This window comes from Carassius carassius, chromosome 3 (assembly GCF_963082965.1).
Source record: "Carassius carassius chromosome 3, fCarCar2.1, whole genome shotgun sequence".
Lineage (NCBI taxonomy): Eukaryota > Metazoa > Chordata > Actinopteri > Cypriniformes > Cyprinidae > Carassius > Carassius carassius.
In genome coordinates, this window is record NC_081757.1 from 4461170 (window position 1) to 4533258 (window position 72089).

Below are 72089 nucleotides of genomic sequence, written 5' to 3' on the forward strand. Positions count from 1 at the left end.
GTCATTTTTTAATGGCTTTTTCCTGCACACAGCCACGGGAGGTAGGAGTGTGTGTGTGTTTGGGATGACAGGGACATAAATCCATAATTTAGCTTCTGATGGTATCTGCTTTCCACAGGCAATGTGCCAAATCTGAGGTGCTGCCCACAGCGCTAAAGTCCTCAGAAACACAGTGTCCTTCCGCCCATCCCGAAAACACAGTGTCCAATAAATGCTTCATCATCATCTGATAATTTCCCCTCCTTTTTTTCCTGCAACATTTTGTACATTTTCATTTAACTTACTACTATTGTTTTAGAACTACTAGTTCTGGATTATTCACTGACTTTTTTATGAATACTAAATCTGTTTTATAACCTGCTATGTCAGAGTTTATGGATGTGTGAACATTTCAAAGAAATGTAATTTGTCAACCAAGTGCTCATGGTCTCACAATGTCTACACATTAAAGGTGCATGATGACGTCTTTGATATTTTTAATTTTAAGATTTAATTTAATTGCACCCCTTTCCATACAATTTGAGGCAAGATGATGTAGTTTGTTTCTACATATAAACAGATTTGGAGAAATGTAGCATTGCATCACTTGCTCACCAATGGTTCATTTGCAGTGAATGGGTGCCGTCAAATTAAGAATCAAAAAAGTAACCCACACATCTCCAGTCCATCAATTAATATCTTGGAAAGCAAGAAGCTGCATGTTTGTATGAAACATCTTAAATGGCCCGAGAGTGGATATTAATATTTAGGTGAACGCTTGCTTTAAAATTAACAATAATTACTGTATTTGCATTACTGTAAGGGGTGGGTACAGGGTTGGGGTAGATGTAGATGTAGACATTAATAAAACACAATCTAATATGGTTGTGATTATAATCACAACCACAAACAACACATACTGTATTTACATTGCTGTAAAAAAAGGTTTAGGGTTGGGGTAGGTGTAGACGCTAATAAACCATAATTTGACAGGTAGCATTTTTTTTTGTCTAATTATATTACCTACTACTGTTTTAATGGTAGGTAGCAAAATCGAAACAGCACCGGCGGTAGCAACTGACTTCTATAGTCTATCTTTTGTGTGTGTGTGTTTAACAGATGAAACTCATTCAGGTTTGGAACAACAGGAGGGTGATCCAATGACAATTTTTGGGTGCACTATCCCTTTAAGAAAACACAGAGCCTTGGTGGTTCTTAACTAAATATTTTTAAACATAGGCCTATATTCACTAATCTACTCCTAAATGTTGACCAAAAATATAGAAGACTCTGTGTGTGTGTGTGTGTGTGTGTGTGTCTACACCTTCTTCAACGGGCAGAAACTCACGAGCTGCGTCCCAAAGTATAGATCATTTACATAGTGCTTGTCAAGGACTGTCATTAAATGCATACTATAGCAGACATGAGTCGAGCATTTCCACTCGGTCACTCAAAGTGAAAATGCGTCAATCATTAGTCATGACGCCTCATCCTCGGTTTGATCCGCCGGGCTTCGAGCGGTATCAAGCGGCTTACAGAGGCTTACCGAGCCCCTCTCACATCAGTCACAATGCAAACATTAACTCCTGTTAAAACACGAGACCGTATAAAAACAACAAAAAGGTAAAGTCGTTACGACTTCATCCAAAAAGTTATTGTGAGTGTTTTGTATGCAGTTCTTGTCTTTGACAACTCGGCGTGCAAAACAAACTCAAGTCTACAGTTGATAAGATACCAGACCTACAAGACTTTCCTTTCTTGCTCGTGCAGTTTTTCTGCTTGCTATCTGTGAGCGATTCAGCGTGTCTGTATCTGTTAAATCCGTGATTTTCTCTAACGAGTGGATTAAATCTACTTCACCTCAAATTAAATACGACAGGATTGAGAGAGAGACAGCTGAGAGGCATTTTCATAAGATTCAGTTTACAATTTGTGTAGGCTACCTTTTGCATGTTAATAAAAGTAGACTATAAGGACTAAACTAACAAAATCGTGTCACTGCATAAAATCTCAGCAAAAAAAAGTATAGCCTAGATAAAAAATTGTTTTATATATGTTCATTTAGATTAGTTTGTATTAGTACATTTTTTGAAACTTACACCTTTTTTTAACAATTACAATTTAAGTTTTTTTAATTACCTAGTTAACAAGTAAAACTACACATTCTGGACAATTATACAGTTTTAAGCAGTGTAATAGTAGGCTAGTTAGTATGCTACACTCTAAGAAAAGTCTGTAAATAGGGCACAATCTACTATGTTAATATGAATGTATAAGAGATAATTTCCTGGAAAATTACTAGTCCCTTTTCCAGTTTTTCTAGATATTTGTCCTACAGCGTACTAACTGATCAAGTGCAAGCTACTAACAAAATATATAATAAATGAACAATTATTACTAAATTATTTTATTATTATTATTATTATCATTTGAGTCACTTATCAAAAGTTGCTAAAAGTTGCCATATAAATAAAATAAAAAAAGCTAAATTTATTGCTAGGTGGTTTTGGAAGAAAAGTTTGCTTGGGTAGTCTGAAAAGTAGCTAAATTTAGCAACAAAATCAGTCTGTAATACCAGCACTGGCCAGAAGGCGGCGTAATACAACACAACCTGTGTGTTTAATTCGGATTGGTGGATTCGTTTATACAACTGCTGTTGTTCCAGGTAGGCTATGCTGCTAACATCCATAAACTTTAACACGCTCTTTATGAATACTAAACCTAATAGGGACTTAAAAACATTCAACTTAATCTGTGACATACAGAAGCAGCTCTACAAACAAGGGCTGTTTAGAAATTAAAACAATTACAAATGTGAGATAAAACCTGTAGACATGTCTGGATAGTATATTAACATTATAAATTGTGGGAAGCACTGCAATGGGAAGGTCGTATGCATTTGATTTGACCTTCCAGTTGCAGTGTGTTGAATGAATTACAAGCATGTTTTTTTTTTATTGTTTGATCAGACAGTCAAAATACATTTTTACACAACAAATTATTAAATTAGCAGTTCAGTTTACAAAATGATAGACACCAAATTGATGCAATGTCAAGATGCAACTAAAACAATGTCAAAGCACAAATAAGATTTAAAATTAAGCAGTTTATTATGTTCCATCAGTATTACGTTTATCATGATCCTTATTTTTTTTCAGTCTGCCCACAGGCTCCAACACACACACTTGCTTTCATTTCACTGTAAACCATTGTTCAGGCAAACCTGTTTGAGGCATAACAGCAATATTTTTTTTGCTAACAACTTAGTAATTTTGGGGAGGGACAAATGTAAAGCTCCTGCAAACATCTCAGTGAATCTAGCTACATCTGAAATGTCATTGACACAAAAAGGAAAATATTGCTTTTTGATGCTACCATTAAATATTAAATGTTTCTTATGTAAGTCTCAAAAGGGTAGTTGGAAACACACACACGCCAAACATACAGACAGTTGATTTCAAAACTGCCTGAACCTTCTGCAACTTATAATAATAATACAAATTAAAAACTCTCGTCATCCATCTCCAGAAGACAGTTGTGCATCAAATTGAAAAATTCCAATTTCTAGAAATTCAAGTATTCCGGGAATCCAGGTTTCCACCTTCTGGGTATCAACAAGAGGCGAATGGATGATACACACTGCACTGTCAAACACGGATGACATACTTTACATTCTCATTGTGATTTAAATAGACACCACAACACTGTTAGATCAACATTCACGTTGTGACAGAACATTTGGACAGTATTGCAAGAACATTTTCTTTTTCTTAATCAAAGGTGTTTTAAATTATTTGCAGTACAATTGCAACATCTATGTGACCTGCTAAAGGATTACATGAGAGAGCATGTCTGCATGCTGTAGACTTATGGTAGGACTAAGCCTGTGCATTTCTGCTTCCAAAGTGTATTTGCAGATTATATTTGAAGCTTGACAGCATAACACAAGTAGGAAGATTTGCATTTTTACACATTTTCCAGGTATTAAACATTCACATGTGTATGCTGCAGTGAACTCACTACTAAGACATCTCACGAGGATCCACAGTTACCAGGAGATGGATGTATCTTGGCACACTAAGCAGTCTCATCTACGACTGGCCTATTTATTCACATGACACTTCAGCCAATAAAAGACAAGCACAGAGGCTACGATGGAGGGCAACATGCTGTACCATTATTTATGTCTGTGAGGTGCTCTTCTGATTCAAGCTCTTCAAGAGGCAAATTGGTGATATGATGTACAAATAAACAATTATTGACAAACAATAAATATAAAATACCTACAGTGAACAAAAGAGCATTACAGCAGCCCACAAAAGCAAGATTTTGTGCTGTAGTTTCAGCTGAGGAAACATCTCCACAAACTTTTAGTTTTCTGATAAGCAAACCAAAAACGTGTTACTGGGACTTGCAAGCCTGCAGAAAGAAAATACTCTCAGCGAAGCTGCAAGAAAATAGCTTAATAGGATTATATTCCTTGCAATAATAATGGAATCCATTAGTTCTATCAAAGATCCATTTCATAACAGTAGATGCAGTGAGGGAAATGTTTGAAAAAGAACAAATGAACAAATAGTTACAATGAAATGTTTCAAGAAGATGAATCCCAACATTTTGTGCAAGTTAATGAGGTTCCTCTTTTTTTTTCTTTAAATAAAACAACTTATTTTTTACTTGTGGGACACAGCTTTATGTTAACTATGTGTATAGATTGATAACATTCCTCTTGATGAACTGAACTGTTCTGTTCGGTTCTCTTCGTGATCTTTGGAAGACTTTCCAATAGTCTTGTCCTTTGCTCCATGACCAGAGGAGGTGCAGTTTATTGAAGGTTCTTCATTTGTTGTGCATCCCCTTACATTTTTACAAACACTCTCTTGCGGTTTCTTTATTGCATAGATAAGTTTATATTAACATCAGTCATTGTTTGGTCGATTTATTGCCTCAGTATTAAACTGAACCGACTGATCATTCCCTAAGTGCTGCCTTAAAAATTTACTGACCAAACCCACTTAGCAACTGTTGCCTTTCATTGTTTTCTCAGACATGCAATTTTAATGAAAGTCTCTGATGGAGCTGAGAGATTGGATACTCTAAATGCAATTTTACAAATATTATGGTAAAACTGTTGACTGTTCCACAAAGTACATAGAGTTGATACAAGTTTAACCAAACACATATTGATTCATCTTTTAAAAATGATTTGTCTTTTCAGTTTTCCGTGGTCAGGATTCTCATCAGTTTATTTTTGTACTCATTAATTATATGCATGCATTACAATGTAAAAACTCATTGTGAATGTATATCCCTAGTTGATTCCTATGGTATATTCTGTAAAGTTTGTCTGAGTTAGCAACAGTGACCAAGGGGAATGGAGCTCAATTCACAAATCACTTCCTTCACATTCTATTTGGCCATGACTTTTCTAATTGTCTATTATCCCTGCAACCTCAAAACGTTTTTGACGGGAGCTCTTCAGGAAATGTCCTCACCTGAATGGCAACTCTCCTCTCCATGCACAATCAACACAGGGAAGAAAAAGGCATCCTGATATGTAGGAGGTCTGTCTCCTTCCCTTGCTTCCTCCTCTTCTGCATCCTCCTGTTGCTCTCTTTCCTCCCCGTCTCTCTCATCTTCTTCTTCTTCTCTTTCTACCACATTTGGCACCTCGTCATCCTCATCCCCCTCTTCCCCCAGCACTCTTCTGCTCTCTTCATCTTGTCTAGCTCCCAAACCTAAGAAACCACCTCCCCCGCTTGTCTCTTCTCCCCTTGTTGCTAATCCTGCACCGACACTTCGGGAGTGGAAGAGGGACGACGGCCGAGGAGCCTGGAGACGCCCCAATGAGAAGCCACTTCTGCTCAGAACCAGCCGTCCTGGGCCTCCAGGACCACCTCCTGATCCACTAGCTCTCATCCCAGCCATGGTTCCACTCAGCACGGCTGCAGTTGGGCCTCTCAACCGGGACGGCAAGGAAGCACTGCTAGTAGTGCGCCGGCAACGAGGACAATTCTGGACCAAGTATGCCGAAGAGAAGGCCACTGGAAGAGTCGGGCCACCCGTTGTTGAGTTAGTTCCCTGCGCGGCTGGAGGAGTGTAAGTACTTTGGTTACCCCCTGAACCAGGATCCATCAACAGGGCCTCAGAGTAGCTAGGCACCATTTGTTGGTTGCAGCGAATGTGCCACTCCAGCTCAGTCATGTCCACTGTATTGACACGTGAAATGGCACGATAGCTCGATCCGGTCCCAGGTCCAGGCCCACTTCCATTCTCGTTGCCCCCACCATTCTCAGTTACGTCACCCCTATCATCAGCATCGCCAAACAGTTTCTCTACATGGTAATGCACATACGCAGTGCGATACTCTGCAATGACTCGAAGCGGCCAGGACAAGAGTAGAGTCGAGGCTAGCCAGAAAACTTTACACCTGGCGTACCAGGGCTGTCTGGTCGGGTCCGGAAAAGCAAGGATGTGCTCACGGAAGTCCACATTCTTCAAATGCATTCCCTCACGGGCCTCCATGTAATCATCAAGCCCTTCATTTTCACCGAAAAACCGTGCGCGCTGGAAGAGGTAGGCAGCCTCCGCTCGGGCACTGGCAAAACTAAAGCATTTGGTGAATCGCAGCCGTACCGCTGGGTAATCCATTAGGCCTCTAAGTTCCTTCGAAACGTCTTTGGCGCCATACCTCTCATAGTCAAACTCTGAGCTCGCGGCATGCGTGTTTACACGCTCATGATACACTTGCGTAGTGGTATAGGCATCCCCGTTGCGGTAGCGTGTTACCTGTCTTGTTCGTCGAACGTAGTGGTAACTGATGGCCTTCCACCAGATGCATGGCGTTGCTTGCTGCAGCCTTTGCACACGCTCATAAACCTCCGCAACCTCTGCTTGAGCCAACATGGCCGTCTTGGAATAGCAGTGCCAGCATTCCACCAGGTAGACCACGTACAGCATTGCCAGGAAAGCGAGAGGAATATAAATGTAGCCGCTGGAACAGGGACTATCCAGATCCACTTCTAGGGGGATGTAGACATCGGAGATTGCTGAGGTCGTAGAGGGGTCTCTGGGCTCCACAACCGCAGCCTCAGGCTCTGTTGGAGCTAGCACTGGAACTTTGTACAGCTTGCACCAGGCCAGTGTGCCAAAACAGCCAAACATGAGCAGAGTGAGGAGAAGACACTTCCAGTGAGACTCGCGACACAGAGAGGCAGCCAAGGACTGCTTCACCGGATGCTGCTGTAGAGACGTGAAGGCAGACAGAATATGTCAGAGTGAGCATATGGACAATAGTTTATAATAATTAAGACATACTTTGGATTTTATTACCTGTATGGTTAAATTAAAAAACACTCTTGGTCTTGCCTGAAATAAATTTCATGCACATTAGGTTGCAAAATTTAGAGTTAATTACCTTACACCATCCATGAGATTCCAGACAAGCACTTTTTAGTGCAATTGTCAGAAAAGGTATGTTAACACTTGTTGAGAAGCTCTTTGCTCTTTGACAAACTGACTGCTATTATTTTTTAGCCTAATGGATAACATTATGCAAATTCTAATTATGTATCAACTATATTCTGAATTTTTAAGCATTTTCAGTCTATAAACAACAGTGTTGTCTGCAATTCATTCTTTCATGTATTCAAAAGACCTGCCTTGACAAAGAGAATCCTTCGCAGTCTGATTTCACAGGACCATTATTTCAAACATTTAGCAAAATAATCTTATAAATACTACAAAACTTGTATTGTAATTAACGTACTATTGTAAGTATTTAATACTTAGAAAAAGAATGAAAGAATGAGGAATGCTGAATGCTTTTCTCTGTGTATATAACATGTCAACTGGGATGCACGTGAAGTTTTCTTTAACAAATAAACAAAAACAAACAAATACAGTAAATCTTGTCCATGTTAAGACATAGAAAAATAAATAAATATGCACATTCTAGATTCGAAATGCGCATTTGCAATCACTCAAACACTCTTTGTAACAATCTCTCAGCCATAGCTTCTTTTTTCACTCTTTTTCTATTAACCAACCACAAATTCAGAAGTTAAAATCGAAGTGGAAGTAGAGAGAAAATTATGGCCTTTGAATGACTGCTGTAGCTACTTGAATCTTAAAATTCTGTATTTGTGGTTTGGTTAATTGAAAATGACTGGAAGAAAGTGGGCTATGCAAGATAGAGGAACATAATACGGAGAAAGACGTTGGTTAAAGAAGGAATATGATACATCTTTACAGTCAAAGAGATAACTATGTTGGAAGGAGGAGCAATATGTCAAAGCCAGATGCTCTCTCAGCATTCTTCATTTGACTTCAGTCTTTCATCTTCCTTCAGCAGCCTGTCCCACATTAATGTCATACTAAAATGTACAGGAATAGCACACTATCTGTTGTAGTCTATTACTGCTGCCAACCAAATTAATTTAAAACTGCATTTCTGATATGACTCACGGCTTTCTTCCCTTCAACCTGTCCCGTTTTCTATTGATCTTCATGTAACAAGAGACAGGAGTTTAAGTCAGCACCAATGAATAGAGGAGAGAGAGAAAGACAGACACAGAGAGAGAGAGAAACGCTGTAGTTTGTTAATATGGAGGGCCTGGAGGTCAGTGCTGACTCTGGTCTTGAGCATTGTCACAGATTTGTTGAACTAACCAAAGTCATTATCTGCCTTGAAATAACACCGACCTTCTTTGATCAGATACTGTACCAATGAGAGGAAATCTATCAGACAGAAGAACATGATAAATGTAAAAAGGAAAGAGCTAAGTACAGTGGCAGACAAAATGAGAAAGAGATGTTGCCAAGAAGGCTGGTAGTAAAACAATAGCCCAAAAGGGAAAGCCTCTGTCAAGACCTATGGGTAAAGACGTGCATATTACCAAAGTACCACAGTACTTTTTGTGCAATTAAATTTTGTGCAAATACAAGGGTACAACCTCTTTAAAAAAATTATAATAAATAGCCAGACTGAGGACAGAAAAATCTGGGGAAACAACAAACTGCAGTGCAGAGATAAAACATATGCTTAACAAGTAATATACTGCAGAATGTTTGCTGTGGAGAAACCTGCTATATTATTAAACCGATCTCAATATTTCCCACTAAAACAATTTTAAGACTAAAATACTGGTAAGAGTACAGCTTGATTATGTCATGTGGCAAGCTGTTTACACGGCTTGTGATATTTATTTCTTATAATCAGTAAGTACTTCTGTTACTATACCTAAACCAGGGGTGTCCAATCCTGGTCCTGCATGGAGATCTACCTACCTGCAGTGTTCAGTTCCAACCCTGATAAAACACACCTGTCTGTAATTATCAAGTGCTCCTTCAGATCCTAATTCGTTGGTTCAGGCATGCTTGATCAGGGTTGGAGCTGAACTTTACAGGAAGGTAGATAGCCAGGAACAGGATTGGGCAACTATATAGATATATATAAACAATCCAATAATGACCTGTATCTTTTTCATTCAACTATCTACAAAGTACTAGTAGAACTACAATGAACCCACATGAAAAAAAAAAAATACTATAGTAATTTATAGTAAATACTATAGTGTTTTTGAACCCCTACTATAGTAAAGTACTTGGCTTAATTTGCGGTGGTAATATAACAACTATAGTAATTTAAACAAATCATTTTACCCAATACTGTACTACATTTATATTTTAAATTATTCTAAAATACAGTTTACTGTAGTAATAACTAAAAGTATACTACAGTATTATAGTTTATCAGTTAACTATAGTTAATACTTCATTAAAAAGTGTTGTAAATATAATATATACAGTATAATACACTTTACTATCCGCTTGTTAAATCTGACATCACGTTCTGTGTCCAAACACTCTATCAGATACCACGAGAAAACAACAAAAGGTGCTAATATACACTCACACTGTGATATAATACTACCAAATCAGTTATAATCCTAACCTTTAACTCCTTACTGAAGTCCCAGATAGCCAGACAATGAAAATATAAATAAATAAATATAAAAATGATTTGTGTTTGAGATGCTGTGAGCATGGAGACTGTAGTGTACACTGTGAATTTGTTCTTAAATGATTAATACTAATAAACAGTGCTCATAAACGGCTGCTGAGGTAGTATTCTCAAGTCAAGCGATTTGAGGCTTGGACCTGGAAACAGCGATTCTTACGTCATCACTTAACAACCGAATATTATATGTTCAAAAACACACCCGTCACTAACAGTAGGCCTAGTAGTAATAGTAGTAGAGTTACTACTGAAACTCAAAAGATACAACTATTCTCTGATGGATTGTTTAGCAAGTCATTAAAAGTCGTCCGTAGCAAATGTTAAAATGGCTTGCCATATACGTCGTGACCGCCTTCCCGGCTCAACATTAATACTGACTGTACTACACCAGCTAACCTGTATGTGTAAACACAAATACATAATTTATTTCGGATCCGGAGAATTTACACGCCCTCGTCTCACCTCTTCCCTCCCAGCTCTGTTGAGATTGGGCTCCTCTCCATCAGCCGTCGCCTCCTGCATCTTTCCTCCGTCCCACGAGCCCCACGGAGGCACCCCGGGCTTCAGGATTGGCGGGCAGCCCTCGGGTAAGTCACCCCATCCGCCGCTGGTCCCGATACACTTGCTCGAGAGCAGCAGCCTGGGCGAAATCGCATGAATAACGCCACATTACCCACCCGCTCTCTCCGTCTCCTCCTTGCCCTTCACACATCAAGTGCATGCATATCTTCTCAAATAGTCTCTCGGTTCTGACCATTTCCCCACCAGCAACATCACCTTCACTGTGGTGAGGATGATGAGGTTGTGGTTATGGCTGTAGGTCCGGAAACATGGATGATGGGGAAAGAATGCATCGAGGATTTTATAACGCACGCGCCTGTCTGAATGCTGGATGTAGGCAGCAAAACGTCAAAACACATTTCCACGAAAGCAAGCAGCGTCGATTCAAAGCGCCCTACTTGTTTTTGTCGATATGCGTGTTTCTCCTTGAGGGAGATTCAGAGGACGTCAGCGGAGTCCCCCTCCTATCTCCTGTAAGGCACAGCAGCCGTTACCTCAACACTGCTTTCTTAACACTGATGTCACCCACCTGCCCCATGCAGCTTGTCCCAATCCATTGCACCATTGCCCCTTGCAATTATTTCCCTCATTTTATTGCACATTTTGCCTCTTTAGAAATCTTACGCTTTAATGATTAACGCTAAGACACAGCAAGTTTACAGGTTTTGTTTTGAAGCATATAATTGAACTGCAATACTCCAGAGGCAAGATAGAATAACTGTAATTTATATCTTTATTGCTGTAGACATTATTTGAGAGTCAACAAATGTACAGAATGATAATTAAAATGCAATGACTAAACTGAAGTGCAACAACAAATTTGTGTTTGTAATAAGGCGAAAGCCTATGACAGAGGTCCATGTGTACAGTAGAGCTGATATATAGTGTGGCTCAAGGCAGGTCCAGTATTCCTGCAATAAACAAATATGTGTATGTATGTATGTATATATATATATATATATATATACACATACACACACACACATATATATGCACACATACATACATATACATATATATAAATACATACATATATATATACATACAGTACAGACCAAAAGTTTGGACACACCTTCTCATTCAAAGAGTTTTCTTTATTTTCATAAAAAATAAAGATCGGAGTGCCACCAGTGCAGAGCTTGCTCAGGAATGGCAGCAGGCAGGTGTGAGCGCATCTGATGTTTTTTTTGGAGAGAAGTGGCTTCTTTGCTGCCCTTCTTGACACCAGGCCATCTTCCAAAAGTCTTGGCCTCACTGTGCGTGCAGATGCGCTCACACCTGCCTGCTGCCATTCCTGAGCAAGCTCTGCACTGGTGGCACTCCGATCCCACAGCTGAATCCTCTTTAGGAGACGATCCTGGGGCTTGCTGGACTTCCTTGGATGCCCTGAAGCCTTCTTTACAAGAATCGAACCTCTTTCCTTGAAGTTCTTGATGATCCTATAAATTGTTGATTTAGGTGCAATCTTAGTAGCCACAATATCCTTGCCTGTGAAGCCATTTTTATGCAACGCAATGATGGCTGCATGCGTTTCTTTGCAGGTCTCCATGGTTAACAATGGAAGAACAATGATTTCAAGCATCACCCTCCTTTTAACATGTCAAGTCTGCCATTCTAACCCAATCAGCCTGACATAATGATCTCCAGCCTTGTGCTCGTCAACATTCTCACCTGAGTTAACAAGACGATTACTGAAATGATCTCAGCAGGTCCTTTAATGACAGCACTGAAATGCAGTGGAAAGGTTTTTTTGGGATTAAGTTAATTTTCATGGCAAAGAAGGACTATGCAATTCATCTGATCACTCTTCATAACATTCTGGAGTATATGCAAATTGCTATTATAAAAACTTAAGCAGCAACTTTTCCAATTTCCAATATTTATGTAATTCTCAAAACTTTTGGCCACGACTGTATGTATATATATATATATATATATATATATATATGTATATATATATGTATGTATGTATATGTATATATGTATATATATATATATAAATTACTGTCAATTACTGTCTGGTTTGGTTCAGCTACAAAATCAGATATCAGAAGACTACAGAGAACTGTTCGGACTGCTGAAAGGATTATTGGTGCTCCCCTGCCCACCCTCCAAGAACTGTACACATCCAGAGTGAGGAAAAGGACTCAGAAAATCACTCTGGATCCCTCACATCCAAGTCACCCCATCTTTGAACTTTTGCCATCTGGCCGGCGCCTCAGAGCCGCAAATACAAGAACAGCAAGGCACAAGAATAGTTTCTTCCCCCAGGCAATCTACCTCATGAACAGTTAAATGTTTCCCACTTAAACGTATGCTTATGCAAAAATGTGCAATATCCTTATATTTATTTGTTACCCCTCCATCCTAGAACATTCCTGCATCTCACTCAATCCTATTCCATTATCATTTATAGCACAATTGTTTATTTGCCAATTTGTAATTGTCCTGTAAATTTTTTTTTTTTTTTTTTTTTTTTTGTCTGTGTGTTGTTGTCTCTGTTTACTGGAAGCTTATGTCACTAAAACAAATTCCTTGTATGCGCAAGCATACTTGGCAATAAAGCTCTTTCTGATTCTGATTCTGATGTATATACGTGTATATATATATATATATATATATATATATATATATATATATATATATATATATATATATACACGTATATACATATACGCATATATGTATATACGTGTATATATATATATACATATATACATATATACATATACATACATACATACATATATATATACATATACGCATATATGTATATACGTGTATATATATATATATATATATATATATATACACATATAAAAACTTTATCACCAGAGACTCCACTGATCTGCATAAGCTGTCGTGCAAATACTTCCCCACTGTTTGTATGGGTCAGAGATCTCAATTAGAAATAATAGTAGGATTAATGGAGAAAAAAAAAAAAATTCACAGGAAAGCATGATATATAACAGCACAGCAAAGGTCACTTTATTATAAATAACTTTATTATAAATAATAATATAGTGCTGTCAAACGATTAATCGCAATTACTCACATCCAAAATAAAAGTTTTTGCTCACATAATGTGTACGTGTAGTGTGTATATTTATTACGTATAGATACACACACATGCGTTTATCTATTTAGGAAAATATGTTATGATTATATATTAAACATATCTATGTATAATATAAATCATATTAATATAAATATATACATATAAATATTTTCAATATACATATATATATATATATATATATATATATATATATATATATACACCGTATGTCTGTATTTAAATATGCATAATAAATATACACACTACACACTTATGTGAACAAAACCTTATTTTGGATGTGATCATTTGACAGCACTAATACACACACACACATATATTTTGTTATATATATATATATATATATATATATATATATATATATATATATATATATATATATATATAGTTATTTAACCCACTTTTAGATTAATTTTTCTGTCATCTAGCGGCATCTCTTTGAGTATTACAAAAAAAATCATAATTCTTTAATAGCACTATTTCAAGAAAGGCTGTTTTTAAGACAATCGAATATCCAAAACAAATATCCAACCATAATGTACAATATAACATTGTGATGTCTAAATTCACTTTCGCATCACAATCCCAGTTTTCGGTTTTAATGTTGTATTTTGATTTTAGTACAGATTTTTAAATGAGCAATAATTATTTTCATGTTATCAGCAAAATCATAATGGGCATTAGTTGAATATCAGTGCAAACCTACTTTCTAAAATGTTCACTGATTTGTTGACATTACCTAGTTCTTAATAGCCCCAGAGTTTAATTCTGTGAAGGCCATGAGAGAACAGGACAGGTTTGCCATTTGCTCTCGCTTATCTTCTCCATCTCCCTACAGTTCTCTGGAGTGACAGAAATTTGCAATTCTGAGGATTAATAAAAGCCAGATAGTCTCAACTCAAATAAAGCACAATAAAATCCTGACATCAATTAGGGAATACTAGAGTATAATAGGGAACGTGTGATTTACACAAGCTGCACTGATTTGGCTTAGAAACAAGCCTGGTAGAGTTTCTGGAGGAATCTGGTCATGATGGTGAGGTAAGCATAGACCTCTTTCACATCATGTACGCGCTTCACGAAGAAGCCATCATCCCCTGCCAATTACAAATTTACACAATCACATCATCCACTATTGCATGATGGTCTTTATGGCCTGCTCTATACCTGTGTATTGACTATAGCCTGTTGTAATGTGCTCTCAGGTATACTGAGATGAGCCGCCACTCCTCCACTAGATAAATTGGCTTACGCAGACCACACCTCTTCAGTCGAAACTAAGGACGAGAATGCGACAGAAGAAAATAAACTGTAAAGATAATAAATCACAAATATTTTTATTATAATTAGAAAGCAGTAAATTGAAAAAAGCAATTGAAAAATGGCATTCAAGGTTTATTTTCACAACTTGTTTGGGGGGAGTGTGTCATGGTTCAAACCTTCTGCTCTCTAAAAGCGTCCATCTATGATGCTTCCACACAGATCATCCATCCTCTTCCTCTCAATTATGTAATCAAGCACCAGCTCTTTTCCCACAGGTGAATGCAGCTGCCCTAAACGAAGACAGTTTTTGTTTGGAATCTGTACATGTGGAACATAATAAATAATAAAAAATAATCTTAATTTAATATATTAAAACGGTGGTTCTAAACTATGAGGCCACTGCAATCTTCCAGTGGGTGCCAATAAGTCTTAAAATTATTTAAAGGAGTAGTTTAACCGCAAATGAAAATTGCCTTACATCTCTTGCGCCCCAATGGATCCTCTGTAGTGAATGGGTGCCGTCAGAATGAGAGTCCAAACAGCTGATATAAACATCACAAAAATCCAATTTATTCCAATGAAGAAACAAACTCATCTTGGATGGCCTGAGGGTGAGTAAATATTTAGCTAATTTAAATGTTTTGGGATAAACTATTTTAGATTATTTTTCTTGTCATCTAGTGGCAAAAAAATAATAATAATAATAACAACTTTTTTTTAGCACCGTTTATTTGCTTTTATTATAACAGAAGTACATAACAGCTGAGATAGAAGGGCCTTTCAATATTGTCTCAAACAACTTAGACATTTGTCCCAGGTAAACTGATTTAAAATAAATAACAATAACTTAAGAGCAACACTGCCATCTGCTGGTTAGTAACTAGTCTGGCATCTCAGTAAAACAGAAAAATTGCTAGTTGACTTACCAGGAACAGGTGTCACTTTCTCACGTGCCACTCGAAGGAAGTCGCCCACATTCAGTTTCCTGACATCAAAGGTCACACCATTCCTTTGTAATTCCTTAACCAATTCTTGTTTGCGACCACTGCTTCCCCTGTTGAGTTCAAAATACAACTGAATAATAAAGTTCTACAAACTATTTTCAGTTCTATTAAATAATATGCATTAGAAGAATTTAAAATGAATTTATATTATTATTAAGAGTAGAATTGTACCACACATATAATCTGTATATATCATAATGTTGTTTCGATGAAGTCTGCACACAACACAATGTCATAAGAGCCAGGTGGAAGATGCCAACCCATTGCTGTTCTCACCGTCTCTTTTCCTGTGGCGTCTGATTCAGAGACGTGACCTCTGAGCTGTTGTACAGAAAGAGCTGGGGCAGGCCTTTCTGAAGACTTGCTGGACCTATGGGTGGATGAAAGTTGATACAGTTAATATGCCACGATGGTTCTTCTCCATACCCTCCCAACATGCAAATGATTTTAGACATGTCACTGCACTTATGCAAAAGACAACCTGCGTCTACTCATCTACTCTCTTTCTCTTCCTCCTCCTCCTCTAAAATCAGGTCTACAACGTCTGGTCCATCCCAAATGTCCACATATTCTTTAGCCATCCCAGTCTCTTCTGAATCCAGCGTCTCGGCTAAAGCCAGACCCTGATCAGTCAATGAATACCTGCAATAAAACAGAGAAAGGTGAAGAGCAACTGAACTCAAGCTAAAGTAGAAATCCAAGGCAGTGATTGCAGTTTATATATCTCACTTGGCAAGATTGTGCATCTACACCAGAAGAACCTTTTTAATGAGTGTGCAAACTGATGACCATGCAGTGTACTTGCTACCAAGATCAGGCTATGTGTAGAGGAAATCAGCATATTTAGGGTACAAGCAGTGTTTATAGTGGGCAGTTCAGCAAGTCTTTTGTGTGTTTTTGCTTGCCTTACCTGTGTGAAGGAGTTATCACACAAGAGCTGCGCCTCAGTTTGCAGTTCATTCCTAAACATAAAAGCTTTACTGCCAGGCATCTAGAAATAAATAATACACTTACATTTTATAGAGTGCATTAGTGCCTGCCTTTTTAGCAGCCTTAGTTAAAAAGAATAAATATGGAAAGTAAGAAGAAAATAAATACTTGTTTGACTTGTGTGTGTGTCTATACAAAGTGAGCAGTACACCCCCCAGACCTCTTCTGTTTCATATATTTTCTCTTTTTCATAGTTCCCTTCTCTTTTCTCACTTCTCTTTAGGTTTGCTTCTGCAAAACGAGTCATTTGTTTTCTAATATTAACTCAAGCAAGTAATTGCAGCTCATTTCTTTTTTTAAACCAAATGTACAGTACTTTCACAAAAGTTTCCTGAAGGTTCCTGCTCGTTATGGCAAGAATAGCTATAGAAAAGAAGTTGATTAGAGAATCAGAACCTCTCAGGAATAAAACAGAAGACTGTAAACATGAAACACTGACAGATTAAGATAAAGGGTGTGGATAATCTGAGTATTTCAGATATAATCAACGTCTGGACTACACACTGAAGTCCTTCACAGTTTTCCCGATTATGCTTCTGCAGCCGCTCGTCTACACTTTAGCAGTATCTTCGCATCTTTTGCGTTTTTCAGCGGCAGAGGTTTATATATATATATATATATATTTAATGAGTTACAAATGGGATGCATCTCTTTTAACCACTGCAGAGGGTTTGGACATAGGTAGCCTACAAGGTGCATCCGAATGGATACATAGGCTATGCATTTGCTCGTTTGGTTATTTGGTTGCAACCGACGTGATAAAATTCAGATTACACACTGTCAGAGCATAGAGTGATCGTTTTTAAAAATGCATGTAAATTATTACTATTAAATTATCTGCGGGGTTTTGGGATGCTATATTTACCTTTAGTTTAGCTGCCCACCGGTTCCCCACCTGTGTTTTGTAAAGTATTGTAGTTACGTCATTTCCGTTAAGGATAGGCCTACACAAGTATCGCCGCTCAAGGGGTTGATGGTGCATATTTTAGCTCAAAATGTTGTGAAACATGACATTTTGCATGAGAACTAAACACACAATATGGTTGGATGATGTTTAGATTAATGTTTTGCAGTAATTTACAACTAGTAGTTAGTTCCCCAACTTAGGCTCGATTAATAAACACATTTAATCTAACTTCAATTATGTTTGTTTTAAACGAGGAATTCTTGCAGAGTGTTACAGTTTGAAAGGGTGGTACAGAATGTGTTAGTGCTGTTGAAAATAACGGTTTTAAAGGGATAGGCACTTTTGAGCCGTTAATGCCTGATGGCCCCACAATGAAACAGACACTGAATTCCAGAAACAAGACCAAACAAGGAACTGGAATCCGCCAACATCCACCCACTGAAACTCTTTCTCTGCTGCTGTCTCTTATTCATTCTCTCTTGCATGCAAATTCTAATATGCTTTATTGGTCTGATCTGCCTCTATAACTGTTTGCATGCATGCAATCAGGCATAAGACATACTTTATAAAATGAATAATTAAGTTCTAAGTAAGTTCTTATAAGTAACTGTGTTTCTGATAATACGTTGGTGAAATAATACAAGAGAATGAATCCCACTTCTTTTGAAACCATCAACAAAAACATATTTATTGTGTAGGTGTGTTATAGATTGCCAAAGAGCCAGCTTCATTTATCTAACAGTGACAAGAAAGTAAAATGGTATAACATAGGCTATATGACGCTTTTGAATATAAAAAGTAAAAAAAAAAATAATAATAATAACCCCAAAACACAAGTATTACAAGCATTAAAGGTTGTTACATGTGAAAGTAAATGTATAAAATCTAGCAAAAAACGCAGGAAAATAAGACACCAGGATAAATATAAATCTTTTTATGATGAATTTATGCAAGTATATATCACATACAGTAGTAATTCAAGAACACAAAATTAATTTCCTTTCTAAATCCCTTTTTCAAACATTCAGGGACTGCTGATATGTAACTATCAGTTGTTATAGAGTTCATTCTAGTGTTGAAACATTGCTACATAAAATCACTGTCCCACACAGTAAAAATTGAACTATTTAATGTCACATTGAATTGTGTATTTCTCCTGAGTTGTGTTTCATCTCATCTATTTTAATAATAATAATAATGATTATATTATTATGTAAACTGAAGTAGTGCATACTTATGCTGTAGATGTCATCATCTGCTTATGTGTTTTTCAGATGAAATGTACAGCCTGATTCTGCAGCAAAAGTGTAAACTGAATCTCAGCGTACTGGCATTAAAACAGCATTTTGCATGACTTCACTTTCCCTTTTTAAATTCCCTCTTCCCTCATGTCTGTTTTCTGAACGAAACAATCAGAATGCACATTAATCACATCCCTATACATTAAAAAATATTTTTTTTCAGGAAACAACCCTTTCTCTACCTCCCTCCGGACTCTACAGTGTCATCGCTATTATGAGAGAGAGGGGAACCAGGTTGGGAGGAGTCATCTCTGGTAGCGTTCATCGTTGGTGACTGTCTTCGTGCCCCCTTGGCCCGCAGGAGGACACTGTTTGGATGTTCAGTGTGGAGGTGGCGCAGCAATGCATCCTGGGTAGAAGCTGTATGGCCGCACTCTTCACAGACGTACAACTTGTTGCGGCGCTCCTTGTAAGCGTACTGCTGCGTGACACCATGAATCTTCTTCATGTGGGACTCCAGAGAGCAGCGCTGAGTGAAGGCCTTTTCACAGAGATTGCACTTGTACGGACGAACACCTACAGGAGGAACAGAAGAATATTCTTGTTTGAAAAAGGTGAAGAGTTTATGCATGTTGGTATAACATAGCACGTTTTCTTCTAATAACAAAAAGAGTATTCAAATAGTTTTTTTTTTAAAGTAACATGCTGTTTTGTTGCTCAATACTCTTAAAAATAAAGGTGCTTCACGATGCCACAGAAAAACCTCTTTTGTCTAAATGGTTCCATAAAGAACCTTTAACATCTTAAGAACCTTTCTGTTTCACAAAAGGTTCTTTGTTGGTGAAAAATGTTCTTCAGATTATAAAAAGGTAAGGAAGAGATGGTTCTTTGAAGAACTTTTGACTGAATGGCTCTTTGTGGAATCAAAAAATGGTTCTTCTATGGCATCACTGTCAAAACTTTTAATTGTAATAATATTTCACAATATTACCGATTGTACTGTATTTTTAATCAAATCAATGCAGCTTTGGTCTTTTTTCAAAAACCATTTACAAACCTTATTTATTCTAAGCGTTTTTGACCTTTCAGTCTATCTATATATTAAAAAAGATTTGTTTTCCAGTGAAAATTATTAAATCCCGCCCCTCCAACACATCCACATCTCAGAATCCAATCAGCAACTAGTAATTTGTGGCTACTTCCATTTGATCACAAACAGATGAAGCTCTTACCTGTGTGTGTGCGGACGTGCCTCTTGAGATCGAAGGTGTCATTAAAGCCCTTTCCGCAAAAGTCGCACAGGTGTCTCTTCTGCTCGCAGTGACATTTCAGGTGTCTGTTTAGCATGCGCTGGAACTGGAAAACCTTTTGACACACCTGGCAAACATAAGTACCACCACTCGACTGCACTGAAGGCGACTTAGCGGCAGGAGGGGAGCAAGGTGTCGCTATAGAAGCAGGTGGACTTGTAGTTAGGCTGGGAACAATAGGTGGAACCTCTTTGGGAAGCTCACCTGTGGTAACCTGCAGCAAGATAACAAACAAAGACAAAATTAGTGGTAGTGTAAACATTCAGACTAGTAAAGTGATATGAGTATAACCCACACACACAAGCAGATCGCAAATCAATTATGTCCAACGGTGGCACAATGGCTCTGCAGCTGAATATGAGTTTATTGCCGCAGTAACTAGATCTTAGATCAACATAGTAAAAGTAAACATATTCCAGAAGCCTCACCTTTATTTTAGTCCGCACGTACGTATTGTTGTGTGTGCTTCGGATGTGCTCGGTCTCTGGACTCTGGCCTAGAGCAGTGCATGATGGGAGCTCAGCCGCAGGAACCACAGCACCGGGGTCATTGGTGTACATCTGGTTGGTTGTGTACATGCTGTGGTCCTTGCGAGTGGACAGGCACAGCGCCACCTCTGCCGGACTGGCTTCGGTTTCCTCACGAAGTGCGATGGGAGACATGGAGACTTGAGGAAAAATAAAGACAACATTGGCGTCAGATTTTAGAAGTACAAACTGAGTGCAAAAAAAAAGCATTTCATCGTGTTACCACAATATTTGCTTTGCATATCTGGCCCAGGTATTGTGTAAAGAAGACAAATGATGACAGCCGCAAGATGTGCAAATCTTTCCAGTATAACATCTTGACTTTGTTAACAAGTGTGGATTACATCCTACATAGCTGAAGATGAAGGATGTGATTTCTAGACAATCAGAAACTGGGTGTGTATGTAGCTCTCGAGGCTAAGGGGGACAGTTGTGCCTCTGGGCCAGGTGTGTGAGAATGCAAGTGTGAGTGGGTGGGTTGGCTGGTGCGCATGAGTGTGTGAGTGTATTGTGCCGGGCTAAAGTTAAACCACTCCTGTTACTGCTTTACCAGTCAGACCAGCTGAGCTAGAGGCACAGGCTCGAGCTCCCTTTATACAAACCTCCACGCAACACAATGCATCAGATGGATAATCTGCAAATGTTTGCCAGTAAACTATCATGTTCTTTCCTAAGAGGTTGTTGGATCATACTCTACATATCTACTGAAGAGATTATTAGGTCACAGAGACAACATTGGTTGCATGGGGATTTCAGATGATCAAAAACACTAATACTAGTAGCCTGAACAATGAATCTGTTGATTCTGGTGTGGCACAATCGACTGGGTTGCAAATCATAATGCAAATATCTGATGTGTGCAGTGCCTAACGGTAACATGCAACGATCTATATTTCATAGCGACCATATTATCTAAGTTTACACTTGTAGAGTTAGTTGGTTTCTTGTCATGAAGAAACCAAAAGACAGCTTAGTAGTTTCAATGCTGAAAAGACCAGAATGTCTGTGTGATTTATAAATATAATATAATATTTATTTTCTTTTTTTTCTTTTCTTCACTTTTTAACATAAGTTCAAGTTAAAACAGTACATAGCTGTGATTGTTTCTTTTGCCTTTGGCCTGATGTTTGCCAACCCCTCCCTTCACAGACAGTCACACCACAAACAACAACATAAAGATCAACGACAACAGAACAGATTTGATCTTAAATAGCACAAACAGATTCGATTCTATTAAAATTTGATACATATTTTTGATTAAGCTATTTTTAATAAGCGAAAAAAAAACATTTTAATTAAATGCATCAACTATTACAAACATATCTCTGATCTTAATATGCAATATAAAGTCCAATAATCCAATCAGTCAAAGCAAGTTTTAATGAATGTACATTTTCCAAATTATTACTAGCCTATTTTTTCAAATTATAAAATGTCTTGTTATTAAAGCTTCAAAGTCGATTTCAATATGCATTAGTGAAACATGCAAGACGAAGTAGAATAAAACAATTCAAAAGAACGAAACTGAGTTAACGAATGGGTTAAAACACCATAAAATGGGTAGGCGACGTCGATAAATATAGCTATAACAATGCCTGCGCTCCGAGTTTGTTCAGCTGATATCGAAAAGTGAGGTGAAAGGTACACTCGCTGTGTTGTGTTGTGTGTGTGTGTGTGTGTGTGTGTGAGTGTTTGCCAAGGGTGTAGCGGGAAAAAAGGGAGACAGCGCGGCGAAGCCCGTTATTTCCTTCACCGTTGTAAACATTAACCCAAAACCATATCACGGGTGACAAACTAAAGGACCACGGTGCGTTAAAACGGATGCTGCATTGATTAGAAAGAAAGAAAGAAAGAAAGAAAGAAAGAAAGAAAGAAAGAAAGAAAGAAAGAAAGAAAGAAAGAAGAAAGTAAGCAAGATTAGACTTTAATGTCAGGATTGTTGCAAGAAGAATATTAGAATCAATTTAATCAACGATTAAACCCGATTTATGAGTCTAATTAAACAACTCAGTGTTCGTTCTGGTAACGAATGAAACAGGTACAACAACCTCCCGACATACCTGCATGAATCAATGCTACAAATGTCTGTTTCAAGTTGGTTCAGTTTGTGAATGGGCTGTTATGCAAATGGATTAAACTTTCCATTTAAAAAAAAAAAAGCTGACGAACACAAAAAGACATCTCAATGCATTCTTTTAAAAATGTCAAATTTCTACTGGCCTAAACACTTTTCGTCTTTAACTGTTAATCGTGATTTTTTAAAATGAAAATAAAAATAATAAATGAAAATAAAATTCTGAATATCTCACTATGCCCGTAATATGATGATCCATGTAGAAATTGAAGAAGGCGCTCCTAGTTAAACACTGTTAAAAATGAGGCAGCTATCAGTGACTTTGTTGTAATAAAATTAGCCTAAATAAAAATCACCCAATATGTTATCCAAAAGGTGATTACAGTGACTAGACTAATCTAAACATCAACTTTCAAAAGAAAATAAAAGAGAAAAAAAATTATGCTTTAATTTCAGAGCACTAAACGTTTTGTGTAGGCCACTGGCACTGTGTTGCAATGAGTTTCATGTTATAAGGAAGACAGTTGGGTCTGAAGGTCAACTAAAGGAGCAATAACGGCCCTCTTACCCACAGAATCATTTTATAAGAGCATTTTTAGTTCAATCACTCATAAAGGCATTGTCAAATTTAGGTAGCGATTTGCATGCACCTTTTAATATAGGCTAGGCTACTATGAAAGCAACCTACGCAAAACACACAAAAAGTAAAATAAATAAATAAATAAAAAAGTAAAAACAAAATGCACAAATAAGATGTTACTAAGGTGTGTTACTTAAACATCGCTTGGCTTCTTGAAAACGGAGGTGTGTTAATCAATGTGCCATTCGATGCATCCGTACCGTTATCCAGATTGTGAGCTAAAAAGTGTGTATCGTCCTGTGTATACCTTTGTATCGTCTCACCTGGAATATAAATGTCTCCGCGTTCATGATCTGGCAGATTGCTCCAGTTTCTCTTGCCGGGTGAATTGCCCGTTTTCTTCACTAGGAAAGCTCGTGGCATGGTCTATTCCCGAGGTCCTTCCCCGCTATATCTCCAAATTAAACGGCAGGCTATTAAACACCGACCTACTTTTGGAAAAACTGCTCCACGGTACAAAATAAGTGTAAAGTCCTTCTTAGATGGTGTGTTCAATTGCCCTTTCCTCGGTTCGTAAAAGCAAAACCGAGTTCTTCGCTCTATACGCACACCTCTTGACGCAAACTTTTTGTACCTGTACAGGTTTCCGTGGAGCTACATTCACCGCTTCTGCTTACACCTTCCGCCGTCTTCCGCTACTCTGAATTCACGAAGTCCTGCGCGGTAATTCACTCAGTCCGGTAGGTTAAGACACAGATAGGTGTCTTTGTCAAGGTAGGAGTTGATGTTTGTGGCAGGTAAATAGTATTACCTGCTCAACCGACGCACTACAAAGCGAATTTCAGTGGCTCATTAGAGCGCAGGTACACATTTCATGAGGAAACATGTAACAATGCGCATGCGTCTGAATATAACGGTGACAACAAACCCGACCCAGTCCGGCCTCTGCGTCTTACCTGTCCAACCGGTTCTCTCTCTCTCTCTCTCTCTCTCTCTCGGTCTCCCCCGCCCTTGAACAATTCCGCTTCAAGGTGGCAGAGAAGTAGAGGTAATGTAGAGGTAATGTAGCAAGGCGAGGCAAGATGTGGCCAAAAACAAGCTAAAAAGAAATCTTACACCGATTGTATAAACAGTTAAAGTTGCCTATTATGTCATGTAAAGAAAAAAAAAACTAGTTTTTTCTTCTTTGGGGTTTTATCTTAAGAGCATATATAATATATGCATTTAAATATGATCAAAATATCAAAACTTTTTTCATTACACCAAGCATTAGATATGGGTAACTCAACTGCCAAATGCAACTGCATGCATGCTCTTTGTTCCTCTGAAACTTTAAAACTATAACAATGTTGCATTGAAACTTAACAGGCTAATCCTCGCAGCATTTCACACCTTATTAATGAGGCAATTGATAACAGACAGTTAAATTAACAAAAACGCCTCAAGTGTAGGCTACACAGAAATATTGGGAAAATACTCAGTTCCCGCGGTTTCTTGTTGGCATGCAAGTTTCTGATTACCATTTAGTTTCACTTAAGCTGAAATGTTTTGCAGTAAACATACTGTATATTTTCCAAAAATGATCATACTGTACTTGTGCCTGAAGAGTGCATGTATTATATTTCAAACAAACTTTACATGAAGTCCTAAAATGCTTATTTTACCTCACCATATATGAGATAATGGGAGGAGACTAGAGAACTATATATGTATGGAAAACAGGCTGAGGTAAAAAAAACCAAAACAAAACAAAAAACAAACAAAAAGCGAACAGTCAGAAAGATGAAGACATGATACCATAAATAAGAAAGAGAACGACTTTGAGTGAAAGAAGGAGTGTGTAGGTGTGGAGAATGACAGGTATGCTGTCTGGGCTGTTGGAGTGGTTGAGGCTGAACATTTGGCTTAATGTTTTTTTTTTTTTTTTTTTTTTTCAGCCTCTCCATCCTTCCCTCACTAAAACTGCTCTTTAATACTCAATCTGAGAAATTATCACAATTTTAAACTTTTAGGGATCTATAAGTGATGTTATACACTCTGCAGGCCTTGCATTCTACAAGCCTTTATAAATCAGTTCAGCCCCAAGACGGATGTCCCATACTGTAACATTACTGTTACAGACATAGGTCTCAAAGACGGAGACGTTGGCTGCCATTCAAGTAGAGCTGGCAGAAGGGCAAGAGTCAGTACATTCAAGTTCAACCTGATAGACGGCCTACGACCATTTCTCTGACAACCACCCCGTCCTTCCCCCATTTCTCTTCTTCTCGTCTTGCTCAGGGCCTGCTTTGCTTTATTCACTTCTAAGCCATAGGAATGACTGGTAGTGACTTTTACTAAAGCTATGGGTTTATTTTCACAGCTGGGTGGAGTTGTGACCAGCATGTTTTAGTGTCACAGTATTTTTGTGACATGACTTTAGCGTGCGTCACGCCTGTTGACCAGAATCGATTTGCGGCCTGAAAAGGTAGTTTGGAAAAACTCTTCTCACAGATCCACATTCTACAGTGTATTAGTGAGGAATGTTCGCTACAATTGAAATATGGTAATAGTCATCACACACACACACACACACACATTTTTTTGTTATGTCAGTTGTATGTTCCTGCTTGGCTTGTTACCCCTGTGATTTCTGCCATGCTGAAATTAAAGTTCACATGATGCTATTTCTTTTCTCAATAATCATCTGTTGAACTTCCTGGAATTCAATCGCTATCTTTTCCCCCTTCATTATTAAGTGGCAGCATTTGCCACGTCGAATTGTTTTGATGCATTTTATTTTACCTTATGAGGGCATATTGTCTTCAAACCAGTGTTCTGGCCATTTATATCAAGTACTTCTAATGAATCAATTCATTACAAAGATCATTATTGGCTTAGCTGCTAGTCATCAAATCAAAATGTGAAAAAAAAAAAAAAAAAATATATATATATATATATATAATAAGCTGAAAGTAATGACAACTCTGGGACTACGGGAATTAATAAGAAAATGTAAAACTAGTAAGGGGGCTGCTTGCATTTAACAAAAAAATTTAGTCTCTATATACCGTCAATGCTCAGATTTAAAGATTTTTTATTTTGTAGTGTTGTCTGTATGTTCAGTGTTTTCAGAGCTCTAATGAAATTATTTTAATGAAATCATATTTCATGTTAGCTACACATTCAACTTCATACACTTCTGAGGCAGTAAATACAAGCACAGCTACAGTAGTTTAGAACAATATCAACGGAGATATTTAAACTTTTTGGAACTGGATATATCAAGCAAGAACAAAAAAAAAAAAAAACAGTGACATGAATCAAATATACAAAAACAAAAATAAAGGAATTTACCACAGAGCATTTTTGCTACTGCATTTGAAATATTTTGGTTATTTTTGCTCAAACTCTGGTTAATTTCTGACCGCAATTCATATTTTTATTCCTTTTCCTTATAGTAGACCTAGAATGCCCTTTTCATGCACAAATCTATTCGTTGAATTCAAATGACATTTACAGATGTGTAACTTTTGCACTAATTTCAGATGCAAGTATTAAACAAGTTTTAGTCATGTTTTAGAAGTGATAATTTAAAACATAACTAACATTAATTCACAGAAATAGCTGGAGCCAGAGAACAGGAAAAACTAAAAGTATTTATTAAATACAATTTAAAACAACACCACTAGCTCTATAAATTAGAATTTTGTGTAAAAGTTCATTTCTTACTGTAATTTAACTTACTGAAGTAGTTTAACTCTTTGGTTCTTTTAACTGAGATGATTTTGGCTCACATTTAACAAAAACACACTAATTTACTATCTCAACAAATTACAATATGGTGACAACCAATCAATTCAAAACCCCTGCAAAGGTTTCCTGAGCCTTGGTCTCTCAGTTTGGTTCACTAGGCTACACAATCATGGGGAAGATTTATTATCTGACAGTTGTCCAGAAGACAATCATTGACACCCTTATGAGAATTGTCAAGCAAAATCGATTCATGAATTTGAATGAACTTCACAAGTAATGTGGCTGGGGTGAAGGCATACAGACGTGTCAAGGGATTTGGCTACAGCTGTCATATTCCTATTAAACCACTCCTGAACCACAGACAACATCAGAGGCATCTTAACTGGGCTAAGAGAAGAAGAACTGGACTGTTGCCCAGTGGTCAAAAGTCCTCTTTTCAGATGAGAGCAAGCTTTGTATTTCATTTGGAAACCAAGGTCCTAGAGTCTGGAGGAAGGATGGAGAAACTCATAGCTCAAAGTTGCTTGAAGTCCAGTGTTAAGTTTCAACAGTCTGTGATGATTTAGGGTGCATTGTCCTCTGCTGGTGTTGGTCCATTCTTCCTTCTGCTGACCAGCATTTTGAAGATGCTGATTTCATTTTCCAGCAGGATTTGGCACCTGCCCACACTGCCAAAAGCACCAAAAGTTGGTTAAATGATGGTGTTGGTGTGCGTGACTGGCCAGCAAACTCACCAGACCTGATCCCCAGAGAGAATCTATGAGGTATTGTCAAGAGGAAAATAAGAAACAAGAGACCAAAAAATGCAGATGAGCTGAAGGCAACTGTCAAAGAAACCTGGGCTTCCAGACCACCTCAGCAGTGCCACAAACTGATCACCTTGATGTCATGAAGAACTGAGGCAGTTATTAAAGCAAAAGGAGCTGCTACCAAGTATTGAGTACATGTACAGTAAATGAACATACTTTCCAGAAGGACAACAATTCACTTTTTTTTGGTCTTATGAAGTATTCTAATTCTTTGATATAGTGAATTGGTGGGTTTTTGTTAAATGTGAGCCAAAATCATCACAATTAAAAGAACCAAAGACTTAAAATACTTCAGTCTGTGTGCACTGGATTTATTTAATACACAATTTGAGTTGAATTACTGAAATAAATTAACTTGTCCACGACATTCTAATTCATTGAGATGCACATATAAAAACTCATAAATGCATGTGGATGAATTATATAAAGCATATAGGGAGAGCATTTCTCTAAAACAGGACTACGTCACAATTCTGCTAGTGAATAATTCTCATTCTATTATTTACTTTTAAAAGTACATTTCTGAATAGACACATACCTTAAAATGTTGGCAAAAAAGAATAAATAATAACATTTCCTCTATTGATTCCCAAAAGAAAAAAAAAAGTTTATTGAACACATATGACCTTGTGTGACAACATGCATATTGGGACATGTTATCTCAAACTGCCATTAAGTATTCTATTATATGCTTTTCAGATCAATTTAAACAGTACAACGACTAATACATACAGAACAATAGATACTGAGATATTGCTGCTTTGACTATCCTTGGTTTCCCTTTTATTTTCCATATGGATCAGTCACACAGACTGGCAGTGGCATGTCCTGGCAGGTCAGCATCTGTGAAGTTTGCGTTATGCATTTTTATAAATGATAGATTGATACATGGCGAAAAAGAAAGTAACCACGTGTTTACGTCAAGAAACGTTAGCAAAAAAAAAAGGGTGCAGTTCCAAAACAAGTCGGTGTGCCACCTGGCGGCGCGTTGAGGAAGCGCAGCCTCACGGCTCCAGTCAGCCCCTCGGGTATGTGCTCTCCGACAGTTACTTTTTGACATGCTGCAACACGAACGATGCACATACAGTAAATACCGTTAGGATTTGGTTTGGGAGTTACCTAAAGCGGTAAAAACAACAATGTAAAGACAGTTAGCGTTGATTACAGTGTCATTAACAGACACGAGGTGGTTGTGATGGTATTACGTAAGTGTAAGCAGTATAACTTTAGTCTCACTCCACTGTTGGGAAATAGGGCCCAGTCTTGATACTAAGGTATGTGAAAGAGAGAGAAAGGGAGGGATTTTATAAAGTAAGAAATTACCTGCAGAAACTTGCCATCTGACACCATAATGTTTATTTCATCGTGTTCAAGTACACTCATTGTAACAGAAACTTTAAAGTGCAGTGTGTGAGAACTAGGCTACATTTCAGACCAGGCCAAATTAACTGTATAGGCCTGCAACAGTGGAAGAAAGTAAATTTACAAACAAAACAACACAATTGACTAACATTCATTTTTGAATTAAAGTATTCCTTTTCTCTTTAATGCCTGAAAAGTAATGGCTATTAATTGTTATAGTGGATTGCGGTGCATTCTTGTTTAAGAAACGTATAGCCTACTGTATTATTTTAGTCTTTCCTTCCTGAAGAGAAGATTAATTAAAAACTCCTGGTAAATTAGCATATTTGTTGGTATAAAAAGGTGAAAGGTAAGGCTTTTTTTCCTAGACATGTCCTGGCCAGGATTTCTAAATTGCCTACAAATGTTTGGGATTTGGCTTTGTTTTCTTATTGTTTTCATATTTTCTGAAGGGTAATGACTGAAAGGTAGTTTAACCAGTAGCATGCATGCATTGTACATATAATGTATGAGGACTGTAGACGGCACAACTGTTGGAAAACAAAGCTAAAACCTGGAAGTTCGGTCATCCTAGTGATCCAAACTCTTTATGTTATCAGTGAAAATTAAGTGCTAATGTGGCAGCAGATAAATCATTACTGTAAGTACAAAAAAAAAAAAAAAAATGAAACTTAAACATTTGAAAATTTACATTTCACTGTTCAATCCATAAGGACAGGCGTGATCTTCAGCGGAGCATCATTTCTGCCTGTTTTATTGGTACAGGGACTGAAAAATGGATAAATGGTCTCTGAAAAGTGGTCCATAAATGTGTAAATGTGCATCTTTGTGTCCACATTATAAAAGGACACTTGGCCTTTTTCGTAGTCCACAAACAGCCCTATCTTCTGAGGTCTCAGGTTGAGGGGTAAGGCAGTGGAAGGCTCAGTCCTGAAGGCATAGTTGTTCTTGTCCCGCAAGCTAAGAAACCAGTAGCCGTTGCTGGGGCTGACTATGATCTTACCCTTCCTGTTGGAGGAATGACTCGCCACTCCCAGATCCCAGTCCGTCTTTCCATCCACCTCCACCTCCCAGTAGTGTCGGCCACTGGTGAATCCCTCGCAGCCCAGGACACAGACCACACGGTCGAAGCGCTCAAGGTTGTTGGGAACTTGTTGGTGCCTTTCACCACACCACACCTTCTTCTTGTCTTCTGATAGGATGAGACGAGGATGAGCAGTGTTGGTGTCCAAGGTCACATCCACTGGTGTAAAAAGTAAAAAAAAAAAAAAACAACAACTCTTTTTATATAGTTTGGATGTTTAACACTATCTATCTATCTATCTATCTATTCGCACACACACACACGCTCTTTGATGTCAGTACGATTTTTAAGACATGTATACTGTCACAAAATATTTAGATTTCTTTTTTTGGGTAATCAGCATATTAGAACGAATTCTGAAGGATCATGTGACACTGTAGACTTTAGTAATGATTATTAAATTGTAGTTTTAACACCACAGGAATAAATATAATTTTGAGGAATAATATAATAAATTTGGTGCTTTATGTAAATTCTAACTTTATTTATATTAAAATTTTATTAATTTAAATAAATTTATATTAAATTATATATATATATATATGGGGTGGTGTTGGCGCAGTGGATAAGACACACGTCTTTGTTGTGAGAGACCCGGGTTCGAATCCACTGTGAGACACCAATGTGTCCCTGAGCAAGACACTTAACCCCTAGTTGCTTCAGAGGCGTGCGACCTCTGACATATATAGCAATTGTAAGTCGCTTTGGATAAAAGCGTCAGCTAAATGGATAGATGTAAATATATATATATATATATATAAAACAAATGAACTAACAAATAGCCCTATTTATTTAGTTTAGAAGTATAATGCACAGAAAAATATGATGTCTTAACATAAATGGCATTTAAAAGCATGTACATAATTAAATACAAATTTGAAATGATTAAGCAAATAAAATGCAGTTTGACATAGTTTTAGATTAATTATAGAATGTCATACTGCTTGACAAGTTCTCAAATGCTCAGAAACATTCAAGGCGAGTACAGCTTGGACAAGAATAACAGATGAAGTTCTTATGGCCTTCAAGGGATACAGATGAACTTAACAATCAAGAATTAACAATCAATAAAGTGTTATCTGAACAATTTAGGACTTTACACATAACAGGGCAAACCTGTTATCACGTCTTGAGGAAAAAAAAAAAACTTTACAGCACCTGCTTATATATACACTGCAATAAAACGTAATCTTTAACACATACCTGCATATTCCTGTATTCTCCTCACTTCTGCAAAACATTCAAATAAATATCATTGTAATTGAAAAGATGAAGTTTGAAAATGCATTTCATAATTGTAGATCTACAGTTAAATAATGAATCATGGTAAGATGAACACTTGCCAGGAGAAGTCTTACTTACTTGGGTGTAACTTCACCGGTGATTGGTTAGCAGACACAGGGCGACCTAGAACAGAAAACACATGAAGTAAGTTCTCCATCTGCCACTAGATGGCACTGTAGTGTAGTGTTTGACAGCTGTCACTCACAGACTGCAGGAACTTTCTGAAGCTCCTCTTTAAACTGTTCCAGTAGCTGACAGACAGAGCTGTAAACTGCTGTACTTCCAAGGTCAAAGGTCAGTGAGGCGCCCGTCCAGTCCTTCATTGAGTTGGGAGTGTTGACGTCAGAGTAGCCCTGTTGTGGAAGACCAGGAGCAACTGTTGAGCTTGATGTTTGCCAAGTCATGCTTATTTTCTCTCCCATAGTCATAGTTTGTGAGTTGTTTATTGACTGCTCCCATTGTGAAATGTCTTATAGCATTTTTAACTCCTCTGGGAAACTGATAAAGGGGATTGGTATATGTATAGAATTAAATTTTATAAAAAAAATTTTTTTTTTTTTAAGTAATACTTTCATTCATCAAGGATGCATTCAAGTAAGTAAAAGTGACAAAAAAATGCTATTTTTGATCTTTATTACAGAATTCCCCCCAAAATATTTTTCATTTATTAAGCTGCACAACTCTTTTCAGTTATGATAATTATAATTTTTTATTTAGCTTTGCCATAACAAAATAAATTACATTTTAAAAACCATTCAAACAGAAAAAAGCTATTTTACACTTTAATATTTTTCTTTGTAATATCATTTCACAATACTGTGAAATTAGTTTTTACTGGATTTTTGATTAAATAAATGCAGCCTTGGTGAGACTCAAATTTTTTTTTAATAACCTAAAACTTTTGATCAGTATTGTGAATGTTTTATTTTAAGTTAAAATACTGATAATTGGCAGTTATACTGTAGTCCTCCTCAGAGCAAAACATGGTTGTGTTGTGGGGCTGTGAATGATTGCCAAGGGCTTTGGTATACGGCTGGTAAGGTATTCTGAAGGTCAGTTAGAATTTTTTGAAGCATCGAAAATACATTTTGGTCCAAAAATAGCAAAAACTACGACTTTATTCAGCATTGTCTTCTCTTCCGTGTCTGTTGTGAGAGAGAGTTCAAAACAAAGCAGTTTGTGATATCCGGTTCGCGAACGAATCATTCGATGTAACCGGATCTTTTTGAACCAGTTCACCAAATCAAACTGAATCGTTTTAAACGGTTCGCGAAATCCAATACGCATTAATCCACAAATGACTTAAGCTGTTAACTTTTTTAATGTGGCTGACACTCCCTCTGAGTTAAAACAAACCAATATCCCGGAGTAATTCATTTACTCAAACAGTACACTGACTGAACTGCTGTGAAGAGAGAACTGAAGATGAACACCGAGCCGAGCCAGATAATGACTCTTTCACTAGTCAAGAACCGTTTCTGTCAGACGTGTCTGATTCGAGAACAGAGGAGCTGATGATACTGCGCATGTGTGATTCAGTGTGAAGCAAACTGACACACAGAGCGCCTGAACCGAACTGATTCTTTTGGTGATTGATTCTGAACTGATTCTGTGCTAGTGTTATGAGCCCAGGTAAACCGAAGGCTTGCAATCATCGCCAATGACACCATTACGTCGAGCGCAAAAGAACCGTTGAACCGTTTTCTTCAACCGGTTTATTGAATCGAACTGTCCGAAAGAAGTACTGGTGATCCGAAAACCGATGCAACCGGTTCTTGACTCGAGAACGAGTCAGTCTATTTTTCGTTATCTGGCTCGTTATCCCTTCATAGCAGTTCAGTCAGTGTACTGTTTGAGTAAATGAATTACTCCGGGATATTGGTTTGTTTTAACTCAGAGGGAGTGTCAACCACATTAAAAAAGTTAACAGCTTAAGTCATTTGTGGATTAATGCGTATTGGAGACGCGAACCGCTTCAAATGATTCAGTTCGATTTGGTGAACTGGTTCAAAAATATCCGGTTACATCGAATGATTCGTTCGCGAACCGGATATCACCGCTTTGTTTTGAACTCTCTCAACAGACACGGAAGAGAAGACAATGCTGAATAAAGTCGTAGTTTTTGCTATTTTTGGACCAAAATGTATTTTCGATGCTTCAAAAAATTCTAACTGACCCTCTGATGTCACATGGACCACTTTGATGATGTTTTTCTTACCTTTCTGGACATGGACAGTATACCGTACACACATCTTCAATGGAGGGAATGAGAGCTCTCGGACTAAATCTAAAATATCTTAAACTGTGTTCCAAAGATAAACGGAGGTCTTACAGGTTTGGAACAACATGAGGGGGGAGTTATTAATGACATAATTTTGCTATTTGGGTGAACTAACCCTTTAAGGCAAGTGTATGTTGTCTTGACACATAACATTACAGACCTTCAGTCCAGTGATGTAGTTTTCAGTCTTGGCCAGTTTAGCCAGCACTGTGCTTCTCCTCCTCAGCTCTGTAATCTCCTGCTCCAGCTCTCTGATCATGAGCTCAGCCTGGTGCTCTGCTGAGCGACGGTTTATCTCAGTCACCTCCAGCAGCCCGGCCTGACTGCGCTCGAGGGAGCTTATCAAAGCTCCGAACAGCTGTATGCTGCGCTGCACCTCTTGCTCTGACAACATCTGGAGCACAGAGGGGAAGCAGAAGCAAGGATGATGGAAGGGTTTCATCATATATCTAGATCTAAGGATGGTGAAAAACCCTGCTTTACTAAAAATCAGCTGACGTTAAAACCATAGCTGTTTACTTTTATCTAAGACTTTGGGGATTTTAGATGGTGCAGGATGAAGAAAACAAGTGAAGCGGTTGCATTACTCACTTTGATATTAACTAGTGATTGTTTGATCTCGTCCACTTTCTGCATCCTCTCTTTGGTCATCTCCTGTATCTCAGTCTCTGTGATACCAATCTTCATCTGTGTGAAAGGAAACAGGAAATGATGTAGCAGGATGTGCCCCAGATTTTACCAGTAAATGCATATAATTAGGGCTGGACGATTATGGCCTAAAATCAAAACCTCGATTAATTGAATATTTTACCTCAATTACGATTAATGAACGATTATTTTGTTTCTGTTTTGTTTTTTTGCCCTCATAGTTCACTGACAAGGTTTGTACTGTGAGCAGGGCCGTAGCTGGGGTTAGCAGGGCCCCGGTGCAGGCTGTACCAGTGGGCCCTGTTAGAAAGTGTTTAATTTGAATCTTCGTTCTGTTTATTTGTTTGTGCTATTTACACAGTGTTTAAGTTTTTTCAAGTTTGTAAGTGTCCAGGTACAGAAACCGAATAATTAAATGTAAAATAGCACTGTAAAAACTTCATACAACAGTCAATACTTTGTTGGCCAATTACCAAGCAATGATTAATTGTGTTCAGTCTGTGGTGTGAAAAGGTTGAATTAGCAATTCCGCAAAGGAGAGGTCGGTACATGGTCGCTGTCTGTGAGGCGCGGCTCTCTCTCTGCGTGCGCACCGAGCACAGCGCGAGTAACCAGCTGCTCAGTTCAGCTTTTCCGGGTCTTGTGTTCGAATGCTTTAAAGTTTTTTGAATGGCTAAATTGGCAAATGGCAAGGCTTAATAACACGTGAAAATGATACGCTTTCCTGACGACACGCAGCAGCGTTCTGTCAACTGTCCTAAGCGTCTTTTTAGACTGGCCTCAGCCAGATGGTTGAGATCGACTATTAAAGGTGGGATATTTTTTCCTATTGAAAGCGCGATCTGACATGTTCGTAACATTTCTTATAGATTACTGCTCTGTGTAAGCGATAAATAAAGATCAGACAAAGATAAATTAGCATAGTACCTGTACGAGTGACTGCGTGTGTGAATTATTCATACTGTCTCTATATTATTGTGAAGCTGGGGGTTGTAAATAGCCTAGTTCCTTCAAAAGTAGAAACATATGCTATAATAAGTTTTGAGATTCTAAGCTACTTTAGTAATAAATCACAGGACAGCGCTGACAACTACCGTATTTTTCGCACTATAAGTCGCACCCGAGTATAAGTCGCATTTATTTAGAACCAAGAGAAAACATTACCGTCTCCAGCCACGAGAGGGCGCGCTATGTCTTCAGTGTAGACTACAGGAGCACTGAGCAGCATAGAACGCCCTCTCCCGGCTGTAGACGGTAATGTTTTATCTTGGTTCATTTCTCTTGGTTCATGTCAAATTAATTTTAATAAATAAGTCGCACCTGACTATAAGTCGCAGGACCAGCCAAAGTATGAAAAAAAAGTGCGACTTATAGTCCGGAAAATACGGTAGTTTTTGTGCTGATAAATAGTTTTTGCGTTCCATCTTTGCGCGTGATCTTCACAGCTACTGTTTATATGAGTGTTCGTGCCACAATGCAGCTGCGCAAACATGGTAATTCGATATAATAATACACATCCGACCGTCTAATTGCTTGAATGTCCAAACCATAAAACAAATACAACTGACAAAGTTTAGTGAAGACGCAAGGCTCACTGCTCACATGCCATCACTATGTGTTGAACCGGTGTTCACCTCCGTGTTTTGATTTTATGCCACTGACTGGACAGTATAGAGTCAGTGGGTTACACACGCGGTAGTATGCTTTAAGGGGGAAGTATTAACAGGATTAAAAAACCGAAATAACCAACATGGGAAAATTAAGTCGGTTAGAGGTTCTGAATTTCGGTTTCGATTACTTTTCGATTAATCATCCAGCCCTACATATAATGCAACGTTTTAGTTCTAACAAATGCTTATATGTCAATATATATATATATATATATATATATATATTTTTTTTTTTTTAAGTGATAGCTTCTTGATTTTGAATAATAGTAGTGGCAAAAGATCAGTAATAATCCTTGGACCCAGAAAGTATGTGGACACATAAGCCACACTTCCAATTGTACACACTCAGAAGAAATGCTAAAATTGTAGCTTTAGGTGTACAACAGCTCAACAGCAGGGGAATACATTTATTCATTCATTTCATATATATATATATATATATATATATTTTTTTTTTTTCATAATTTATTTTGTTTTATATTGTCTCATTGTCTATATTTTATTCTATAAGACTGATCGGATGAACACACTTTTCAAACAAAGAATTTATACTGTTTAAAAATAAAGACAACAGGTATTTGGACAGTTTTGTCTTATCAAAAAACATATATGTAATGAACCAGTTGGTGAAAAGTCATTGCTAAAACTAAAACATTGCTTTGTGTGCGAATGCCACGTTAATATTTATTTTCTTTTCAGTATACAATCAAATTTACAAATTTTTAAAGTGACTTAATTAAAAAAAAAAATTAGGCCACTAATTGTGAAGGCTTTTACAGATTTTCTGTTAGTACCTGTTGTTACTTATTCTTCATTTCATCCTACCTTATGACTCTGCCACTCTTTCTCTGCACTTGTGATGTCATGTGACTGGTGTTCAGTTTGTCCACACTCAACACAAACACACTCCAGATCAGATCGACAGAAAAGCTCCAGGCTACGGTGATGTTTTGGACAAAGCGGCACTTTCATGGCATCTGCCGCCCCACTCAGGGTATACCTTCGCTGGGACAACTGTTTGGCAAAACCAGCTGGCTGGGTGTCACTAGTACTCTCAGTGTTTGGTGAGACAGGTAGTTCAGACCCGGTTTCATTGTGAGAGGCCGGAGAAATGCTGTGTGTCCTGTGCCGTGTGAGTCTCCTCTTCATTTCCTCAAGAAGATAACCTGGAGGTTGGCCTGGCCTTAGTGTCCCATCCACTGAGTCTTGTTTTCTTACGCCTTCCTCAGTATCTCTGCCTGAGCCGTCCCCTCCAGAGGCCCCCGGGGTTTCCTTCATGCGCTTGAACTGTTCGGTGATCTCGCGGAGAGTTCGATTAATGTGGAGATCGGGCTTTCTCTTGAAGGTCTGCTTGCAGAGGGGGCACTGGCAGATCTTCACGGAGTCAAAGTAGTGTCCGATGCAGTTCATGCAGAAGCTGTGGCCACATGGCGTGGACACTGGATTGTCAAACACATCTAAGCAGATGGAGCACAGCAGCTGATCTTCAGACAGGAAGCTTCTTGAGAATGGCATGGCTGTGCAGATCTATGGCAAAAAATACAGAGACGACGAGGAAAAATGGCAAGATCAGAGATAACAATAGGGGGAAAATGCAAAAATGAAAGGAAATGTAAAGGTTTGACTGGAATGACATGGATAGGAAAACCAATACAGGATAGCACTTTACAGTAAGGTCCAATTTGTCAACATAAATTAAAATAAACATAAAATGTTTAAATATAAATATGAAAAATCAAATGACAATTTTTTTTTTTGCAAAAGTCAATTGCAGGTTATCTTTTTTTCTAAGTAAATGAACAACTTTTTTTGGGGGGGGGGGGGGGTTGGGGGGGTAATCTTAATCCAGTAATTTATAAATATAGTATTGTGGATTCATATTCAGTTGTGTTAATTGATGTTAATTTACAATATATTAAATAATGTTAGTTCATTAAATGTTAACTTAAATGCTAAAAATGTAGCCTATTAGTATATGCATAAATAAACTGTAACCAACATAAATGCTGTACATACTTTTATTGTTAGTTTTTGACACCAGATGCATTAATATTAATACATTTATCTTTAGTATGAAATGTTAACCAATACAGAATTTACTTTTACAGTAGACAAATAGAGATGGATGGAGGAGTTTTCTGTTCTACGTGTTATTTTTTGTAATGATGTACTACTAGTACTACTAGCAAGTCACGCCAAACTGCCTGAGCACAAGGAAATGTAGCTAGATTATAAATTTTTTTGCAGCGTTATATTGTCCTAAAGTCTATTTTTCACCATGTACCACTTGAATAAACTCAGCATCCGTAGGCAATATTATCAGTAGGGGCTGCCATTTTTCTTTCTTTGGCTATGTGACGTCAGAGTGCAGACCTGGGAGTAAATCGATCTACGAGTTCACAGGTGGGAAGTCACGGGTTTGACTGACGTTCCAGTGCACTTTCACGTTAGAAGGTTGGAAAAACACGGGTTACGGGTTGCCTGGAACGCGGCATTAGTCAGTAAAGCCAGTTCTGTGATTAGCAGTAAATCTCCATCACCTACTTTCAGGTGGAACAGCATTTACTACACAGAGCCATAATTCTCTGACAAGCTATGCAAAATCGCATTTGAAATCGCAGACGATATAATTGTAGGATTATGACATAGACAAAATCGTTTGCGATAATGACAGCTGTTTGCTTATCTTCTCAGTGAACTATGGCTCTGTGTAGTACATGCTGCTCCATCTGAGAGCACGTTAAAATACCACATTTAATAACATGTTTTAACTCCAAATCCACTTGATAACATCAGTCGAGTGTTTAAAATAAATCCTTTTGTGAGATGATGTGGCTTCTTGGACAGAATTATTAAGGCACACAATATTTCATTGTATTCTAAGAAGTGATAAAGGCTATGTGAATTAGCATTTCATTATAGATATACTTTATTATGATGAAAATTATAATAAGAAGAACTCAGATAAACCATATATCACTGTAGTCGTGTGTTTATTAGTCACACTGAATCAATGAAAGCAGTTAAATCATCTGTTTATTCAGCTGCAGCGAACGCCCTCTGGCCTTTGGATGGATATCTACTGCTGATCACAGAGCAGTGCTTCACTGAAAGAAACGTAATCGTGATTTATTGCCTTCGTGATTTAATTTAGATTAATTGTGCAGTCCTAACATAGATAATATCAACCCCCCCCCCCCCCCCCAAGTCAAATTCCCATTTAAATGCTCACCGACAGCAAATGCAATGAGTTTGCTTCCTTCTTCTCTGAGAAGATCAGTGATATCAGTAAGGCAATTAGTACATCCTCAAGTTATGCAGAGGTCAGACAGATTCGACCGTAATTTCAGTAAGTTACTATGCCAGTAGTGCTTCATTCCATTGTGAAGGTTACTATGTCTGTTTTTGCAGCAACTACACAAAACACTTCCCACATTTTTTTTTAAAAGCGTGTATAAATGTTTAGAAGCAGATCTCTTAGAAGTGGTGAACGCCTCACTTCTTTCTGGGACTTTTCCAAACTCCCTGAAATCAGCAGTTGTTAAGCGCTTGTCATCAAATCTTTTCCTTTTATAGGCAAGATTATTGAAAAAAAACATTTTAATCAGCTAAACAACTACTTAAACTCAAATGGATTTACAATCTTGTTTTTCAAACACAAACACATTACAGCACAGCGACAGCGCTTCTAAAGATAATAAATCATATTTGCTGAAAATCTGATTCTGGCAAAATATCAGTGCTGGTACTAGTAGATCTCAGTGCTATGTTTGACACAACACTTCTAGAGAGACTGGAAAACTGGGCAGGGCTTTCTGGGTGAGGTTATTATGTGAGTCTAGGAGAGCACAAGTCTAAGTGGACTTCCATAACACGCAGAGTCCCACAAGGCTCAATTCTTGCACCGCTCTTGTTCAGCATGTGTACTATATATTGTCAAAAGTAATGGGACACCCCCTTCTAATGAACAGGTTTGACTACTTTTGTAACTTCCATGAGTACAAATCTTAATATTTAAGCATATAATGATATTCAATGGAATTGTGTCCTTCTAATTTTATAGCAACAGTTTGGACAGCACCCTTTTCTATTCTAACATGACAGTGCCTCTGTGTATAAGGCAAGGTTTAAAAAAAAGAAATGATTGATTCAGTCAGTGTGGAAGAACTTGATTAGTCTGCAGAAAGCCAAGTCCTACAAAAAGGTGTAAAGAATTATGGTCTTCATTAAGAAGACTATTATCTTTTAAGCATCCCTAAAGAGTTGGTATCAACTGATTTTAAATGTATTTTAAAGGATAGTTTTAGAGTCATTAAATGTTTCAAGTGACTTGTGTGTATTTCTGTATATGTAAATTATGTATTTTTATTTAGAACCCTCTTGTAAGAGATTTTAAATCTCAACAGTTTCATTTCCTGGTTAAATAAAGGTTTAAATAAAATACAAATAATAATAATCCCAGATGAACACCTCTGGTGTCACTTTAAATGCAGACCTTGAGACAAAAACTCATCACCAAACAACAATGACTTGTACAGCCACTATATGGACAAAATATTTTGACACCCCCTTCTTTAGAACAGAAAAAGGTACTTCCAAAATTGTGGCAACAAAGACTAAACATAATTCACATATTTAAAAATTGTATTTCCATCTCTGTTGCAACAGTTTTGGAAGGTGTGACTGTACCCATATTCACAAGTCATTGGTTCTTCCACACTGACTGAATTAATCATTTATTTTTTAACCTTGCCTTACACACAGAGGCATTGTCCAAACTGTTGCTATAACATTAGAAGCCCACAATTCCTTAGAATATCATTATGTTCTTATATATTAAGATTTGTGCTCATGGTAATTCCTAAAGGTAGTCAAACCTGTTCATTAGAAGAAGGGGCGTCCCAATACTTTTGGCAATATAGTGTGTATGCTCCCACTGAATCAAATAATGAGAAAGAACCAAATTCCCAATCACAGCCATGCTGATGATACACAGGTTTATCAAGCATTATCGCCAAAAGACTACAGCCCTGTTGACTCCCTCTGCCAATGCATTGATGAAATTAACAGTTAGATGTGCCAACTTTCTTCAGTTAAGCAAGTAAAAAAACTGAAGTCATTGCATTTGGAAACAGAGATTTGAGAGTTCTCAAAGTGAATGGACACCTTGACTCTAGGGGTCAAACAACTGAAAATCAGCTGCAGCTCATCCAGTCCTCAGGTCCTTACACTGGCTTCCAGTTATAGTTAGGATTGATTTTAAAGTAGTTTTACTTGTATATAAATCACTAAATGGCCCAGGACCTAAATACATTGCAGAAATACTCACTGAATATAAACCAAGCAGATAACTCAGATCATTAAGATCGAGTCAGTTAGAAATACCAAGGGTTCACACAAAACAAGTGGAATCCACTCTTAGTTATTATGCCGCCCGCAGCTGGACCCAGCTTCAAGAAGAGATTAGATGTGCTAAAACATTAGCCACATTTAAATCTCAAAACACATCTGTTTAGCTGTGCATTTACTGAATGAGCACGCTGCTACATCCAAACTGACTACACTGTATTATTGTAGAATCTTTTTTCTTTACAGTTTTAATTAATTTTAAATAAATTTCAAATCATTAGTAAAATTAAGTTTAAAATTTGACATTACTTGTTTTATTGTTGTGGTTATGTTTTTTTTAATGATTATTTTAACTCCTTTTATATGTAAAGCACTTTGAATTAGCATTGTGTATGAAATGTTCTATATAAATAACTTTCCCTTGCCTTGTGGTCCGTTAAAATTGTAGTAATTTTTTTTTTGTTTTTTTATGTCTATTTCAAATAATAAAAAATATATATTGCTTTGTCATATGGCTGAAATAAAAAAACTAATGTTTTAGTTTATTACGTTTAACATTTATTTAAATTGACACATTTTTATGGGTTTAGTTTTAGGAAACTGTAACCCTTTTATTAGTGCTTTCCTTGTTGACCTCATGTCAATAAGAAGGCTTTGAGAACAGTCACACGTACAAACATTAAAGCCAATGTAACAAACTCAAATGCAGGTTATAAGGTCAAATATATTTGTCATACCAGCAATTGTTCAGTTGTCAATCTTCAGGCAAAAACAACCTATAGGATTACTGGGTCGTGTATGTTAGTATCAACAGTCCAGGAGGTTAGTTAGTTTCATTGAGATGATTTAAATGTTTTGTAAATCTCACTAAATTAGACAGATTAGAAAATGGTGTTCTCACCTCTAATCAGCAGTTTCACACTGGAATGAGGCACTACTGGCTAAAGTGTGCACATGTTGTGTAACAGATCTGTCTGCTTCAGTAGTATATTCCTTCCTTTAGTCCTCTGGAGCAGGGTGGGTTCTGGAAATCCAAACCTATTTCAACCAAAAGAGAACACATTAACAAATGCATCCAATCAGTTGTACTATTTTGTCGGTGGCACTTAAAACTCTAGAATCTCATTGAACAAAGACAACAAAATATCAAACCTAGTTGCATCTGCTAACAAATTAACACTTTCTCAGAACAAACATTTAACCAGCCAGTCTCATGATTTTCTGTATAAAGTCAATTCCCTCAGGTTCACGGTGTGCTTCACCACAAGTGCGTCTGAATCTAGTTTGACAAGTGTGTATAAGATGTGTTTTGTCCCTTTTTACAGAAAAAAATAATAAATAAACTAAAAAATTAGTTTTGCTTTAGAAGTGTGCTTGTGCTATCTTTTCGCAAATAAATACTTCCTGGTTTCATTCGTCATCTGATCAATGACTTTCAAGTGTGGCTTAAGTGTCAAAAATATATATTTTTATGATATATATTTTTTAAACTATGATTAAGTAAGAATTATATTTTTATAACAGTTCTTGACATATGCTTGACGCCAAATCTATATTAACAGTCATAAAATTGTATTTACATTAAATCTAGGAGTAAATTACCTCTGTAAGACTCTTTTTTTCTTTATCCGTTGGTCTCTCGCCCTAGTGTCGTCGTGTTGTAGGATATCCAGCTGTACAGGTATGATCGAAAATCTTACATGTTGTTTGGTTTTGGTTGACTGATCTGTCCCTCCCTCCTCACTCAGCGCTCTCTCTCCCAGATAGAGTGAACTTAAACCTGTCTGATGAGATTCCAAGCGGAAATTACATGCTTGTTTCAAACACACTTCGATGTCAGGCTTTGTCAAATGAATCATGCAGAAACATAAGTCGTTTATATTTTGTTGTAACTTATACTGACAAGGAACATATCCAAACCCAGACATAATCTGCAAAGATTTAAAGTTATTCTATACGGTTCAAAATTAAGAAAAAAATAATTAAAATGCTGATATGAATTTACGGAGCCCCGCACATAACATTCAAGAAAAAATAAATAAATTGTGCGCGCGATTTACTAATTCGTTCCCTCATTGTACTAAAACGTGCACGCGATTACTATTGCGCACTATTTATAAATCTAGTGAACGAAATAGTAAATCGAGGGCACGCAAAAGTAATCGTGTGCACGTTTTAGTACATTGAGGGAATTAATTAGTAAATCGTGCACACGATTTAGCGTACTATTTTTTTTCCTGCATGTCATGTGCGGGGCTCCGTGTGAATTAAATGTTTATATGATGAAAATGAGACCGGTTGGATAAAAGTTGGAAAAATCGGTATCACTTCAGTATGGCACTACTAGTTGCTTATTGGTGGAATTCTGTGAAATGAACTAGACTATTGTAAATCGTGTTAAATTGAGATGAAAGTGCAACATGCTTATTGGCAGATGAAATAAATTTGTAAATGAATGAATAAATAAATAACACAAGGAGATTTTACAGAGATCTGGACCTGATCATGACTGAATTAAAGGTCTTTTGTGGTCAGTTTGTGGGGGGAACTAGAGGTCATATGTGCAAAACAAAGCCTCATTATGGAAAAACCTGACGTAGTGTTAAATCTGTAGAAAAGCAGATGTTTTTCTTCAGGGAGAACCAGATGGTGACACAGGTTTCCTAGGTACATACCGTCTGCAGAGAGACAGATAGAATCGCCTCATTTCAAAAGTGGTATTTCAAGAGTCAAATGCTACATCTGCCATTAACATAAGGGGAAAGACAGAGAGAGAGAGAGAGAGAGAGAGAGAGAGATAAGAAAGAACAGAGTGCAAATGATCAGGGTATTTTTGTCACGTACATCACTAAAGTTGGTTCTGTTGACACACTTTTACCAGTCGTTATCCTTTAAATCAGCATACAATATAAAATTATTTGAAGATTTTAATGTTTTGTAAGTAGAAAGAGTAAGAGGAATCAGTCTGTGATTTCTATAAAACATGTTTATTTTATTGAGTCCCTAGTATCTAAGCTGGTAATCTGACATACATTTACTAATTACAAGATACTCACATAAAAATTGCACAGACCAGCCAAACTGAAATGCACAGACCAGCCAAAGTCAAATACAGCAGTGATGGCATGACGAGAAACTCACCAGCTGGATACAAGGTTATCAACTCATAGTTTGCATATATTTTATATTGCATATATTCTAAGCAGTATTCATTGTCCATAGTTTGAGACTGAAATAGCAGCCTATATGACTGGTTTCACATTTAAATGACCGCTCATGAGTCTTGGTGACATCTGAGTTCAGTGCTCCAGCGTGGCAACTCTCTGTCCCTTTCCGCTCACGCTCTTCGCTCTCTTCATTTGGTAGACCACATTGGCCGCCGCATCTGAGAGACTCTGGAGGAGAAAATATTTGATTTGATGATCCATGATATTTAAGCATCCTTTCTTATTCTTTTTATGTATAACATGTTTTTCAACATCCTAACAAGTTTGTGTGTACATCCAAGTATAAATTAGATTTTAAATCCCATATTTGATGTTTCATATATACATACATACATATATATAGCGTGGAAGATCTTTAACTCACCGCAGTGGAAGGTGTTCGGGATGCTGGTATGGTGTCAGTTTCTGTTTTGTTCTGTTTAGAGTAAAAGTGTGTCATGCTTTTAGCACAAGGACTTTATCATTTAGTCACAATGATTCATCTATAATGCTTATATGGCTTGGGGCACTTTTGTAGCTTAGCAGATTTCAAAGTGTATCTATCCAGACTGTGGTATGCTGAATTAAGTAAACAATGACAATGCTTGATAAATGCTCTGCTAATTTATTTTGAAATAGTTTACATAGTTTATTCATGTAATAAAAACACTTATTCATGAAAATGCTTGAATAGCACGACCTACTGATTAGTTAAATATTCCATAATGTTTTAATGACATAATAAAATTAATTATTATTTTGGAACAATAAAGATTTTTAAAGATAAAAAAGGCTGCATTTATTTAATCAAAATACAGTAAAGCAGTAATATTGTTAAATATTATTGTAATTTATTTCTGTAATGGAAAAGCCAAATTTTCAACAGCCATTAAAGGTATAGTTCTCCCTGACCACTGAAGCTAAAAATCCTCGTTTGTGTTCTACTGAAAAAACAAATTCACCTACATCTTGGATGCCCTGGGGGTAAGGAGATAAACATCAAATTTTAATTTTGGGGTGATATCCCTTTAATCCAGTCTACAGTGTCATGTGATCCTTATAAAGATATGTAGAGGTGACAGTATCGACATCTATAATGTTACAAAAAACACAATATCAAATAAATGCTGTTAATTTTAACATTTCTTCCTTTCCATTCATGAAAGAATCCTGAAAAATGTATCCCAGTCCACAAAAATATTAAGCGGCACAGGTATTCTCAACACTGATAATAATAAGAAATGCTTTGAGCAGCATATCAGAATGATCTCTGAAGGATCATGTGACACTGAAGATTGGCGTAATGATGGTGGAAATTCATAAACTTCTAAAATAAAATGAAATCATTTAGTTCTACTATTATTTGGGAGGTTGAGGGTGTATTCACACCTGGTTGACCGTGGTGAGGTCTTCACAGATCATACTCATGGTGCTGATCCAGTTCCCATAGATACTCTCTTCTTTAGGGCTCGGCTTCTGTTGACTGTGAGATAAACATTAAGAGAGATATATTTTATACATACACATATGATGTAGAAAAGAGCTATCTGGAGAGGTTTGCCGTACCTGATGTCTTTCAGAAGGTCCTGCTGAGCTGTTAGCTGTCTCTGTGCTTCATGTACTCGGCCCTCCATAGTCAGCCTGGCACACAGCTGGGCACAGTGAACGCCCAACACAGACATATTTAAACTGCCTGCCCACACCCAACTACACACACAGGACAAGACACAGAGATGGAGAAAGGAAGGTTGAGATATATATATATATCTCTTACTTACTATGTCTTACTATGTCTACTGCAATTACATTTTTGCAGATATTTTACATGTGAAACAGCTGATGATAAATCCCTTAGTAGTTTATGTCAAAACTTTAATGAGACGAGGTGTTTGCTGTTATTGTGTAGTATTTGTAGTTGTTTGCCTGCTGGTGGTGACACGTTTCTGTTGAGTGATGACTCTTGTCACTTTCTGCAAATCTCGAGTCTTGAAACTCAGCTGCAGCTGAAAAGGGACCCGGTCCCGTTGCTGGAAACCTAAAAAAACACACATTTTAAAAAAAAAATCTACATTTCGTGTTCCATACGAAAATGCAGTCATTATTATTTTTTGATTGCACTGTATATTGTATTTTGTGCTTACTTTCAACTTTTTCTGGTCTGACTGCAAACTGGAAGGTGATCTCAACACCATCAGTTACATTGCCAATCTCTCGTACTAACCTATGATAATCCTCCTCATAGGGGAAGTATCTGAGTCAATCAGAGAAGACGGAGAAAAACAGAGACAGATGCTATGCAATGAGTGTATAGTGCATATTTGTATTTGCATGTTTTTATGTGTGTTTGTGTGAGTGAAGGTAGTAATGGATACTTACATGCCATCCGGTGCCAGCAGTGTTGCCATAACACTAGTTGCCAGGACACTGTCAGCTATAGCGCTCTGAATCTCGGTGGCAACTGTACCAATATTTACAATATTTATCTGAAAAGTGGATGAAAAAACATAATATGTTTTTAACATTTAAGATCTTGGCTTATATGTAATATTGCAGTTCAAAACTTGGGGGTCGGTAAGATTTTTGTGTTATTGAAAGAAGTCTTTTCTGCTCATCAAAGCTGCATTTCTTTTTATCAAAAATATAACAAGACAATAATATAGTGAAATATTATTACAATTTAAAATAACTGTGTTCTATTGTTATATATTTAAAAAGTAATTTATTCCTGTGATGCAAAGCTGAATTTTCAGCATCATTACTCCAGTCTTCAGTGTCACGTGATCCTTCAGAAATCATTTTAATATGCTGATTGCTCAATATATATTTCTCACTATTATCAGTTGTGCTGTTTAATGATATTGTGGAAACTTTGATACAAACAGAATTAAAATCTTTTGTATGATTACAAATAAAAGTATCAATTAAAAAATGCTTATTATTCAAACTAGGTGCAAACTAAGAAGCTAATGGTGCACATTACAGAGATGGATGACAATAAAACGATTGATGTCTTGCAAACGTATGCACCAGTTTCCCATTATCATTGTTTCAAAGCCAAAACTCCTTTTCACATTCAAATGCAGCTATAGGGGAAATACTGAACACAAATAGTCCTTCCTTGTATGTGTGGGTGTAACTTGTGATAAGCATCAGTTTCTCTGAAATAGGCTTCATGCTACATGTCTTAAACCCATTAATACAGATTAAGCTTCTAAGATGTGCTTGAAGTCTGTGATATAACATGAGTGGTGACAGACAGTTGCTGTGTGCAGAAAATGTCAAGCGAAGGGGTCATGCTGAAAATGTGAGCATTTTTCACATAGTTTACAATGAGCTACAAGTGTGTGAGCCGTAACCACATTAGGGAAAGTCAACACCCTCAGGAGAAATGGATTGTTGCAGCAATCCTCATGTACCTCTAGGTTTCTCTCTTTACCATCTTATCTGATAATTGCAACATGACCCAGACTGCTAAGCAAAAAGGTGGAGAGCAGATGAGCAGCAGCAGTAACTCACTCTGCCTCCTGTGTGATCAGCCAACCTCCCAACCTCTGCCAAACGACAGTCCTCTCCTTCAAAGGTCATCACTGACACTATCACACTGTAAATAACCACAGCAACAGAAATCTATGGCTTAATGACCACAACTAATACAAATAACACTGGACACGTCATGATTTCTTTAGGTACACTGGCCTACATTCATTGTTGTTCGCTAAAACCAGTGTTGGACAAGCTACTATAAAAAAAGCAATCAATTATTAGCTTGTAATTTAGCATCTTTACCAGTGTAGGTTACTAACTACTTGCTAAAAATACTGCATTCATTCCTAAATCTAAAATCAGCCTCGACCAGTTTGAAAATATGAGGATAGAAATGGAATGGCTCATTTAATTCTTTCACATAATATATATATATATATATATATATATATATATATATATATATATATATATATATATATATATATATATATATATATATATATATATATATATATATATATAATTTATATAATAAATTACAGTGATTAATTACTTAATAATGCATCACACCCCACATGGGGAGAAACTAGCATAATATTTAGAAAAAGATTTGTGTTTTGCAGCCGGCTCACCCTTTTTCAGCAGCATAATGGGCTAACTGATTGTAAAAATAAGGTGAGGGGGCAGGGCAATATGAAGACTCTTGATCTAGTTGGCCTAGGCCTATGTTGGCCTGCCCATCTGTGCAAATTATTACCTGAAAAAATAAAATATGAAAAATTACACAAATATATACACATAATGTATAGCATCAATATTAATTAGTAGCTAAAGCAAATAATTGCATAAATATGTAATATAATATCTGACAAGTGTCCTCTTCTAGACTATGGCTTAACACAGTGAGTATTGGTTTTATCATTGCAGCACATATTTTATCATAACAAAACAGGTACATTTGTCAGAACACATAATTATGTCACATACTTTTGACCCTGTGAACTGAGATGCCATGGCAACAGAGATGAGGGCAGCGGGTCCCAGTGCTGTGGCTCCATGCTCTCTGAGTCTGAGAAGAAGAAACCGTAAGTTATCACACATTGAGACAGAATACTGACTTAACACTAAAATGTATTACTTTTCTTTCTCTCTTTATTCTATATCAGTGGTGGCATATATATATATTTACATATTATATAGATAGATAGATATATAGATAGATAGATAGATAGATAGATAGATAGATAGATAGATAGATAGATAGATAGATAGATAGATAGATAATCCAATCTAAGATTAATGACATACTTTTCATTTTTCGGTGAACTAACCCTTTAAGTGTCTTGCTCGGGGACACATTGGTGTCGCACAGTGGATTCGAACCCAGGTCTCTCAAACCAAAGGCATGTGTCTTATCCACTGGTTTTGTGCTCCAGGATCATATAAGGTTTTCAACATGGTTGTACATGGTTTCAAATAATGATGTGAAGCACTATAGCTGCTTACAGCCTATGATATTTATATTTATGCTGCCTTCAACTGGACATAAAAAGCCTCCCTAGACATATTTGTGGGTTTTGAGTTCATTGTTTTTTTTTTAGTATAGTCTTGGTTTTTAACAGGATATAGTGGTTTCTTAAAGCTGTATCTTTAGACAACAATTCAGACAGTTTATCAACTGACAGAAGCACAAAACACAAAATCACACAACCTAGCAGAAAAAAGCTCAGTGGTAAACCTACAAAATACTGCCTACGCAAACAGAAAAAAAGATGACGTGACCTTTGATAGATATACATACAATAAAAGCCTGAGAACGGTCACTCACTCTTTGATTTTCTGGGTGAGAGGTTGAATAGTCTCTGCAATGCAGTGAGGGGTGCTGTAGTTGTCACCCTCCTTCTTCAGATAATCATAGTCCATCAGTGCCCAGTCTCTCAGAGTGAGAGGAACCTTCGTGCCATCACCATATACTGTCACCTAAAAACCACAAACACAACTATTCATGTCTTTCTGAACTGTAAAGGGACGGTAAAATAAAGCACCATGGGAGCTATGCTGCTATTCTTTACCACTGTAGTCTAGTTCCCTGAAATGGCTTTTCATTTGCTAAACTTAGTAGTTTCACATGCTCCTTTAGTTCCTTCACAGTGAATTTTGGTTTCCACATACCAGAAGCCACATGCTTTTCAAAACCAAAACAAGAATGGGAAATGCTCAGTCATCACGTTTTATAGGTCTGTTGAATTTTGGCTTCACAAGTATGTAGCTCTTTCTCATTTATGTGATTATTGTATGAATTACAGGGAACATTCAGTCTGGTTCTGTGTCGCCAAAATCTATCAGCATAAACTCTGGACCACAGAGATGCTTATTCTGACAAAGAATAACCCACTTGGACAAGAAGCGATCATCTGACTGGCATGTATAATGACCAACCACAGTTTATAGTGCTGTTTAGCCACTAACCTATCCAAAATATATGGTATTATACCAGGTGTCTTCAAACTTTTTGAAGCTACCGTGCATATAATATAAAATCAGCTTTATATTTTCATGTTTAAAAACATTTACAAAAAGTGAGAGAAATCATGTTAAGACAACATGTTAGAAGTTAGAAATAAATCAATTGCACATAAGGCAAAGCAAATATTCAAATTATTTGTATTAAGTTTATCTTTTTTTTTTCTACCTAACATTGGAAAAATATTGTGCAGAATAAACATGAGAGAATTTGTTTTTTAAAATAATTTCTAATGGGAATGTATAGTGCTGTTCACAATAAACATGTTTCCAGTAAAATTACATCTAACAATTCCATTATATATAATAATATATACATAATATATTTTAAATAATATATAAAAAATGTCCTCTCTCTTTTTCCCCAGACCCCAGTTAAACAATGTCTTTATTAAACCACAATAATTCCATAGTGCGGCAGATTTTGCAAACAAGTATACAGAAAAAATAGAGGAAAATGTTTATTGTCTTTGTTATCAGAACTGGTAATAGAACTGGTTTGTGCACATAAAGTTCAAAAAAGCCTAAAATGTACTTGATACCATTACAGCATCTCCTATTGTTCTGCCTTTCTGGCTCACATCTTTACCTCATTGTTAAACGTCACCAGTGCCACTCTTCGGTGAGGTGAGGTTTTCTGAAGAGAGGACAGCACCATCTGAAGAGCTTCTTGGACTCCCTGCATCCAAACAATGGAAGTATAACTTCACATTTATTGTGCATGTTTATGCAAGCAAAACATTTTTTATATAAAGTCAAAAGTCACCTCTCACCTGCAGTCGAGAAATATATGTGGGTGATCGTGTGCTGTTACCGGGAGAGATCTGAGAGAAAAATATATTTAATGTGAACAAGTGAGGATGTTAAAAAAAAAACAACAGTTCTGGATGACTGTAATGAAAGTGATCGGCACCTCAGATGTGACACTCATACTTCCGGAAATGTCCACGCACAGGACAATGAGCAAGTCGTCTAGATTCTCATAATCTGTGTCCTCATCATCGTCCAAGTAAAGTATATCCCGGCCTGGAGGATTGCGCAAAGCAAACCGGCCTCCCTTCAGTGTAGTCTGGGGGTAAACGTTCTCCTTCCCACAAAACTCACAGTTCCATATCTAGAAAAAGAAGGAAAAGAAACACTTTGAACAAAAGTTGGTGTCATATGGTGTCACAGTGGCTTTGCACCTGCGGATGTAACTTACTATTGTTTTCTGGTGTGTCTCTGAGCTGCTTGCTGAGGACATGATGGCATTGCATTTCCCACAACGCACTGGTTTCTGGCTGCTCTGTATAGCAGATGCTAAGGAGATAGTAAGTGAGCCGAACAGATGTAACATTTAGGAAGTTTATGTTTTCAGAAATGACTGTTTAACACACCTTTACCAATATCCACGAGGCTTCCCACTTTTAGCGACACTACATTTACATTAGCTTTAAGTCGAGTCTCTCCATTATTCTCCAGACCTGAGAAAGAGGTTGATGGAAAATAATACATGACGGTTGGAACACAGAGTTTGTTGTGTGATTCAGAAGCGTGAATGTCTTCTCACCTCTCGGTGGTATTGGTGGTGGGAGTGCGCTGCAGACAGTTTCTCTTCTTTGTATGGTACGGGGCGGTACAGGTGGTGGAGCCATCGATGGAGCTGTACAAATTAAATAAATCAAATGAAATAAAGGATAAAAAATAGTAAAATCTTATACAAATACGATTTTCTCAAAAGTTTGACGTCTTTTTAAAAAGAAAAGTAACACTTTCATTCAGCGAAGATGCATTCAATTAAGATTTCTGTTCCAAATAAGTACTGTTTTTAACGTTGATGACTGGGGTAAATGCTGTTGAAAATTCAGCTTCGCATCACAGGAAAAATTTTAAAATACACTAAAATAGAAAACTTAAACTTACTTTAATTTACTTTAAATTTCACAATATTGCAATGTTTATTATATTCAACTATATAAATAACAAATAAATGCAACCTTGGTGAGCATAAGAGGCTTCCATATTTAAAGATGTAGAGTTATACAGAGTTTGGACAAAATAACGTAAACACCTAAGCAATTTTTCTTTATTGATGCAATTTACCATTTGCCTTTAATACAGCTTCCAGCTTTCTTTGACTAAATACATAAAACTTTGTTATAGTTTCCATTAGAATGTCATCTGTCATCTGCCAGTTGTTTTACAGATGTTGAAGGAGGAAATCAGCTTCGCACGCTTCACTTTAAAACTGTCCACAGCGGTTTCATAGCATTCAGATCAGTTGACTTGTCTGGCAAGGGCAGATGTTTTTATCTTCCAGGTATTATGGTCATGACACCATCTTTTTTTTTTGCATTTTAGCATTGATGTCTGTGATTTAGCAGAAGTTTTAGCAGTTGCAGCTCTTTCATTAATGTTGGCTTTGTGAAGTTCTCTGTGGTCAGCTTTTGTAGATCCAGGATCTTCATGGTCTAATGCTGCCTATGATAGTCGTTCTGTGTTGTTTGGACATCCTTATCGTTCCCTTTCAGTTTTCGTCAGCTATTCTTTTTCACCGATGAAGTCTTGCTATGTTTTATGTATGCAGTCATAATCAAAAAGAATGCTGTTCTTAAAACACCAAACATATGAGTTTAATGTTACAGACACTCCTGCTAAAGGGGCTTTCATGATTCGTCGTTGGTAGAAGTCTGTCAAGTCACACATTTCACAAACCACTGGTACTAACCACGGCTGAACACAACTTGTTCCACATTAATATACAAACCAGAGAGCAGAAATAATGAAAAGATGAACAAAAATAAATCACAACTTTTCTTATTTGTCTGCAGCCTACATACACCTTTTCTGAATAATAATGGGCATTTGTGTCATTTTATCTAACTCTGGGTATAAACCACACATCATGTGCACCTATGAAGTTTCTCTGTCATCAACTTTTCACACCCACAAAAAGGATGTGATCTTATTTTTTCCAACCAGCATTTTCTTTTCAAGAGAACTTGCATGTCTTTTGAAGCAAGAGAGTTGTTCCACTCAACATTTAAAGTCAACCAAACAAAGCTTCAATCAAACAAATGAGTCAATTCTGCCGTTCTTTATCAGAACTAGTAACAAAACAATTGCCACAAAGACAGCATTAAAGATATAACTATTTCTCACATGTACAGAGAAAATGCAATCCACTTATTTGGAACAATGTTCATAAAGCAACACTAAGGTAAAAAAACTAAGTGTCATTTAGTCACCTGGTGTCTGAACAAAGGTGACGCGGTTGTCGTAAGGATGATCGGAGACAGACTGAGCTCTGGACAGACAGGGAAGAGTGGAGGCAGAACCTACAAAACATGAGAGATAGATGGAGTTACACACTGACTATATGTGCCAAATAATATAAAAATACCCCAAAACACAACATGGGGAAAGTTGTCACAACCTTGCCTATTAGAGGCTATTTAATGTTATTTAAGTGAGATTTCAACAGTAAAAAGATTATGAAGTACAAAACTATTAACAAAACAGCTAAATATAAAAAAAACGGTCCAACCTAGCAATGCACTGACAATCTGACATAGCTAGGGAAACCAGGCATTTGTAAATGAACCGTTGTCTCAAAACGTTGTTGTTGAGTTTTCCCTTAATACATATTACTCTTCATTCACTAATTCTGTCTCTTTACCTGTCTCGTCAGTATCATCTGTGCTGTATTATTAAATGCTAATAACCAACAATTCTCCTTTACAGCATACAACTGACCTTGATTTGAGACTTTGGCTTCATCTTCTGTTAAGCTCTCGGACCTCCAGTTACACACAACATGACTGCAAGCAAACTCCATCTCTGTGGGTGATAAACAAAGAGAGAAAGTCTTGGTAAAAATAGTCAGACATTATACTTCCATACCATCAAGTTCTGTTCTTTACAGTCACATTAAAATAGAAACCTGTAACGCCCAGGCTCTTTAAAAATAACTTCAGCACGTATCTCTTCACATTTTCCTGGTTGAGTTGTGTACACTGAAAACGACAGATAATGCTTTGTTTTTCGGTGCAGTTTTGCCTTTCATTTCCTGCTGAAATGGTTAACCTTTACTTTGATCTCTGTAGCTGGAAGCAGTTACACGTGTGGTAAACACTGTGGCCGTTTGATTTCCTTCTAAAATGATCTTAATCCAGAAAATGATGTGATTAATCATTAAAACAATGCTAGGATATGTCTTTGCCATCATCAATCACTGCAGTTTTATATTTTCTTCTCTGTCCTTTCCTTTCCTTTTCTATTAAACAGCAAAAACCAAGAGCCAACACACTATAGTGTTATAATTTTTATAAGATGTATAAATAATACAATGTTAGTATGGTAGTATTCATTGAAACTACAAGCAAGATGAGTGAGGGGTTGACTTCACTGATACAAGATACATGCTAATATACATTATATTAGAAACATTATCTCTGATGAACTCTACAATGTTTGAGATGTACCTACCTGGTGATGGTCGTTCAAAATAAAGCGTCTGTCATTCAGTCTGCATAGAAAGCCAGCAACATTAGAGTCTTGCTCTTCACCCACCTTCTGTGCATGTTTGACTGTGTGCGCGGAGACACAGGAAGTCAGGAAACTGTGGGTGCACGACTAGAAGAAAAAAAAGGTAAAGAATAAGAGCGAGAGAGAAACGAAACAAGATGTCCAGCTTGATTGTGTGCCTCAGTGTAGATATAAATAAACTCGTTTTTGTTATTCCTTTTATGCTTTCATCTAACACGGACTTTGATTCATATGCCAGGCTTACATTTACACAGAAATATAATTCAGTCATTTAATCATTAGCAGCAGGGCAAGGCTTTCACACTGGGTGTAATATAAATACTCATACTTACGTCATTCCGATAAATATTCCCCTAGGCTCAAAACGGGATTGTCAAGTTTCTTCTGTAGACATGTATAAACATGCTGGTTGGAGTATAGTGAGAATTGAATCTTTAACGTGCAGGACACACATAAAATATATGCATTCTCATTATGTTCATTTTGACATTATTTACTAAAATAAATATTTTTTAGAAATGAGAAAGGGTGTTTGTCCATACAGTGGAAGTCAATGGTAACAAAAACTAACATGAGAGAGTAAGTCATACAGGTATAGAATGACATGAGGGCAAGTTATGATGATGGATTTTGAATTTCTGAGGGAACCATCCCTTTAACATCGGATTATACAAAATGATGTCAACACAGGTGAAAATGTTTTATTTATTTATTTTATTAACAGTTTTTTACAACTTATGTGCATTTAAAATTAGATGTTAAAGCATGTTTACTAGTGTTCAACCTTGTGCGGCCTTTGGTCATTTCTGACCAGAGAATTTTACATTTTGAATATTAAAATATCAAAGCTTCACCAGAATGGTACGGAACTTGGTGACTTTTATGGCACTTGGTTTGTGAACACAAAATAAATTGAGGGCATGATTCGAAAAAGCTAAGTGATCGTAAAAAAAAAGAGTCACACTCATGGTCTTCTGTCAAAAATGGATCATAGAAAAAGAATGGGAAATGGGAACAAAAAACAATAGACAATACAGAAAATGTTTATGCATACAATCTATAAATCCCCCACAATGCAGAAAAAAAGCACAGCAATGAAGGGGTGAAACTCGAAAACATCTAGAGTGCAAAATCAAAACACCAGCTCACACACACGTAGACACACACTTGTACACACTATTATGAAATGGTGTGACTGTAACACTGCAACTATGTAAAATAAAAGGAATAATTCAACTACAATGCAGTAAAAAAGTGGAGAGCAAGGAAGGGGTCAAACTTTTAAACATCAAGAGTGTAAAAAGGATACATCCACTCACACACATTTACTTACACACATTCAAAGTCACACAAATACAGAATTACACACACAGTCAAATGAATCGGTATGGCTATAACCATAAAGCCCAAATGAGTCAGAAGAGTGAAATAAGAGGTTAAAATCAGCTCAGATGAAGGATTCAACTCTGATAAAGCATTCCTGTTAATTTGTAATATTTTTATAGAATTTTAATATTTTGTGTAACAATATGGTTTCTGTGTTCAGGTTTAAATGTATTAATAATAATGCAAAAAAAGAAAAAAAAACTACACATCAAATCAACATTTAAAACAACAAAAAATATGAACCTTGACAAAAAGTAGTATTTTTAGAATGCCTTAATATACATTTAAATCGATAACCTAATAAAAGTAAATAATTATGTATAAAAAATCCTAAACAGGAATCTAATGGTTACACCATTAAATTACAGGTTTTTCTTTTTTTGCTTTCTTTTTGTGCTATTTAAAAATTGGATTTTTAAAGGCCTAGTCTCTGTTTTAATCTAAAATACTGCATTAATTAATAAATAATTGTAAAAAAAAAAATCGAAAAATTTGTTGTACTATTTTCAATGGAAAAATGTATCATAATTATTGTAATTAATTATAAATATTAATTAGTACCAAGAAATTCTCTCAGAATACAAAAGAAAAAAAAATTATTTAACAAAAATATATTAGATAAATTTTACTGAAGAAAGAATTAAGTTCCATTTCAGGTGTCCGATCACTTTTGACTGTGAAGACCATGAGTGTGACTCTCATGATGAGGAGCACACAAGGGATAAATTGACTTTTAATAATGCTCATTTTCCCATTCAAACCTTATTTATATTAACAAATGTAAATTACATGTAATAAATGCATAAACCTTTACACTAGTAAATGAAAAAAAATCTGGAGCAAACAGGTATGATATGGGCAAGACACAAGAATAATTCAAGGGCAACCGCGGGTCTCCGATCAGCGAACAATATCCAGAGGGCTAAACAAGAGGGGTAATCCAAAATCCAAAGCAAAGGGTCAAAACATGAGTAACGGCAAAGCAAGAAAAAGACTAAACTATGAAATCTATAAACTGAAACTATAAACTGAAACTAGACTACGAAAACTAATGAAAACTGGACACAGACAGGGGCGTCGCACCCGTGGGGACACCCACACTTTTCCCGGTGAGAGGGTTCAACACCCACACGTTTCTGCAGTTTTTCCGCCTTACTACAGTCGCTCCTCCGTTTCTCTGGCTGCTCGGTGTCTGCGCTCGCTGCGGCTGCCCCCCCCCCCCCCTCCCTCTCAAACATGACACCGGCTTTGAGTGTGACCGGTTGATGATTGGCTGTTCTGCCTTAAGTCCCGCCTCTCTTGGGGTGTTATCGGTCAGCTCGTGCTGAGGAGGCGGGAACTTATGGTTATGGTTATTTACATCTCCCTTTTCCAGGTACTTTGAATGAGTGTTTATGCTTTCGAGGTTTTTAAATAAGCTTGATATGTGTTTGGAAAGATGTTCTGTTATCGTTTTGTTGACATGTCGAGTGTTGTCGGTATTTCGTTTTTTAGACTAATGCTAATTGCTATTATTGGGATATTGTTCAGCAGCTAGCTAAATTCGGTTATGACACGTTATGTGGCATGCAATGTATAACATAACTGTGATGAAGAAGGCAGGGAATTGACGAGGAGGGGGGACAAACTGCCATTGTTAAGCAGTGTATTTATGGGTTTATTGCCAGTGCAACTGATTTTGATATTTTGAGCATTGTTTGTTGATTAGCTGAATACTTTTGTGGATACTTACCTGTTGTGTTTGATTGTAACGTTACCTGTTGAGGAGAAAAAAGTGAGAAATGATGACATTGTTTGCATACCTGTTGAAGAGCTATGAAAGAAAAGTTTATATCATTTTAATGTTTAAAAACAGTAAATTGTTACATTATTTATACCACCAGAGAAAAAGCTTTGTGTGGGCATTTTTTTCTCCCCTTTTGTGTTTTTTCTTTTTTTAATGTAGGATTATATTTTTCCCCAGCCAAACGCTGCAAGCTGGAAATCCGGCACAGTGCCCTGCATTTTGTACCCCTCTGTCACTGTATTCATCGTTTTTATTGTTTATAAACAAACCACATCCATCCCCCGCACTTTTGAAAAGCTTGCTACGCCCCTGGACACAGAGACAAGACTATGAAAACAAGGAACTTAGACGAGACTAAGAAAACAAACACTGAATGGCTTGGAATTGTCGCTATCGCTAGGAGAGGGATAAGTGCAGAACAATACTCGGCAGTGTGTGAAAGGAAGTCCAATGCTTATAAAGTGTGTCTGATTGATTGTGCTGTGTGTGTGTGTGTGTGTGTGTGTGTGTGTGATTGGTCTCAGGTGACCGTGATTGGTGCAATGGAGCATGGGAAATGTAGTCCAAGATGTACTGTGTAGTGTGAGAGTCTGTGTTGTGGATGATGACCTCTGGTGGTGCATTAACGGATGTTCAGTGACCGGATCATGACAAGTGTGAAGCATTCACTTAACAGATGAAGCATGGCAGCCACAGAACAACAACGCCAGTGCCAGTTAACAACAATCACCACACACCAACTACAGGTGAAGAGAAGAGAGAGTCATAGAGCCAATTCAATGACACTGATGCATAACATTGCGGTCATAAAGGTCTCAAATTCCCTTTTTTCTCTTCTCTTTATTATTAAATAGTAGTAATTATTCTACTGCTTATGTCATGATGATTTATGACTTTGACCTTTGACCTTTTGACAGGTTGAACTTCCGGTGACCTTATGATGGATGGGTTGAACTTCCGGAATGAGTTCAGGGGTTAACCTATGACCGTTTCCCACGCATCGATCATGTGGTTTTGACAGAAAGTTTTACCCTATTGACCTAGTTAGTACTAAATTATAGTTTTTGACGGCTAGTTTAAACGGTAAAGGAAACACTCCCCACGCATCGATCAAGTGGTTTTGACAGAAAGTTTTACCCTATTGACCTAGTTAGTTCTAAATCATGGTTTTAGGAAACCCTCCCGATGCATCGATCATGTGGTTTTGACAGAAGCTGTTTGAACTTTGTGTCAGTTAGCTTGTTTGAAGTTTGTGCCAGCTAACTTGTTTGAACTTTATCCCAGTTATACGGTTATGTGTGTCTGTGTGTGTGTGTGTGTGTGTGTGTGTGTGTGATTATATGGCTTCTCCCCCCTCCCATCACATTCCTGAGCAGTGTATAAATGGGATCGGTGTGTTCTACGTTTATATATAAAACATTATATAATTTATATAATATAATAATTATGCTAAAGTTGGAAACATTTTAGTTATTTCATATATGTGACATTCAGTTATTTCACATTTATATATAAAACATTCTATAATTTATATAATATTTATATAATTTATATAATATAATAATTATCATGCTAAAGTTGAAAACATTTTAGTTATTTCACATTATATATATATATATATATATATATATATATATATATATATATATATAGATTCTGTATGTGACGGCCGAATGTAGTGACGAGATGTACATTAACGAGACTCTCTGTCTGTCCACGTGCATAACGGATTTGTGTGTGATGTTAGTCGCTAAACATTATGGGTTCGTGATACATGAAATTATTGAAACCGTCGTCAATTTCATAATAGAACAAAACTTGAGGGCCTGCCGAGATTTTCTTTTCTGGCTAGATAACTTGTGATGTCATCACTATTATTTGTAATAACAATTTGATCACTTTCTTCATTACTTCATTGTATGCATGTAAATTCAACACTGTATTGTTGAAATAAAAGTTTGAATCCCTTCACTGTATATTCTTTCACCGAGTTCATTTTTTGGATTTTAATGATTTAGCATACGTTCGAAGAGACTTACAAATGAGTACACAGTCGTGGATACTCTAACGGGGTAGAATGGACGGGAGTAGATGTAAGAGAAATATGAAGAAACAAACTTGTATCTGATATAAACTAGGATAGTATAATGATATAACGTAAGAGATAAAATATTTTATGAAATCAAGCAGATTCACAGAGATATCGCTGCGTATGAACAAAGGGATTGACGGCAAAACTAGAAAAACAATCCGCGAGGCCTAGGAAATTACACTTAGTTGGTGAAAATAAGAATGTGAAAGTCCGTTTAAACAAATTTAAACAGAAAGAATGAGCAAAGTCCTGGAAGCGTACGATTGTACTTGTTTAGATTAGATTCGACTTTATTGTCATTATGCAGAGTACAAGTCCAGAGCTAATGAAATGCAGTTAGCATCTAACCAGAAGCGCGAGAATATAGTGTTTTATATTCATAAAAGTGCAGAGTAAGTAAAGCTATGACATACAGAAAGTACAGTGTAGTTGCTATATACGTACAATATCGATCGGAGTATATACAGAATATAAATATGAATGCAATGAAGGATTATATATACATTATGAACAGCAGGAACGTGAGAACGGCGGTAATAAATACAGTCGAATGAGTGTGCAAAAGTATTGTTGAACGATGTATCATACGCAAAAAAAAAAAAAAAAAAAAAACTGGTGCGATGATATTTTTTGTAGAAATAGTTTACTGTGCTTGTACATTAACAACTTTAGACAGTTTATGGTGTAATAGCTTTAACCATGTGCTGTTTTCTTAGCGTAATGCGATGAGAAAGTGTGTGGTTTACAGTTCGCTACGGCGCGATGAGATCTAGAGTCCGTTAAACACGGCAAAGTCAAGAAATCTCGCAATTTTAGGGCGAAAGAGTTAGAACAAACATTTGTCTATGCGGTGTTAGGCTATACTAAACTCGCGGTCATTATAAAGTTTTGTATGTTTATTTTCATTTCAACATATTAATGAACGCTGTTACAGATTTTGTCTTAGTAACGCGCAATACAATAGTTTGTTAAAAGATAACGCTATGGGCTGTTTGAGTAACACCGTCGTCGACGATGCTTGAAGTTTTCACCGCTTACAGGCGCCACACTAACCTAAACCTGTAACTCTATCATAATTATTTAAAATAACTATAAAATTCATGCGTGAGGCCTATGTAACTGACTAAAACTAATATGTATGCTAAACAAAACATTTGCGGTTGTGAAAAAATGAAGTGAATTAATAGATGTCAGAAACTGCTCGCCTCGTGTTTTCTTAAAGAACAACGGGTTATTTAGACGTGACAGAGCGCAGTTCCAGTCGTAGCGCAGTTTCCGGATCAGACCTTAAACACGATGAATGACTGAAACAGTCAAAATCATCCCGTCTCTCACTTAAATGAACGACTTATCAACAGTGGTTTATTGATTGAAATACCGTACAAAGACAACCAAACAATAATGTATACAGTAGTAGAAAAAAAAAGCTATTTACAGAGTTGCATTAAAACTTTCACAATAGTTTAGAATACTGGATTTCACTATTAGGTATTTGTTATTCTGATACGCGTTTTCCTGTATAAAAGAGTATGTCTATAACCTTTTCAGGTGAATGTAGTGCAATCTTATGGATCTTAAACGTAATCACGTTACAACGAGGTGACATAGTCCCTCTAGCAAATCCGTCAAAAGTGGACAAAGCAGAAAAATCTCAGCACGCGGTAGATGATAATGCTTACGACCGAAGGGGCGTACGCATAGGTCTACTCTTTAATGTCAAGCGGAAATGTTGAAACGAGTACGACGAGTAAAATGTGAACGTCGTCATCGGCTATATGAACAAGAGCTCTAGATGTAGGGGTGATATTTTTATGCTGTAAAATTCCTATGAACAGGCAGTGTATGTTTGACCGCGGTCAGAGAAAACTCTTCATCAGAAAACTGCAAAACAACGTGTCAACAGATCGGTCGACTATCTCTGGTAAAAATAAATAAATAAATAAAATTATTCATGTTTACGAGTCACACATTGACAATTTTTGTCTCATGTGCTCATTACAGCTAAAATCACTGAATTATGAAATGCAAAAGTGTGTATGGCATTTTTCTATAACCGTTACAAAAGTGAGAACATCGTAGTTCTCAAATGTGTTTGTATTACAACGGTAGCCCATCTAACAAATCTGTCAGAAGTGGAGAAGCAAAGATGTTTAGCACATACACACGTACACCAGAGATGTTGCTTTATTTGAATCAAAGAAGGTGGCCGTAGGAACTGATAACAATCTTTAATGTCGTCGTGTTGTGTTTTGTCAAAATAATAAAAAAGTTTGGGCAAATGTTTAATAATTGTTCTTAAATGAATAGAATGCGCTCACCCCGCTCTCTTTCCCACGCGAGAGTTAGCACGAACTTACAGGAGTCTTAAAACAGAATGTGAATTGTGTCATCGGCTATCCGAACACGATGACTAAATCTAACGGAGTAATAAAAATATAATTTACAAATAAAAAAAAAACCTAAATTCTATATGCGTTGTAAACGTTAGTTTTCTTGCTATACTGTCTTTCTTAGTGATTTGGTCGCTCGAATACACGAAAGGTTATGGATAAAAAAATGTATCTCAACAAGAGTGTGGAAACTTAAACGAGTGTAACGTTTGATGTTGTAATAGTTTTAAGTGTAAAACAGCTAGACTTCATTTTTGCGTCGATGCTTCATGCGATCACACTTTTTGGACAGACACAAAGTTGCGCTAAAAGAAATATCTCGAAGAGAAAAACTGTAACTTAATTTCTTAATTTTCATTTATTCCTATTACGATGACGAAATGATGAAATTGCGAACGGTCGCCCAAAATCTTGATACGGTTAAATCTCGAGGTGTAAGAAAAATGTCATTTACAAAACATTGTGATTCTTAGATGTGAAACACCCTTGACATGATCTGCTGGCCTGCAAAAATAGTCATAAATGTTTTAGCACGGCTATTTACACCTACGATTTGAAACGTGTTTAAACACATTGTGTGTCACTAAAGCAAGGCACGCCGTCTATCGTCTTATTTTTTTAAATAACCTGATGACCAGCATTGTTTCTTCATATAATTTATGCCCCCGAGTGCTTTTCTCACACGAGTAGAAAACTCTTTCTCTTTGGATGTGTTTGGCAGAAACATAATTTCTACATCAGAAAATTTTTTAAATGTACGACTGAACTTTTCTCATTCGACAGAAATACTATTTTCAAATTATTTACCCGGCCTATGACACTAGGTGTAAATGTTCTTACCTAGAACAGAAAACATACGCTTTGATTATTTTGTAGGCATCGTGTAATGTTAAATGGTTTACTAAAAAAATTAAAGCACCGGCAGCTGTGATTTTCAAAATGAAAGACATGTACGAGCTAAGGATGTGTCAACTATTATCATCATTTCCTTTTGACCCGGATAATACGGTAATTAATTTTCTATGCGAGTGACACAATATACAGTTCTCATACTATTGGTGTAAATAGCCGTGCTAAAACATTTATGACTATTTTTGCAGGCCAGCAGATCATGTCAAGGGTGTTTCACATCTAAGAATCACAATGTTTTGTAAATGACATTTTTCTTACACCTCGAGATTTAACCGTATCAAGATTTTGGGCGACCGTTCGCAATTTCATCATTTCGTCATCGTAATAGGAATAAATGAAAATTAAGAAATTAAGTTACAGTTTTTCTCTTCGAGATATTTCTTTTAGCGCAACTTTGTGTCTGTCCAAAAAGTGTGATCGCATGAAGCATCGACGCAAAAATGAAGTCTAGCTGTTTTACACTTAAAACTATTACAACATCAAACGTTACACTCGTTTAAGTTTCCACACTCTTGTTGAGATACATTTTTTTATCCATAACCTTTCGTGTATTCGAGCGACCAAATCACTAAGAAAGACAGTATAGCAAGAAAACTAACGTTTACAACGCATATAGAATTTAGGTTTTTTTTTTATTTGTAAATTATATTTTTATTACTCCGTTAGATTTAGTCATCGTGTTCGGATAGCCGATGACACAATTCACATTCTGTTTTAAGACTCCTGTAAGTTCGTGCTAACTCTCGCGTGGGAAAGAGAGCGGGGTGAGCGCATTCTATTCATTTAAGAACAATTATTAAACATTTGCCCAAACTTTTTTATTATTTTGACAAAACACAACACGACGACATTAAAGATTGTTATCAGTTCCTACGGCCACCTTCTTTGATTCAAATAAAGCAACATCTCTGGTGTACGTGTGTATGTGCTAAACATCTTTGCTTCTCCACTTCTGACAGATTTGTTAGATGGGCTACCGTTGTAATACAAACACATTTGAGAACTACGATGTTCTCACTTTTGTAACGGTTATAGAAAAATGCCATACACACTTTTGCATTTCATAATTCAGTGATTTTAGCTGTAATGAGCACATGAGACAAAAATTGTCAATGTGTGACTCGTAAACATGAATAATTTTATTTATTTATTTATTTTTACCAGAGATAGTCGACCGATCTGTTGACACGTTGTTTTGCAGTTTTCTGATGAAGAGTTTTCTCTGACCGCGGTCAAACATACACTGCCTGTTCATAGGAATTTTACAGCATAAAAATATCACCCCTACATCTAGAGCTCTTGTTCATATAGCCGATGACGACGTTCACATTTTACTCGTCGTACTCGTTTCAACATTTCCGCTTGACATTAAAGAGTAGACCTATGCGTACGCCCCTTCGGTCGTAAGCATTATCATCTACCGCGTGCTGAGATTTTTCTGCTTTGTCCACTTTTGACGGATTTGCTAGAGGGACTATGTCACCTCGTTGTAACGTGATTACGTTTAAGATCCATAAGATTGCACTACATTCACCTGAAAAGGTTATAGACATACTCTTTTATACAGGAAAACGCGTATCAGAATAACAAATACCTAATAGTGAAATCCAGTATTCTAAACTATTGTGAAAGTTTTAATGCAACTCTGTAAATAGCTTTTTTTTTCTACTACTGTATACATTATTGTTTGGTTGTCTTTGTACGGTATTTCAATCAATAAACCACTGTTGATAAGTCGTTCATTTAAGTGAGAGACGGGATGATTTTGACTGTTTCAGTCATTCATCGTGTTTAAGGTCTGATCCGGAAACTGCGCTACGACTGGAACTGCGCTCTGTCACGTCTAAATAACCCGTTGTTCTTTAAGAAAACACGAGGCGAGCAGTTTCTGACATCTATTAATTCACTTCATTTTTTCACAACCGTAAATGTTTTGTTTAGCATACATATTAGTTTTAGTCAGTTACATAGGCCTCACGCATGAATTTTATAGTTATTTTAAATAATTATGATAGAGTTACAGGTTTAGGTTAGTGTGGCGCCTGTAAGCGGTGAAAACTTCAAGCATCGTCGACGACGGTGTTACTCAAACAGCCCATAGCGTTATCTTTTAACAAACTATTGTATTGCGCGTTACTAAGACAAAATCTGTAACAGCGTTCATTAATATGTTGAAATGAAAATAAACATACAAAACTTTATAATGACCGCGAGTTTAGTATAGCCTAACACCGCATAGACAAATGTTTGTTCTAACTCTTTCGCCCTAAAATTGCGAGATTTCTTGACTTTGCCGTGTTTAACGGACTCTAGATCTCATCACGCCGCAGCGAACTGTAAACCACACACTTTCTCATCGCATTACGCTAAGAAAACAGCACATGGTTAAAGCTATTACACCATAAACTGTCTAAAGTTGTTAATGTACAAGCACAGTAAACTATTTCTACAAAAAATATCATCGCACCAGTTTTTTTTTTTTTTTTTTTTTGCGTATGATACATCGTTCAACAATACTTTTGCACACTCATTCGACTGTATTTATTACCGCCGTTCTCACGTTCCTGCTGTTCATAATGTATATATAATCCTTCATTGCATTCATATTTATATTCTGTATATACTCCGATCGATATTGTACGTATATAGCAACTACACTGTACTTTCTGTATGTCATAGCTTTACTTACTCTGCACTTTTATGAATATAAAACACTATATTCTCGCGCTTCTGGTTAGATGCTAACTGCATTTCATTAGCTCTGGACTTGTACTCTGCATAATGACAATAAAGTCGAATCTAATCTAAACAAGTACAATCGTACGCTTCCAGGACTTTGCTCATTCTTTCTGTTTAAATTTGTTTAAACGGACTTTCACATTCTTATTTTCACCAACTAAGTGTAATTTCCTAGGCCTCGCGGATTGTTTTTCTAGTTTTGCCGTCAATCCCTTTGTTCATACGCAGCGATATCTCTGTGAATCTGCTTGATTTCATAAAATATTTTATCTCTTACGTTATATCATTATACTATCCTAGTTTATATCAGATACAAGTTTGTTTCTTCATATTTCTCTTACATCTACTCCCGTCCATTCTACCCCGTTAGAGTATCCACGACTGTGTACTCATTTGTAAGTCTCTTCGAACGTATGCTAAATCATTAAAATCCAAAAAATGAACTCGGTGAAAGAATATACAGTGAAGGGATTCAAACTTTTATTTCAACAATACAGTGTTGAATTTACATGCATACAATGAAGTAATGAAGAAAGTGATCAAATTGTTATTACAAATAATAGTGATGACATCACAAGTTATCTAGCCAGAAAAGAAAATCTCGGCAGGCCCTCAAGTTTTGTTCTATTATGAAATTGACGACGGTTTCAATAATTTCATGTATCGCGAACCCATAATGTTTAGCGACTAACATCACACACAAATCTGTTATGCACGTACACAGACAGAGAGTCTCGTTAATGTACATCTCGTCGCTACATTCGGCCGTCACATACAGAATCTTTCTAGTCGTTACACAAATCGGCGCCTTGCTGGTCGTATACAAGCTCGACAAATCGGGCCATGGATTATTTTTCAGGCTTCTTACAACGTCCATTTCTTTCTTGAGATTTGTTACGCGCTTGGAATCCGTCGTACAATCATGATTCGGATCAGACGCATCGTCTATGATTTTACGCATCAGATCGATCATTTGCTCTCTGTAACATTGTTTAAACATAGAGTCTATGTTGGCTTTTACAGGACACATCTTTCCTTCGGCACAGCCGCACTCCACTCGCTCATCCGCACCAGCGCTGGTAGTGGCAGACATCCTTTTCAGAATTTATTCCAAGACGTAAACCGAGTGTTTTTAAAATCCACGACTATCCGGGCCTTGTACAATTTTTTGATCGTTTTGATCGCTGAAGCCGATTCTGTCAGTCCACGTAGATAATGTTTTGATTGACAAGGTGTTGAAGTTTGATTGACAAGATGTTCGCGGATCATAAGAAAACCTGCGATAACTGCAGAGTTTATGAGGCCAGCCGCTCACAGGGGATAAAGACTAGCCGTAGTCACGAGGAAGTAGTGGCGGATCTTCTGTACATTCGAACAAAAAATAAAAATGAGCGGTCTTGTTTCTACGTATCAAATGTTGCTTGGTTGATTGTTGAAATGGGGGTGTTGCACACAAAAGCGGAGGAGGGTGAAGGGGGCTTGGTTACGGTTTGACTCGCGAGAAATATGAAGAAACAAACTTGTATCTGATATAAACTAGGATAGTATAATGATATAACGTAAGAGATAAAATATTTTATGAAATGAACAAAGGGGTTGACGGCAAAACTAGAAAAACAATCCGTGAGGCCTAGGAATTACACTAAGTTGGTGAAAATAAGAATGTGAAAGTCCGTTTAAACAAATTTAAACAGAAAGAATGAGCAAAGTCCTGGAAGCGTACGATTGTACTTGTTTAGATTAGATTCGACTTTATTGTCATTATGCAGAGTACAAGTACAGAGCTAATGAAATGCAGTTAGCATCTAACCAGAAGCGCGAGAATATAGTGTTTTATATACATAAAAGTGCAGAGTAAGTAAAGCTATGATATACAGAATATAAAGTGGAGTTGCTATATACGTACAATATCGATCGGAGTATATACAGAATATAAATATGAATGCAATGAAGGATTATATATACATTATGAACAGCAGGAACGTGAGAACGGCGGTAAAAAATACAGTCGAATGAGTGTGCAAAAGTATTGTTGAACGATGTATCATACGCAAAAAAAAAAAAAAAAAAAACTGTAGTGCAATGATATTTTTTGTAGAAATAGCTTACTCGGCTTGTACATTAACAACTTTAGACAGTTTATGGTGTAATAGCTTTAACCATGTGCTGTTTTCTTAGCGTAATGCGATGAGAAAGTGTGTGGTTTACAGTTCGCTACGGCGCGATGAGATCTAGAGTCCGTTAAACACGGCAAAGTCAAGAAATCTCGCAATTTTAGGGCGAAAGAGTTAGAACAAACATTTGTCTATGCGGTGTTAGGCTATACTAAACTCGCGGTCATTATAAAGTTTTGTATGTTTATTTTCATTTCAACATATTAATGAACGCTGTTACAGATTTTGTCTTAGTAACGCGCAATACAATAGTTTGTTAAAAGATAACGCTATGGGCTGTTTGAGTAACACCGTCGTCGACGATGCTTGAAGTTTTCACCGCTTACAGGCGCCACACTAACCTAAACCTGTAACTCTATCATAATTATTTAAAATAACTATAAACTTCATGCGTGAGGCCTATGTAACTGACTAAAACTAATATGTATGCTAAACAAAACATTTGCGGTTGTGAAATGAAGTGAATTAATAGATGTCAGAAACTGCTCGCCTCGTGTTTTCTTAAAGAACAACGGGTTATTTAGACGTGACAGAGCGCAGTTCCAGTCGTAGCGCGGTTTCCGGATCAGACCTTAAACACGATGAATGACTGAAACAGTCAAAATCATCCCGTCTCTCACTTAAATGAACGACTTATCAACAGTGGTTTATTGATTGAAGTACCGTACAAAGACAACCAAACAATAATGTATACAGTAGTAGAAAAAAAAAGCTATTTACAGAGTTGCATTAAAACTTTCACAATAGTTTAGAATACTGGATTTCACTATTAGGTATTTGTTATTCTGATACGCGTTTTCCTGTATAAAAGAGTATGTCTATAACCTTTTCAGGTGAATGTAGTGCAATCTTATGGATCTTAAACGTAATCACGTTACAACGAGGTGACATAGTCCCTCTAGCAAATCCGTCAAAAGTGGACAAAGCAGAAAAATCTCAGCACGCGGTAGATGATAATGCTTACGACCGAAGGGGCGTACGCATAGGTCTACTCTTTAATGTCAAGCGGAAATGTTGAAACGAGTACGACGAGTAAAATGTGAACGTCGTCATCGGCTATATGAACAAGAGCTCTAGATGTAGGGGTGATATTTTTATGCTGTAAAATTCCTATGAACAGGCAGTGTATGTTTGACCGCGGTCAGAGAAAACTCTTCATCAGAAAACTGCAAAACAACGTGTCAACAGATCGGTCGACTATCTCTGGTAAAAATAAATAAATAAATAAAATTATTCATGTTTACGAGTCACACATTGACAATTTTTGTCTCATGTGCTCATTACAGCTAAAATCACTGAATTATGAAATGCAAAAGTGTGTATGGCATTTTTCTATAACCGTTACAAAAGTGAGAACATCGTAGTTCTCAAATGTGTTTGTATTACAACGGTAGCCCATCTAACAAATCTGTCAGAAGTGGAGAAGCAAAGATGTTTAGCACATACACACGTACACCAGAGATGTTGCTTTATTTGAATCAAAGAAGGTGGCCGTAGGAACTGATAACAATCTTTAATGTCGTCGTGTTGTGTTTTGTCAAAATAATAAAAAAGTTTGGGCAAATGTTTAATAATTGTTCTTAAATGAATAGAATGCGCTCACCCCGCTCTCTTTCCCACGCGAGAGTTAGCATGAACTTACAGGAGTCTTAAAACAGAATGTGAATTGTGTCATCGGCTATCCGAACACGATGACTAAATCTAACGACCGTCATTTAATTCTCTTGATGCAATATTTATTCATGTTTTTCATAAATTCTCTTCATGCAATATCTGACCACACTCTATGCACTTTTTGCAAACTAAACGAAGCAAGATGTCAATGACAAACAGTCAAAAGCTAAAACTGATCACTATAGTGGCTTTTTCTGTATTTGTTTTAAATGGCTCATGATGATGAAGAATTAGAATTAGAATTGACTTTTCTTTTTTTATCTGCAGGTTTTACCAAAGTGTGGAACTTTAAGGCTTCGATCTTTAATGAGTATGCCTCTCTCGGTGCAATAGTCGGATGTGATTCTGCTGTAAAAGTGTAAAACAGCTTGTGCGATTCGTATTTGTGTGATTGATATCAATGTAGTCAAACTATCACTTAAATTCTTAAGCGTCATTTATTTCTATAAACGGCTCTCAAAGAAACGTCTTCACCTAAAACACACACACACACACAGTCCAACGTACAAGATGTGAAACAGCGTCGTCTGCTATCTGAACAAGATGACTAATCTAGCGGAGTAATAAAACCATCATCATTTGAAAACTTTTGTGTATTTATTTGTGTATCACAAATTCTTAGTGAATTGATCTTTTGAATCTTACACATGTGATTCCTGTATAAAAATTATGTTTTAAAGTTAGTCCATAGTCTTTACAAGAGTGTGACAAAATCCAGCCACAGATACATCCAAAGATACTAAGTAGGAGAATATCTAACTGTATAGTGTGAAGATTCCATTATCTGTTTATTTTGGGTCAGATGTTATAAGTATTAGTTAATAACAAAAACTTTAAATCAACATAATATTAATCAAATATGGTTAAATTACAGTTTGAAAATGTTTATTTACAACGTGTTGCGTTGTGAGTGAGATGTTAGAGAAATCTGGTTGCACTACGCCTGAAACTTAGTCATCAACATCTAAACTAAAAATTATCATGGTTTAGTTGTATTTTAAAACTCTTTTTTTTTCTTAAAAATTAACTTGTTTAATCGTATTCATATTGATCAGGTTGATATTTGTAGAAATAAGCAAAAAGAACATGTTAATGGCCTTGTGTCAGACTTTGTGAAACTTTAAAGCTGGATTATCATTTGAAAAGTGTAATACAGTATTTGATTTTTACACAACCATTACACATTGAACCATTGAAGGCCTTTTGAAACTTTTGAAGGCCTCACATGTGCAGATTCGCTCGGTTGAAAAATTGTATTTTATTAGCTAAAATCATTGTCTTTATTAATAAATATGTTCCCATGGGTGTAAAATGATCTCTGCCAATGATCTGACTTAATTTATTATCTTTATCTACATGGGGAGGGTAAGTCCAAGGAGGCTTCCGTGTCGTTCCGCCATCTTGAAAAAGAGCAGAGAGGGACAAAAATCACTAGCCTA

The 72089-nt window shown here is 36.8% G+C and overlaps 4 protein-coding genes and 1 pseudogene across 7 annotated transcripts; all 5 read right to left on the reverse strand.

Annotated features, from left to right (window-relative positions):
• Positions 1–3065: 3065 nt before the first annotated feature.
• Positions 3066–11080, reverse strand: LOC132116752 (transmembrane protein 151B-like). Its single transcript, XM_059525627.1, has 2 exons — positions 10463–11080; positions 3066–7221 (listed from the first exon to the last, which is right to left on the reverse strand). The coding sequence occupies exons 1-2, from the start codon at positions 10520–10522 to the stop codon at positions 5458–5460; spliced, it is 1824 nt and encodes a 607-aa protein (XP_059381610.1). The 5' UTR covers positions 10523–11080; the 3' UTR covers positions 3066–5457.
• Positions 11081–11405: 325 nt separating this feature from the next.
• Positions 11406–16895, reverse strand: LOC132128535 (crossover junction endonuclease MUS81-like; annotated as a pseudogene).
• A 1835-nt stretch (positions 16896–18730) lies between these two features.
• LOC132116763 (putative transcription factor Ovo-like 1) lies at positions 18731–24421 on the reverse strand. Its single transcript, XM_059525635.1, has 4 exons — positions 23857–24421; positions 20781–21019; positions 20275–20566; positions 18731–19618 (listed from the first exon to the last, which is right to left on the reverse strand). The coding sequence occupies exons 1-4, from the start codon at positions 23954–23956 to the stop codon at positions 19281–19283; spliced, it is 969 nt and encodes a 322-aa protein (XP_059381618.1). The 5' UTR covers positions 23957–24421; the 3' UTR covers positions 18731–19280.
• Positions 24422–30127: 5706 nt separating this feature from the next.
• Positions 30128–43631, reverse strand: LOC132116796 (E3 ubiquitin-protein ligase TRIM39-like). 2 transcript variants are annotated; one of them, XM_059525658.1, is made up of 9 exons: positions 43358–43631; positions 42657–42793; positions 37232–37933; positions 34680–34775; positions 34249–34482; positions 32013–32160; positions 31886–31930; positions 31727–31753; positions 30128–30682 (listed from the first exon to the last, which is right to left on the reverse strand). In XM_059525658.1, the coding sequence occupies exons 3-9, from the start codon at positions 37919–37921 to the stop codon at positions 30141–30143; spliced, it is 1782 nt and encodes a 593-aa protein (XP_059381641.1). In that variant the 5' UTR covers positions 37922–37933; positions 42657–42793; positions 43358–43631; the 3' UTR covers positions 30128–30140. The 2 variants fall into 2 exon arrangements, with proteins under 2 accessions (XP_059381641.1, XP_059381648.1); XM_059525665.1 differs by lacking the exon at positions 43358–43631 and adding an exon at positions 42908–43124.
• A 1119-nt stretch (positions 43632–44750) lies between these two features.
• LOC132116774 (circularly permutated Ras protein 1-like) lies at positions 44751–55704 on the reverse strand. 3 transcript variants are annotated; one of them, XM_059525643.1, is made up of 20 exons: positions 55438–55704; positions 54706–54789; positions 54198–54287; positions 52520–52612; positions 52347–52433; positions 52172–52269; positions 51884–52084; positions 51744–51794; positions 51560–51649; positions 50276–50427; positions 49435–49516; positions 49080–49204; positions 48478–48562; positions 47338–47444; positions 47103–47212; positions 46885–46996; positions 46528–46668; positions 46351–46444; positions 45347–45397; positions 44751–45150 (listed from the first exon to the last, which is right to left on the reverse strand). In XM_059525643.1, exons 2-20 carry the CDS (start codon positions 54785–54787, stop codon positions 45055–45057), a joined length of 1947 nt encoding a protein of 648 aa, XP_059381626.1. In that variant the 5' UTR covers positions 54788–54789; positions 55438–55704; the 3' UTR covers positions 44751–45054. The 3 variants fall into 3 exon arrangements, with proteins under 3 accessions (XP_059381626.1, XP_059381630.1, XP_059381632.1); XM_059525647.1 differs by lacking the exon at positions 55438–55704 and adding an exon at positions 54893–55202; XM_059525649.1 differs by lacking the exons at positions 52520–52612; positions 54198–54287; positions 54706–54789; positions 55438–55704 and having other exon boundaries at positions 52172–52255; positions 52347–52431.
• Positions 55705–72089: the final 16385 nt, after the last annotated feature.

Bases quoted from the DNA above. Each gene is read 5' to 3' on its own strand.
- LOC132116752 (XM_059525627.1), bottom strand. From the start codon at position 10,522: ATGCAGGAGGCGACGGCTGATGGAGAGGAGCCCAATCTCAACAGAGCT. The intron at 7,222-10,462 runs GTGAGACGAGGG...ACGTCTCTACAG, and splicing joins ACAGAGCTGGGAGGGAAGAG to CAGCATCCGGTGAAGCAGTC.
- LOC132116763 (XM_059525635.1), bottom strand. From the start codon at position 23,956: ATGCCACGAGCTTTCCTAGTGAAGAAAACGGGCAATTCACCCGGCAAG. The intron at 21,020-23,856 runs GTGAGACGATAC...TTTTTCCTCAAG, and splicing joins CGGAGACATTTATATTCCAG to TCTCCATGTCTCCCATCGCA. The intron at 19,619-20,274 runs GTAAGAGCTTCA...TTCCTCCTGTAG, and splicing joins GCACGTCCGCACACACACAG to GTGTTCGTCCGTACAAGTGC.
- LOC132116796 (XM_059525658.1), bottom strand. From the start codon at position 37,921: ATGCCATTCTCAAGAAGCTTCCTGTCTGAAGATCAGCTGCTGTGCTCC. The intron at 34,483-34,679 runs GTGAGTAATGCA...TCTGTGCTCCAG, and splicing joins AATCACTAGTTAATATCAAA to ATGTTGTCAGAGCAAGAGGT. The intron at 32,161-34,248 runs GTCTGTAATGTT...CTTCCACAACAG, and splicing joins ACTACATCACTGGACTGAAG to GGCTACTCTGACGTCAACAC.
- LOC132116774 (XM_059525643.1), bottom strand. From the start codon at position 54,787: ATGGAGTTTGCTTGCAGTCATGTTGTGTGTAACTGGAGGTCCGAGAGC. The intron at 52,270-52,346 runs GTGTGTTAAACA...CTATCTCCTTAG, and splicing joins CCTCGTGGATATTGGTAAAG to CATCTGCTATACAGAGCAGC. The intron at 52,085-52,171 runs GTAAGTTACATC...TTCTTTTTCTAG, and splicing joins AGACACACCAGAAAACAATA to ATATGGAACTGTGAGTTTTG.